This window comes from Zingiber officinale, chromosome 7B, assembly GCF_018446385.1.
Source record: "Zingiber officinale cultivar Zhangliang chromosome 7B, Zo_v1.1, whole genome shotgun sequence".
Lineage (NCBI taxonomy): Eukaryota > Viridiplantae > Streptophyta > Magnoliopsida > Zingiberales > Zingiberaceae > Zingiber > Zingiber officinale.
In genome coordinates, this window is record NC_055999.1 from 102,002,197 (window position 1) to 102,067,914 (window position 65,718).

Consider the following 65,718-nt stretch of genomic DNA (forward strand, 5'->3'; position numbering starts at 1 on the left):
AAAGGTGCCCAGGACGCCCAGAATGATTCCGGGCGCCCGGACCATTTAAGTCAACCTTGTTGACTTTTTGTGGTCCGGTTCCTCTGCTCCGGTTTAGCACGTCTCGGTCCGGGTCTTCAACTCGGCTCCTCTAGCTTGGGTGATCTCGGCCATCTGGAATAGAGCTCACCCGAACCCAAGTTCCGGCCTTCTCCTCGAGCAGCCTTCCTTCCCAATTTCTCGTCCCTCGAACATCGCGTATGTTCTTCTTGTCCGCCGGTGTACTCTTCCGCGGTCACCGCGTCCCTCGGACGCACCGAGCCCGTCGGCTCTCTCCCGTGCCGTCCTTCTCGTTAGCCGCGTCTTTCGCTCGACTTCTTGTGTTTCTAAGATCCTGTACACTTAGACACAAAGGTTAGACAAAACAGGACCTAACTTAACTTGTATGATCACATCAAAACACCTTGGGGTTCCAATAATCTCTCCCTTTTTGATGTAAACAACCCAAGTTAAGATAGGGTAAAACAAATGCAATAAAAATAATTAATATGCAAATAAGTCCAAGATTTGTCAATTTAACAATTATTATATACCTCCTCCTAGACTTAACATACTTCTCCCCCTTTGATCACATTAAAAAATTGGGGTTCCTACACAAGTCTAAGGTAAAAATCTAAAAAAAAAATGAAGTTAGTAAAAAAAATTTAAGTTTTGTAAAAATTCTAAGGAATCAAATTTTAAACACTTTCTTAACATTAATCGAAGTTTTCAAACAAAAATTTTAAGGAAAAAAATTCTAAGTAAGAAAATTTTGAACTTTAATTTTCTAAGTTAAAAATGTGCCACAGAATTAGCTTTCTAATAAAAATTGAAGTTTTATAAAAAAATTATGTTAGAGAAACTGTGATAATTTTTCAAGGATTTTAAGTGTTTGCAAACATTTCTAAGTAAAACAATAATTTTTCTACAAAATTTTGTGCAACAAAATCGATACCTTAAAAAAATCTTTAGGTTAAAAAAAATTACAACGTAAAAAAAATTTAAGTTTTTGAAAATATGAATATTTTTTAATATATTTTCTAAAACAAATTGAATAACTCTTTTAAGGTATTATTTGCAACAGAAAAATTTTCTAAGTTAAACAAAATTTTCAAAACAAATGTTTAAAAACTTTAAAGCATTATTTAACTCTAACTTTAATACTTTTTACAGAAAGTTAATTAAACATATGATTTCAGTATTTTGGCTTCTAGGTCGTGGCGAGGCACTAGACCTTCTTGGTTATTGGAGCAACAACCACTTCCTTAGACAAAGCCTCATAAAGAAACTATCTGTTTAACTTTCTCGCTGAAAATGCTAAGTTTAATTTTAAATTCAAGTTAAACATGTTTTCGAAACCCAATAAAGGTTCCTACCTACAGGATTAATTAAATATTTTCTAGGTATATAAGCTTTTGATATTTTTCTGATTTGACTTTGATGAAACCTATAGTACCAATTTAAACCTCTATAATTTCTAAAAGTAGGAATATTTGAGTAGGTGGAATTTTTTAATTTTTCTATTTCTTCTTTTAATTTATCATTTTCAAATTTTATTTTATCAAAGTCTTCTATTAGACAAGATTTTGCTAAAGTTCTTTTTATTTCTAAGTTTTCATTTTTTAATTTAGTATTTTTACTTTTTAACTTAAACATGAATTTTGTCATAGACTTAATTCCAAAGTAAAGTTGATCAGGGGGTAAAAGGCATACCTCACTTATCATATCAGACTTGAAGCCTGAATCTCCCTGTAACACCCCAAATTTCATGATTTAGAGTTCTAAAAGACCTTATTAAAATCTAGAAATGTTTTAGAAAAATTCTAGAGATTTTTAGGAATTTATAGAATATTTTTATGCAATTTTTGGAGTTCGTTTGGTATTTTTACCAAGAGGAAGAAGTTTAAAAAAAAAAAGAAGAAAGAAAAATGTTGAAGTTGGGTTTTGAACCCAAGACCTCGGGCTTGACCCAAGTCTTAACCGAAGTCAGCCAACCAACTGAGCTAAGCAAGTTTTGTTAAATATATGGAACAGATGGTATTTAAAGAATAGTTGGTAACAGAAAATAATTAATTAAAATGAAAAAGGGCGCTGCGGGGGAATCGAACCAGCGGCGGTTTGATTTAATCAAACGCTGCTGACCAGGTGATCCAACGGGAATTTCGTGATAAGAAGGAAGCGAAATATTCTTAAGCTGTAACAAAAGTACTAGGTTATAAAAGAGGTTAAGTTAAGAGAGGAAATTAATTCTCTCGATCCCTCTCCCCTTCTCTCGAGTTCGACGACGCGGCTCTTCTCGGCGAAGACGCGGCGAGAAGCCTAGCGTCTCCGGTGGTTGGTGAGGACCTTTCCCGTGAGATCTCCACGTTCTTAAGACCCCTTCAGCGAGAGGAAGGTGTAGACACAAGAGATCGCCGAGGAAGCAAGACCACCCGAAACCCTAGAGCAGTGGGAGCCTTCTTCTTCGGCTGTAAGTCCAAGAAACCCAAGGTAAGTCGCTTACTCACCTGCAGTAGGATAGCTCCGAGGTTTATTCCGTGTTCCTCTTCTTGTTTTCGAATTTAATTTGGTGTTTCCTCTATTTTTGGGTATGCTGTGAATTGAAGTTTCGGGCTTGGTTTTCCTTCTTTGCATGTATGTTGTAACATGTTGCTACCGTGAGATAAGGTTTCATATCTGGTTTTCTTCCTTATCTAGTATGCTGTGAAGTTGCTTGTGTTTTCTGCCGTGCCACAGTTCCAGGAGGAATTTCATACATGGCTTTTGGATTTTAGGTTGTAGAGAATCTTGGTTATTTATAAAAGTTTAAGATGTGAATTTGTGTTAATGGAATCTCTAGATTTCAGAATTTGATGTTAATAGCAAGCTTAAGAAAGATAGATTGCTCCTGTTGCTTTTGGGCAGTTCAGGTTTTGATGCAGAGTGGTTGAAATTGAATCCTATTTTGGGTTCTAGCACAGCTAAGTTTTTGTGAATTTTTGACCATGGGGTTCATTGAGTCTGCCGTGTTTTGGGTTTTGGCTTTTCTTGATTAGTAGTTCTGAAGTGGGATATTCTTTCAGTTGCGTGGAATCAGATTTGTTAGGTTCATACTAATTATTGTAGTTGCTGTAGTTCAAGTTTTCTATGCTAGTTCTAATACCTGTGAGCTATTCTCTAGTTTTACTATGCAAAAGATGAATTCTTCTTCAGTAGCTCATTGACTTTATGCATGAAAATTGGTTATAGGAAATGAATAAAATTCCTTTGCTATTTAGATTTAGTAAATAACATGAACATGTGCAGATTTAGATTTCTAGTTCCTTTGCTATTGGAATAACATGAGCAGATTTCTAGTTACTTATGTTGTTAGATGTGCATGAGTAGTCTTCCTTCTAAAACAATCAGTTTCTAGTTTCTTTAGAGCTTAATATGCAGAATTTTATTAACATAGTATGCAGATTTTGTTAAGCTAGTATGCAGAATTTGTTGAGTTAGTATGCAGATTTTGTTAAGCTTAGTATGCAAATTTTAGATAAGCTTAATATGCAGATTTTAGTTAAGCTTAATATGCAGATTTATGTTTAAACTTGTATGTAGATTTTGTTTAAGCATTTCAGTGTTAGAATTTGGTTAAACATTTCAGTTTTGTAAGAAGCATTCTTTTATAAGAAAAGTATAAGAAAGATAAAGAAAAGAAAGAAAAGGTCAAGGCCTTAAGAAGATCCCAAAGTCAAGACTTTAGGGATTTTGGCACACAAGGTGCTAAAGAAAATGCCGAGACATCATATAGAAGTATTAAAAGATAACAAGTATTTTACTTTTATCAGTGGCACTGTGTTGGACTCTCTGTCCTTGGGCTGGGCTCCTATAGTCGTCCCTAGGTTTAGATAACCTAGTAGTAACGGCTCGGCCGACGGTCGACGACCATAGGGTCGCCAAATGGGTCGTCGAATGGGTCGGGTCGTTACAAAAGTAAAAGCACAGTTGCCTGGCCCAAGAAGAAGTTGATTATTATTTTGAAGTATTATAAGTATAAGTTTTTGAACAAATAAAACGAGTTTTACATAAGTATAAAGTATTAAAGAATAAGTCTTTAAACAAGTGGAATAAGATTCAGAAGGTGTTTAGAATTCAGTAAGTTTAGTTCTTTATTCTACCATGTTTATCTAGTGGATGAGTAGTTTCATGTTTACCTATTAGATGAGTAGCATGATTAGCGAGTAGAATTACATGAGTAGATTTCTTAGCTTTTCTTTGCTATTAGTTTGACATGAGCAGTTATGTTTATGCTTTATTTCTTTTTAGAGAATATAGTTTTTAGTTCTTTTCGTATACATGCACATTCATGTTTTTGTGAGTTAGATAGCGCTTACTAAGCAAATTTTGCTTATAGACTACACTTCCTCTTACTGCAGATACAGGAAAGGAAAAGATATAGAAAGGAAGGCGACAAGGTGGTGCGGATGGTGTGTGATGCCAGGACTATGGAAGCCTTGGGACTTAGTTTAAGAATTTATTAAGATTGCCATTTATTAAGAATGTATTAGATGAGTCATTTAGTCTTCCGCTGTTAGTTAATTGTATGTTTATTTTGTTTCCGCTATTCATTACTTGCATGATTTGATTTCATTAAACTGCGTGGTGATGTTATTCCTTTTGTGTGTTTGATATGTGTTCCAGTCGCCTGTGGCTGTGTATATTATGTTATGTATGTCAGTTTAAGGTTACCGGTACAAGGGAGACTCTGCCGAAATTTTTCGGTAGGGTTTACATGTGATTTTTAATCATACCGGTTAAGTAGAGTTAGTAGTTAAGTAACGGTCATCCTTAGAGAGTAGTAGTAGTAAGAAGGGTGGTCGTTACACTCCCCCTGCTTCGCTGTTCTCATTTGAGGTCGCTCCCCCTGTTAGGACCTTCGGATAGCGGCTAGAGAGGGGGGGTGTGAATAGCCGACCCCAAATACACGTTTCTTCCTACAATTTGAGTTAGCGCAGCGGAAATAAAAGATAGAAACGAAACAGGAGAATATCAAACCTCAAACGCGACGATATAACGAAGTTCGGAGATGATACTCCTACTCCTCGGCGTGTCCGTAAGGTGGACGAATCCTATCAATCCGTCGGTGGATGAGACCCCAGAAAATCGGCTAATAAAAACTCTTTCTGGGTGGAGAAACCTCGCCACAATCTCTCTTGCAACAGCAAGATCAGCGTACAAGAAATACAGCAAGAAGTTAAGAACAATATGAATGTAAAACACTAGTTTGCTTGCCTTCTCGTCGACTGTTGATGAAGCAGCAACTTCACGGATGCCAACCACAACAGTAACTGTTCAGTTGGAAACCCAGCTGAGGGAAGCTCACACGAAGCTTCAGTGGTGGAGAGCTCAACAAAGCTCAGATCGCAAGTAGGAAGAAGAGTAGTGAGTTCGCAGCACTGTTGATGTAGAGGCCCTTTATATCCTGAACCTGCGAAGAAGATAAAGAAGAAGCAGAAATCTAGCCGTTGTGACTCAACGACTAGACCTGGACCGATCAGGCTCCACCCTGATCGGTCCAAGGCGGATCTGATAGGTCAGGGGACCGATCAGGCTGATCGGTCCCAGACCAATCCCAACTCTCACGAGAGTTGGTTACGATCCGATCGATCGTTGGACCGATCGAGCCATATGGATCGGTCCACGCACCGATCCTCCTAATTATTCTCTCAATCCCATCGCCTCGATCGATCTACCGACCGATCGAGATAACTTCTGAGCTCTGTTTGGTTCGATCGGTCACCGCACCGATCGAGATGACCTGATGAGAATCATATCACCGATCGATCGCCAGACCGATCCAGATACCCATAGTATCACTGGATCGGTCAGCAGACCGATCTAATTTCCCAGCCTTAAACCCTAAAGCCTTCCTGATCTAGAGAACGAGCTACCGAGCCCTCTCTGACCTAGTCCGGAGAACGAGCTACCGAGCCCTCTCCGACTTCGTCCGGTCCAGAGAACGAGCTACCGAGCCCTCTCTGACCTAGTCCGGAGAACGAGCTACCGAGCCCTCTCCGACTCTATCCAGTCCAGAGAACGAGCTACCGAGCCCTCTCTGACCTAGTCCGGAGAACGAGCTACCGAGCCCTCTCCGACTCCATCCAGTCCAGAGAACGAGCTACCGAGCCCTCTCTGACCTAGTCCGGAGAACGAGCTACCGAGCCCTCTCCGACCTCCCATGCCAAGCTTCCATACTTGGACTTTTCCCCGTGCCAAGCTCCCTGCTTGGACTTTTCCCGTGCCAAGCTCCCTGCTTGGACTTTTCCGTGCCAAGTCTCCATACTTGGACTTTTCCCGTGCCAAGCTCCCTGCTTGGACTTTTCCGTGTCAAGTCTCCATACTTGGACTTTTCCCGTGCCAAGCTCCCTGCTTGGACCTTTCCGTGCCAAGTCTCCATACTTGGACTTTTCCCGAATCAGGTCAACTCAAGTCGGGTCAACCAGGTCAACCTTGACCAAAGGTTGCACCCACAATCCCCCAAGTTACTATTCTTGTCAAACATCAAAATACAACTTCTCTATTCTTGTCAAACATCAAAATATACCTCGAGTCAGGTCAACTCGAGTCGGGTCACCCAGGTCAACCTTGACCTAAGGTTGCACCAACAATCTCCCCCTTTTTGATGTTTGACAAAAACCATAATCAAGTTAGGTTAACCCGATAACCTAACTCAGGTTTTCCAATAGTTCTTCAATGTTCTTCCTCGAACATTCTCTGAACATTCTCCCCAAACTCCAATGTTCTTCCTTGAACATTCTCTGGACATTCTCCCCCTTTTTGACACACATCAAAAAGAGTGAATCAAGGTCAAGAGTTTCTTCCTAATGAAAGTCCCATACCTTTCATTGAAACCCTTAATTTCCCCCTTGATACTAAAATCAACAATCAACTTAGTGATAATCCCATATCACTCATCCTCAGAAATCTTGACGAGTAAAAACTCCCCCTAAAGGTCAACTCCTCCTTGACCATTAGGTAAAACTCCCCCTAAAGGTCAACTCCTCCTTGACCATTGCACCAACAATGTCTTGGAGAGTTTCAACCCTTTAGAAATCTAAAGCACCAACTTCCATAGCTGAAATTTCAGACAACAGTCGAAAAATCAGCATTTTGGCACGCTCTGATCGGTCACCAGACCGATCAGGACTCCACTGGATCGGTCACCAGACCGATCCACACTTCCCTGGATCGGTCCAGTGACCGATCCAGACTTCCCTGGACCGATCAGGATCCCCTCTGATCGGTCCACAACTCTCTGATAAGGATTTCTGATTTTTCTCCCGAAATTCAGAAACCCCTAAAAAATCACAGAAAATTCCAAAAATTGTAAAATTTTGAGGATACATTCCTCATGACATATATTATCATGGAAAAATAGTTTTCTATGAAAATAACTTCCATTTTTAAATCTTGATACAAAGTTCGAAAGACTTTGAAATAGCTCAAGGTTAATCCATCTTTGTATCAACTTACTCAATGATGAATGCTATCACTAGAAAAGCTTCATCAAGGTTTTTCAAATCAATTTTGAAATGATTTTAAACCATTAAATTTAGGACCACAATCTTAGGACTAAATGTACATGACTTGTACACAAGTTTTCCCTATGATCCTCAATTTCGAATTAGGCTCATCTAGGTACAAGAACTATGCACATTGATCCTAACTCATCATCCTAATATCTCACACACATCTAAGGTGTATCAAACACATCCAAGTCAATTTTGATGTGAGATATGGGTTTAGGTCATCTTAAGCTAAGTTCTCATGCATTTTCTAAACAACAATTTGATCTCCATATCAAATTGTGTTTCTATCCTTAAATCAATTTAGTTGATCATGAATGCAAGAGATGATGACATGGCATAAAATAATATCATAAGTGGAAACATGTGCCAATGTCATGATGTCATGTCATCAAGTATGAAACTTAAATAAGGCATGACATATAACTAAACTAAGCATTATCATGACATTTCAAATGATAATAAAATAAATATGATGTCATGACATGGCATATGACAAACAATGTATGACAAATAACATATAAAGGTATAGAAAATACCTAATTCTAGCCTTAGTTGCCATTTTTGATAATTTTGATCATTTTGCCATAAATTCTATATTCCTAAGTGTAATAGACCTAGAGTCATATACTAAAGATTTTTAGATCACTATGTGCCAATTAGATTGACCCTAGAAAACTCCTCAAATGTGGTTGGCACATCCTAATCACCTTAGGAATAATTTTTAATTTCATTTTCAAGGCTTGATTACACCTTGAAAATTCCTAAAATGTCACCTTTTGCCATGAGTAGGTTAACTACCTATCTAATTAAGGTTGACACACCCTAAACCATCTAGTGTGAAGGAATCACCCTCCTAGGAACCCAATACCTATTTGAGCTCATTGGGTTCACTAAATATTCACTAGGGATGACTTCCCTAGCAACCCTTCTAATGACCCTCCTAGGCTTTAAAGCCTTGGTCATTTGGGACTCATCAAGATCAACTCTAGGGGTGACTCCCCTTGTGACCTTGGTGATAGTCTTCATAGCCCTAGGTCTTGTTCCATAATCGAATGGAACATTATGATAAGCGGGCTTGACCACTTGAGACTTAGGTTTGTGACCCAAACCTCTCATGTCCTTGGGCTTTGATTTTTGACCCTTAGACCCTAGAGTTGACTTCTCCAAATTCTTAAGAGCCTTTTCTAAGGTGTCAAGTCTTGACTTCAAGACTTGATTTTCCTTCTTTAATACCTCAAGCTTTAATTTTCCATTTTTCTTTGAGGTATTCCTAGGCATATGTCTAGTTGTTTTGGGATTCCTATCTAGGTTTTCCTTGACCTTAGATGAGTTAACTCTAGGGTTGACATTTCTAGCATTGTCCTTATCTAGGCTAACATGTTTGGCACCTAAGCACGTGTATCGGTTTCTATGGTTATCATGCTTATCATTATTGACAATTGCAATAAAACTACTAGCATGTGTCTTATTAGAATTGCAAGAATGTGTCTTAAGGGATACCTTAGGGTTTGCCTTAGCTCCCCCCATAAATGTGCTTGGTCTCTTTTCCTTGTGAGGTTACCTCCCCCTTGGACATTGACTCCTATAATGTCCCCTTTGCTTGCATTGGAAGCACACCACGTGCTCCTTGCCCTTGCGTATCGGGACTCCGGCTTCCTTGACTTTTGGTGCCGGTGGAGTCTTCCTAATCCTCTTTGGACATTTACTTTTGTAATGCCCATATTCCCTACACTCAAAGCACATTATATGTAATTTACTTGAAATTAAGTTGCTTGAGTTACCTAGGGTTGAGGATGGATATAAGCTCTCTCCTTCATCCCTTCCGGAGGTAGAGGCTTCTTCTTCTTGCTCCAGTCTTGAAGAAGAACTCTCCTCCTCTTATTCCTTAGATGTTGAGTAGCCCTCAACTTCTAATTCCATACCTCCATGATGTGAGCTACTTGGCTCACTTGACTCCTCTTCATGACTTGAATTGGAGCTCTCTTCATGGAACTTAGCCAAGTTGTTCCACAACTCCTTGGCATTGTTGTATCCACCTATCTTACACAAGATATCATTAGGTAATGAAAATTCAAAGATTTTCATTACCTCGTCGTTGATTATGGATTGGTGGATTTGTTCCTTCGTCCATTTCTTCTTCTCGAGAGGTTCTCCTTCTTTATCCACCGGAGTAATAAAACCTACTTGTACACAATTCCAATTTACTAGGTTAGTCATAAGAAAATACTTCATTCTTACCTTCCAATACGCGAAGTCGTCGCGATCGTAGAAGGGTGGAATCGTGATGTCTTCTCCAAGTTGATCCATTCTCTAGCTCGTGCTCCCCCGGGTGTTAATCCGACGAAGAGCGACCTCGCTCTGATACCACTTGTTAGGACCTTCGGATAGCGGCTAGAGAGGGGGGTGTGAATAGCCGACCCCAAATGCACGTTTCTTCCTACAATTTGAGTTAGCGCAGCGGAAATAAAAGATAGAAACGAAACAGGAGAATATCAAACCTCAAACGCGACGATATAACAAGGTTCGGAGATGATACTCCTACTCCTCGGCGTGTCCGTAAGGTGGATGAATCCTATCAATCCGTCGGTGGATGAGACCCCGGAAAATCGGCTAATAAAAACTCCTTCTGGGTGGAGAAATCTCGCCACAATCTCTCTTGCAACAGCAAGATCAGCGTACAAGAAATACAGCAAGAAGTCAAGAACAATATCAATGTAAAACACTAGTTTGCTTGCCTTCTCGTCGACTGTTGATGAAGCAGCAACTTCACGGATGCCAACCACAGCAGCAACTGTCCAACCGAGGGAAGCTCACACGAAGCTTGAGAGCTCAACAAAGCTCGGATCGCAAGTAGGAAGAAGAGTAGTGAGTTCGCAGCACTGTTGATGTAGAGGCCCTTATATCCCGAACTCCAAGAAGACAAAGAAGAAGAAATCTAGCTGCCAGACTCAACGACTAGACCGATCGAGCTCCACCGATCGGTCCAGATGATCTGATCGGTCGGGACCGATCAGTTCTACGCTGATCGGTCCTCAGACGATCCCAACTCTCACAGAGTTGGTTGCGATCCCTGATCGATCTGTGGGGTCCACAGACCGATCCTCCCTATTGTTCTCTGAATCCCACGCTCGATCGATCTACCGACCGATCGATAACTTACTGACTCGTTCGATCGGTCACCGACCGATCGATGACCCATGCTGAGAATCGATGTATCCTGGATCGGCCAGATGATCCAGATACCCATAGATCATTGGATCGGTCGTCAGACCGATCCAATTTCCCTAAACCTAAAGCCTTCATGATCTAGAGAACGAGCCACCGAGCCCTCTCGGACCTAGTCCGGAGAACGAGCCACCGAGCCCTCTCCGACTTCCACATCCGGTCCAGAACGAGCTACCGAGCCCTCTCGACCTAGTCCGAGAACGAGCTACCGAACCCTCTCGTCTCTATTCAGAGAACGAGCTACCGAGCCCTCTCGACCTAGTCGAGAACGAGCCACCGAGCCCTCCCGACCCATCCAAAGAACGAGCCACCGAGCCCTCTCCGACCTAGTCCGGAGAACGAGCTACGGAGCCCTCTCTGACCTTTGTCGTTACTCACTGGGACTTTCCACTCCCTTGCCTCCCCAGTTCGAACTCTAAACCTCCAGCTAGAGTTTAGATCTCGCAATGAGATCATCTCATTTGTTACCGTGATCATAAACCTAATACTTAAGCCCGGAGGTTTAGAGTTCGAACCTGGAGGGGAGGCAAACACTAGGTGGAAAGTCCTAGTGAGTAACCACATGTCGCGTCGACGACATTAGATGTCGCCAACGGCCGACGGCCACATGAGAGGTCGCCAAATGGACCGCCAAATGGGCCAAGAGGTCTGACCCTTTGGCCTCTTGGACTGCCCTTGTGGCGGCCCTTATGTCGTCGGTCCATTTGGCGACCTCTCATGTCGTCGTCGGTCCTTGTGAGTTACGCACAGACTAAGCTCTAGACCTCCCAGCTTAAGTACTAGAGTTTATGAATCCTGGCAACCAAGTGAGATCATCTCACTTGTATGATTCATAAACTCTAGTACTTAAGCCCGGAGGTCTAGAGTTCAATCCGGGAGGCAAACCAGGTGGAAAGTCCTAGTGAGTAACGACACGGCCAAAGGGTCGTCGGTCGACGACATGAGAGGTCGCCAAATGGACCGACGACATAAGGGCCGCCAGTTGGGCCGCCACAAGGGCTGCCCAAGAGGCCAAAGGGCCGGGTCATTACAGAGCTACCGAGCCCTCTCCGACCTCCCATGCCAAGCTTCCATACTTGGGTTTTTCCCCGTGCCAAGCTCCCTGCTTGGACTTTTCCCGTGCCAAGCTCCCTGCTTGGACTTTTCCGTGTCAAGTCTCCATACTTGGACTTTTCCCGTACCAAGCTCCCTGCTTGGACTTTTCCGTGTCAAGTCTCATTACTTGGACTTTTCCCGTGCCAAGCTCCCTGCTTGGACCTTTCCGTGCCAAGTCTCCATACTTGGACTTTTCCCGAATCAGGTCAACTCAAGTCGGGTCAACCAGGTCAACCTTGACCAAAGGTTGCACCCACAATCCCCCAAGTTCCTATTCTTGTCAAACATCAAAATACAACTTCTCTATTCTTGTCAAACATCAAAATATACCTCGAGTCAGGTCAACTCGAGTCGGGTCACCCAGGTCAACCTTGACCTAAGGTTGCACCAACAATCTCCCCCTTTTTGATGTTTGACAAAAATCATAATCAAGTTAGGTTAACCCGATAACCTAACTCAGGTTTTCCAATAGTTCTCCAATGTTCTTCCTCGAACATTCTCTGAACATTCTCCCCAAACTCCAATGTTCTTCCTTGAACATTCTCTGGACATTCTCCCCCTTTTTGACACACATCAAAAAGAGTGAATCAAGGTCAAGAGTTTCTTCCTAATGAAAGTCTCATACCTTTCATTGGACATTCTCTGGACCTATGTGCAGATATCAACGAGACTTGCCGGACGCTGAGGGCCTTCGGGATAAAGTTGAACCCGAGCAAGTGTCTATTCGGCACAAAGAGTGGTTGTTTCCTGGGGTACATCATCACCGAGCGGGACATTGAAGTCAATCCGAGTATGATTAAAGATTTGCAAGATATGTCGTCGCCTCGAAATTTGAAGGAAGCTCAACGGCCGACCGGTCGGATCATGGTGTTGTCCAGATTCATATCCAAGTCATCAAACCGAAGCCTGCCATTCTTCAAGGTGCTCCACCGAGCCACAAAATTCCAATGGGACGCCGAGTGCGATCGGGCATTGGAAGAGCTCAAGGAATATCTAAATTCCTTGCTTGTACTGGCCAAGCCAATTGTTGGTGAACTGCTCTGGATCTATTTATCATCCAATGAGCATGCGATCGAGTCAGCTCTAGTTAAGCAGAACAGCTAAGAGCAGCAACCTGTATATTTCCTGAGCCATATATTGAAGGATGTAGAGTCTCTCTACACTAATCTCGAAAAACTAGCGTATGCTTTGATTCTCGTTGCTCGGAGGCTTCGCCCGTATTTCCTAGCGCACACAATCATCATGCTAACTAACAACACCCTGGGGCAAGTCCTTCTAAACCCGAAAGTAACAGGAAGGCTAATCAAATGGACGACCGAGCTAAGCGAATTCGACATTTAATATCAACCTCGAGCGACAATCAAGGCTTAAGCCTTGGCGAATTTCATCATAGAAGTCTAGAGCGACGAGCTGGCGACAACATGGAAGATATATGTGGATGGTTCATCCACTCGGCAAGACAACGGAATCGGCATACTGCTTATCTCACCACGGGAAGACCGGATGCTGCTCTATGTTCGGCTGGACTACCGAGCCACTAATAATGAGGCAGAGTATGAGGCGCTGATAGTCGGCCTACAGGCAGCTCGGCTTGTTGGAGCAGTTAAAGTCCTTATCCACACGAACTCCCAGCTTGCCGCTCAGCAACTATCGAAAACATTTGAGATAAGCAATGCTCGACTCAGGCTCTATGCGGAGGCCTTCGAAAAGCTGAAGACCAACTTCCAGGAGGTCATTATACAGAAGATCCTCCGATCGAAGAACCGGACGGTGGATGAGTTGGCAAAGTTAGCAAGTTCGCTGTCCCCGATCGTAATAGGGCAACCAATCGAACAAGTCTCGTTCGTGGCGCACATCAATCGGATGGAAGGAACAACCTTCCCGAACGACTGGAGGACGGTCCTAAAAGAGTTTTTACGATCTAGAGTAATACCTGTCGATCCAGAAGAAGCCCGTTTGTTGAAGAAGAGGGTCAAACGGTTTACTTTAATCGGGGACCAGCTTTATAAGAAAGCCTTCTCCAAGCCCCTTCTCAAGTGCGTCGGATTGGAAGACGTCGAGTACATTCTACGAGAGGTGCACCAAGGCTCTTACGGAGGTCATCTGGGCCGCCATGCATTAGCCCAAAAGATATTCCTAGCCGAATATTTTTCGCCGACCCTCCAAGAGGATGCCGCTCGGACGGTAGTCACTTGCTTGTCCTGCCAAAAGTATCACAACATGCTGCACCGACCAATCGAAGAAATGAAAGCATTCACAGTATCTTGCCCTTTCGACCAATGTGTCATGAATATCGTTGGGTCATTCCCAATGGTGATCGGTCAGCGAAAGTTTTTGCTCATCGCAGTCGACTACTTCTCTAAGTGAGTGGAAGCTGAGCCGCTTGCAAAAAACACCGAGCAGATTGCCATCAAATTTGTTTGGCAGAACATCATTTGTCGGTTCGGCATCCCACGCCGACTCATATCTGACAATGGAAGGCAGTTCATTGGTCAGTGGCTCAGAGAGTGGTGCGAGAGCTATGACATCCAATCAGCCTTGACCTCTGTGGCCTACTCTCAGGGCAACGGGCAAGCCGAAGTTGCCAATCGAGAGATCCTCAGAGTTTTACGTGCTCGGCTCGACCACGTTGGAGGTAACTAGGTCGACGAACTCCCCAGTGTGTTATGGACCCTCCACAAGACCCTGAAGGAGGCGACCGGTATGACCCCCTTTCATTTGATATACGGCGGAGAGGCAGTCGTCCCTGTGGAGGTCGGAGTAGAATCCGATCGGGTGCAGCTCTATGACGAAGGAAACACCGAGCAGAGGCTTATGGAGCTCGACTTGGTGGATGAAACACGGGCAAAAGCTGGGGTTCGGATAACGGCATACCGACAACGGATGAAACATAACTACAACCGGAGAGTGATCCTGAGGTCCTTCCAGGTCAACGATCTTGTCTAGAAGAAAGTGAAGCCGGTCGGTGATGCTGCTAATCTTGAGGCCCCATGGGCAAGGCCTTTCAAGGTCGTGCAGAAGATCTGTTTGGGTGCTTACTATCTGGAGGATGAAAAGGGAAGGCAGCTCGAGAGGCCATGGAGCGCAAATCATCTTCAACCCTACAGGGCTGAATGAGAGGTGCACGAGTAGGGAAAATTTGAATAAAAAGCGAAGGCCTCTTGAAGTGCATCTCTCTCAATGGTCGAGCGACGCCCTTAAACCCGAGTGTATGTCAACGGTCGAGCGGCGACCTTAAACCTGAGTGTACATCAACGGTCGAGCGACGACCTTAAACCCGAGTGTACGTCAACGGTCGAGCGACGACCTTAAACGCGTGTCTCCACCAACGGTCGAGCGACGACCTTAAACTCGAGTGTACGTTAACGATCGAGTGACGACCTTAAACCCAAGTGTATGTCAATGGACGAACACCGACCTTAAACGTGTGTCTCCATCAACGGTCGAGCGGTGACCTTAAACCCGAATGTACGTCAACGGTCGAGCGACGACCTTAAACCCTTGTCTCCATCGATGGTCGAGTGACGACCTTAAATCCTTGTCTCCATCGGCAGTCGAGCGGCGACCTTAAATGCATGTCTCCATCAACGGTTGAGCAGCGACCTTAAACGCGTGTCTCCACCAAACGGTCGAGCGACGACCTTAAACTCGAGTCATCATCGACAGTCGAGCGACGACCTTAAACGTGTGTCTCCATCAATGGTCGAGCGGCGTCTCCACCAACGGTCGAGCAACAACCTTAAATCCTAGATCACAGCAATGGTCGAGCGGCGACCTTAAACCCTTGGCTCAGTAAGGAGACAAGCATCGACTACTCAAAAGCCTAAGTCTTCAAAATATAGTGATCGTTCAGCACTATTCTTCAAGACGTCCCCGGGACCAATCGGAAGTTCATAGAATCAGGATGTCACTAAGTTCAAAAGGGGGTGGTCGGTTGGATTGACTAATTATGGACGATTAGAATAACGAGGCCACGAGTTCGTGTAATACTCAAAGGGGAGTCGAAAAGACATGCAAGGAGATAAAACTTCGTCCGAACGAACGAGCATTCATTAAGACTTCAAAAATTTTATAGAAATTTTTACAAGGACTCTCAGCCTCACTCAAGATAGTCCAAGATGTCTTCAAGCAGCGCTGCAGTGAGTTTATCTTGGCTGATGATGCTGCTGGTTAGAGCTGCCGGCAGGTAGTCACCCTCTCGTAGCTGGTTGATTGTCCCATCGATGGCCAGATTGAAAAGGCGCATAGCCCGATCGACGACCTTCTCATTGAAAGCATCCGAGCGGAGGTAATTCTTCTTCATGGCCTCAAAGCGGCTCTGCTCGGCATCCTGGTAGGTCTTCAGGGCCGCTCGAGAAGCCTCCAGCTCATCCTTACGGTGGCCAACGTAGTGTCCTTGGATGCGAGTTGGCCGCCAAGGGCCATTTCTTCGACTGACCGGCTGTTCCACTCGGCGACCAGGAAGTCCTCAGCTTCCTTGAGTTTTTGGGTGAGGACCCGGGCCTCCTTATGTTGGGACCTTGACGCCCTCTATAGGGGGGTGAATAGCGTCTCACCCAAAACGTCACTTCCTACAATGGTTAGTGTGCACAATGGAAATACAAGACAAACACTAACAAAAGAAGGCAAACCTAACACGTTGTTTAACGTGGTTCGGAGATGAAACTTCTACTCCATGGTTGTCCATAAGGTGGATGATCCCGATCTGTCGATGGATGACTCCCCGGAAAACCTCTGGCTAGCTTGAGTAGCTCCTTATAGGTGGAGAAATCTCACCATAAACTCGCACAAGCTCTTGATCACTTAAGAAGATCTTGGAGACTCTAATAGGGGTTAACCACCTCTATTTTCGTCAACCTTGGCCAAACACCCCAAGCTCTATTAAATAGAGGTCGGGAGGAAACACCTAGCTGTATGTACCGCCACCAGTCGACTGGTCATAAGTGAAATTCGATCGTTACAAGCCAATGGTCGGCTACCAGTCGACTGATAAAAACACCAGTTGACTACTATAGCAATGCTACAATACTACTATAATAACGCTACAGTACACAATGAAATTTTACCCTGAGTACAATCTCTCATGCACTCATCCTTGCCCGAACAACCTATACCTTGCCTTCTAGCCTCCTCCATCAGTCTTGTGTCCCTTGGATATTTCCTCATCATTCACGTCTTGCCTTCTAGAGCTTCCATTAGCCTTGTCATCATTGTCGGGTCTTCACTGCCAGGAGTCACGCTCCGGGACTTCATCCTTTGTCAAGTCACACTTGGACTTACATTGCCAACTCTACATACTTTGACTTATACCGCCAAGACTCACCTTTGGACTTTCCTCTTTTGCCAAGATCAGCCATGGACTTTCCTTGTTATACCTGTTGTTGTTACCCCAAAGTTATTTTGATGTGATCAAATAAGTTAAGTTAGGTCTTGTTGTGTTTAACCCTGTGTCTAAGTGTACAGGAACTTAGGAGCACAGGAAGTCGAGCAAAAGATGCCTTCGAGTTGACTTGCACTTTCTTCTTCATTTTTGGATTCCACTTTTCTGGGTCAAGTGGAATTCCGGTTTTGTCGTTGATCGGGGCTGTATATCCTCTTCGGATGCTGAACCATTGGTCGATGTTGGTCTTTAGGTACATTTCCATCTACTTCTTCTAATACATGAAGTCATCCCCGTTGAAGAGCGGGGGGTGAGTGGTGTTGTATCTTTTGCTTTGGGCCATTAGAAAAAAAAGCCTTGCACATAAAAATAAACTAAGAAGGAAAGAGATCCCAAGACTAGGTCTTGGATTAGTAGTGTGAGAGATAATAGTAGAAAAAAAAAACTCGATTGGTGTTGTACAAATTTCGAGTATTTTGCAAAAGAAAATGAGAAAACTTGTTCAAAGAGGTGATTGCACTAATTTGAACTGGATCAAAAAGCTCAAAATCGAACGAGGCTAAAAAGAAATAGAATAAGAAAATTCTCTGCTTGATTGATGGTTGTACCAATTCAGAATGACCTTACTCCGATACCATTTGTAGAATCGGTGCACGTGAGAGGGTGGGTGAATTAGGTGTGTCAAAAATGAACCCGATCATACGACCCAACCTGAGTCGACCTAAAAAAATCATGTTCGAGTTGGGCATTTTTGAGTTCGGGTCCGGTTCAAGTTGGAGGGTTTACGGGATAAAAATTTTTGAGTTGGGTTAAGTTCGGGTTGACCCTGGTTGACCAAAATATAGGATTTAGTGGGGGTTTTTAGAGTTAAATCAAATTTTTTAAAAAAAATTAAGATATTTATATGTATATTTATATCAATATTAGTATGATAATATGGAGTATTGAGATAAAAGTGAAGAATTGTAGGAAAATAGCCAAAAAATACCATTTTAAATCAGGTCTTTGGGTTATCCAGGTTGGGTTCGGGTTGGTTGGGTTCGAGTTCGGGTTTAGGGGTTTCAGGTTGAATTTGGATTTGGGTCGAATTCGAGTTGAGTTAAAAAAAAAATTTAACCCAACCCAACCTGACTCGGCCCACTCGAATTGACACCCCTAGGGTGAATCACGTGTAGTTTAAAAAAAACTCTTTTTCAATTTTATAAAACAAGTGCATAGCGGAAAGAATAAAATAAGAACACGAGAAAAATAAAGATAAGTTTGATTACTTGGTTTAAAGCCTTTGACGACTCCTACTCTAAGACTCACGATCCCTCGGATCATATTGATGGAAAATCTATTGAAAGTCTTTTCCAGAACTGCCAGAAAAGGAAATCGAGTACAAGAACAAAGTAAAGGAAAGTGTAACAACCTACATTGCCCTAGTAACAAAATAAACAACTTAAACTAAATTATTACCAATACAATATTGTCGAAGTTGAGAGTTTTGGTGTTGGTGTCGGTCTGTTGGCAGCGGTCGAATGAAACATAATAGTAGCTTGGCAATAGCACAATAGATTTTGTGTATGCGGAGCAATAGAAGGATTGTTGAAGCTTGTATGTGAGTTATATTCTTTATGCTAGCCAAACAGGTCTTTTATTAAGTGTTAAGGGCACCTCCAACCGCATCCGAGGTGCCTCTAACCTCAAAACTGATCTCGTAAACTTCAGACTCGATCAACTCCGTAAGCTTCGATTTCTATTCACACAAGGGCTCCTCCAAGTACTCTAAGGCACCTTCAATGCGCCTTCGAGGTGCCTCCAACGCCTCTAGGGCGCCTCTGTGCCATGAAGTCTTATCCGTTAATTTTATCTCCTCGAGGTCGCCTTCGATGAGTCCAAGGCACCTCCAAGTGCTGATCCGAGGTGCCTCCGTGAACCTCTGAGGCGCCTCCGTGCACCTCTGAGGCGCCTCCGTGCACCTCTGAGGCGCGCCTCAAAACTATTCATCCGAGGCTGATTTTTTTTCCATTCAACCTTGTAAGTTCATGTTAGCCCAATAACAAAAAATAACTTATAAAATAGAGTTAATGTAATAATAAAATAACATTATTAATTATATTATGTCTTACTAAGACTAGGAACTAGCTATGGTCTCAGTTTAGGCTTTCAAATGGACTTAAACTGGACCAGCGCCTAAGACTCGCCCTCACTATATTACTCTCTTTCAGTGACTTACCTCATTTACCATTTACAATCACTTAACTTGCCTTTTAACCCACCAGGTCTTCTCGCCAGTTGTTAGGTCTGCAGACCCAACTGGACTTCGGCCAGCTGTCAAGTCCCACAGACCCAGTCGGACTTCCTACCAGATATCAGGTCACTCCTTGACTTATCTGGACTTCGTACCAGTTATCAAGTCCTTAGACCTAACTAGGCTTCAGCATGGTGTCAGGTGCTTTAGACCCGTCAATTCCTGCACACCCGGTAAAGAGGTTAGACAAATATAACACCAAACTTTAATTCATTGGTCATTTATCAAAACTTGATTTTGACCATTTGTGCTAACTACATTAACACAATACTCTCATGCCTCTCGACCGAGTTATAAGTGTGCATGGCTCAAACGCCCAACGACCATCTGGTTGTCATTTCAAGACCCTCACCACAGCTGCAGGGTATAATCGTGCATGACTCCCAACATCGCCTTACTTGGGCATGACTTCCAGCCGATCGACACTCATCATCAAATGTCGCTCGCTTGACATTCCTTATAAATTGCCGCTCGATATTCCTTACATATCACTGTCCGCTCAGCACTCGTATATCTCCCACCGATCGACACTCATCACATATCTCCGCTCGCTTGACATTCCTTACATATTGTCGCCCGCTTGGCACTGGCATATCTCCTACTGATCAACACTCCTCACAAATTGCCGCTCGCTCGACACACATAGATCGTCCTCGCTCAACATTCTCCATTTCTGTCACCCGCTAAGCATCATTTTTACTACCTGCTAGACACCATTACTATCGGTCACTCGGCACACATAGATCGCCTTCGCTTGGCATTCTTCATTTTTGTCGCCTACTCGGTATCATTTTCACTACTTGCTCGAGACTGTTGCTGTCGCTCACTCGGCACACATAGATCACCCTCGCTTAACATTCTCCATTTCCATTGTCCGCTTGACATCGTTTTCACTACCCACTAGACACCATTACTGTTGCTTGCTCAACACACATAGATCACCCTCGCTTAGCATTCTCCATCTTCGTTGCCCACTCGGTATCCTACTCACTCAACATCGTTACTGTCGATTTTTTGGCACACATAGATGGCCCTCGCTTGGCATTCTTCATTTTTGTCGCTCGCTGGACATTGTTTTGACTACTCGCTCAGTATCGTTGCTGTCGCTCGCTTGGTCTTATCACAACTACTTGCTCAATGTTATGTGACATGCCCAATGGTTTAACTTTGTGGTTGGGAGTGATTCAACCTTTTTGATAGGTTGTTTAGTGGTCGGACTTGCGCCTCCTTCAACTAAACTTGAAAGAGAGACTTGTGATACGGTGTGTTATGAATGTCCCCAAAGATAATGTGGGGTCGATAGTCAAGATGATGTGATGGTCAAAGTCAAGATGAGGTGGTAGTCTCATGGGTAAGACTCCTAGTATAAACCCGGACGGCTCTAGAGCCGGCCAGATCTACGGGGCTCAGCTCCCCACTTCTCGTGGGCAGGACTTCCAGCATAAATCTGGGCGGCCACATAGCCGTTCGGGCCTATAGGGCTTAGATCCCTACAAAGCATGCTAGACCTATGAGACTCAGTTCCTCACTTATGAACAGGGTTTCCAGCATAAACCCGGGTTGTTGGAACCCCAAGGTATTTTGGTGTGATCAAACAAGCTAAGTTAGGTCATGCGTTTGTTTAACCCTTGTGTCTAAGTGTGCAGGAGCTTAGGAACACAGGAAGTCGAGCGGAAGACGCGGCTAGCGAGAAGGACGGCACGGGAGAGAGCCGACAGGCTCGGTGCGTCTGAGGGACGAAGTGCCCGCGGAAGAGTACACCGGTGGACGAGAAGAGCGTGCGCGACGCTCGAGGGACGAGAAACCGGGAAGGAAGGCTGCTCGAGGAGAAGGCCGGAACATGGGTTCGGGTGAGCCCTATTCCGGAAGGTCGAGATCACCCAAGCTAGCGGAGCCGGAGCGAACAGACCCGGACCGAGACTGAGACTTGACGGAGAAGTGATCCCGGACAAAAAGTCAACCGCAGTTGGCTTTTTGCTCCGGGGCGCCCGGAACCATTCCGGGCGCCCGGAGCTGTCCGGGGCGCCCGGAATGCTTCCGGGCGCCCGGAGCATGATTATGACCAGGATCGCGATTTTCGCAATCTGACCGTTGGGGGATAAAGTTTATCCCCCCGGGGGCGCCCGGAACCCTTCCAGGCACCCGGACCAAGACTATAAATATAGCCTTGGTCCAGAAGTAATAATCAATCAAGAAAAACTACTTGTAATCCAGTGTTTTCATTTGTGTTATTTATTTCTGTGCTTTCAACGCTGTAAGAGGCTACTCCGCCCAGAGGAGAATCAATTAGTACGCCGTCTTTGCCTTGGATTAGCAATCCTCTGATTGCAAACCAAGTAATTCCTCTGTGTCTATTTTCTGTCTTAATTAGTCTCTGCCTTTTTAATTACAAGTTCTTTTAAGTTAGTTGAATATCCGAGAAGGGTTTTTGGTTTTATTTTGTAGGGAAATTCACCCCTCCCCTCTTGCCGGCCTCCAAAGGGACCTACAAGTGGTATCAGAGCGAGGGCGCTTCAGGAGGAATAACCACCGATCGAAGCAACAAGATGGCCGGACCAAGCATCGTCCCACCAAAATTCGAGGGGAACTTCGCAGACTGGAAGCGTCGTATGGAGGTATTCCTAAAAATAGATTTTGAAATTCGATTTATTATGAAATATGGTTTTGTAGCTCCAATAGATAAAGATGGAAAAGAAAAAGAAGAGAGCGATTGGACAAAGAAGGAGCAGAATGAGTCGGTAGCAAACAGCCGTGCGGAACATCACCTGCTGAGCGTGTTACCGCCTCGGAAACTATTTATCTGCTAAAGAACTTTGGGAGAAGTTCTTGGAACTCCACAAAGGCACGTCCGAAGCAAAGCTCGCTAGAAGGGACATCCTCCGCAACAAACTGATGAACATCCGTCTGGAGAAAGGTGAGAAAGTAGCTGGTTTACACGCAAAGGTAAAAGAACTAGTTACTGGTCTCGAGAACCTCGGTGAAACGATAACAAACCGGGACACTATACGCTACGCGCTCAACGCGTTTCCAAGAACTCCGGAATGGACATCAATCGTCGACGCCTACTACATCTCAAAAGACCTGGAGGTAAGCACTTTAGAAGAGTTGTTTTCTACTCTTGAATTGCATGAAACCAGGTATGCAGGAACGACAAAGGATACAACCCAGACTATGGCGCTGAACGTAACCCAGAAGGATGAACTCGAGTCAGACTCCGAAGACAATCAAGAAGCATGCATGGTAAGAAATTTTAAAAAGTTTTTTAGATCTAATAAATTTAAAATGCAGAATAAAAGGAATCAAAAAGGTGGAAGAAAGGTGCGGTGCTACCAGTGTCAGAAGGAGGGACATCTAAGAGAAGACTGCCCAGAACTCAAAAAGGCCAAAAGGAAGTCTCCCAAGAAACACAACCTAAAAACAACTTGGGACGACACTTCTTCATCCGAATCAGAAGCTCAAGAATATGCCAGAATAGCACTAATGGCAAGCTACGATAGACAAAGTATATCATAACCTAGCATCGATGAAGGGGGAGCGACCTCGGATGAAAGCAGTGAAGCAGGGGGAGATTCAGGCTTCAAATCCGACATGGTAAGTGAGGTATGCCTCTTATCCCCTGATCAGCTTTACTCTGGTATCAAAGCTATGACTAAATCCATGTATAAATTAGAAAATAAAAATGTCAAATTAGAAAATGAAATTTTAGAAACAAAGAGAATTTTGACAAAATCATGTCTTATAGAGGATTTTGAAAAATTGAAAATTGAAAATGAAAAACTAAAAGAAGAAATAGAAAGATTGAAAAAATCTAATAGTTCAAATATTCCTACTTTCAGAAATTTAAATTGGTATTATAGATTTCATCAAAGTCAAATTAGAAATATATCAAAAATCTATGTACCTAGGAAATACTTGGTTAACCCTGTAAGTAGGAATCTCTACTGGATTCCAAAAACTTGTTTAATCTAAAATTAGACTTAGCATTTTCAGCAAGGAAATTAAACGACTAATTTCATTATGAGGCTTTGTCTAAGGAAGTGGTTGTTGCTCCAATAACCAAGAAGGCCTAGTGCCTCGCCACGACCTGGAAGCCAAGTATCGAAATGAAAAGTTTAATTGACTAACTGAAAAAACATTAATTTAATTTACCTAATACTTTAAAAGAGTTATTCAATTTGTGTTAGAAAATATTTAAAATTAATTTATAAATAAAAAAAAAATTGGAAAATAATTTTTTTTCTTAGAAAATTTCTGAAAATTATTGACTTAGATATTTTTTAAACTTAGGAATTTTTCTATGAATATTGTTTTAGACATTTTTCTTTGAAAATTGCCTTAGAAATCTTTTATGAAAAATAACTTAAAAATTTTTCTGTATATTGACTTAGAATTTTTGTTAAACTAGATATTCTCTTTTGAAACATTGCCTTAGAAATTAATATTAATTATCTTAGAAATTTTTATGAAAATTGACTTAGAAATTTTTTAAGTTATCTTAGAATTTTTTTATATTGCCTTATAATTTTTCTTAGAATTAACTTAGAATTTTTTTTATGATAATTTTGCCTTATCATTTTTTCTTAAAATTGACTTAAATTGTTTAATTAGAAATTTTTTTTTTGAGAATGTTGAGATAAGTTTCAAACTTAAAATTTTTTTTTATAAACACTTGTGACTGTTTTTATCTGAAAAATATTTTTTTTTTAACGAAAAATTCTGAAAAGTGTTTGAATTTACCTTAGACTTGTTTATCACCCCAATTTTTATGTGATCAAAGGGGGAGAAGTATGTTAAGTCTAGGGGGAGATACTATAATTTTTCAATTGAAAAATATTTGGACTTATTGGAAAATAAATCATTTTTATTGCATATGGTTACCCTAACTTAACTTGGGTTGCTCACATCAAAAAGGGGGAGATTGTTGGAACCCCAAGGTGTTTTGATGTGATCAAACAAGCTAAGTTAGGTCCTGCGTTTGTTTAACCCTTGTGTCTAAGTGTGCAGGAGCTTAGGAACACAGGAAGTCGAGCGGAAGACGCGGCTCGCGAGAAGGACGGCACGGGAGAGAGCCGACGGGCTCGGTGAGTCTGAGGGACGAGGTGTCCGCGGAAGAGTACACCGGTGGACGAGAAGAGCGTGCGCGGCGCTCGAGGGACGAGAAACCGGGAAGGAAGGCTGCTCGAGGAGAAGGCCGGAACATGGGTTCGGGTGAGCCCTATTCCGGAAGGCCGAGATCACCCAAGCTAGCGGAGCCGGAGCGAACAGACCCGGACCGAGACTGGGACTTGACGGAGAAGTGATCCCGGACAAAAAGTCAACCGCAGTTGACTTTTTGCTCCGGGGCGCCCGGAACCATTCCGGGCGCCCGGAATGCTTCCGTGCACCCGGAGCATGATTTTGACCAGGATCGCGATTTTCGCAATCTGACCGTTGGGGGATAAAGTTTATCCCACCGGGGGCGCCCGGAACCCTTCCAGGCGCCCGGACCAAGACTATAAATATAGCCTTGGTCCAGAAGCAATAATCAATCAAGAAAAACTACTTGTAATCCAGTGCTTTCATTTGTGTTATTTATTTCTGTGCTTTCAACGCTGTAAGATGCTACTCCGCCCAGAGGAGAATCAATTAGTGCGCCGTCTTTGCCTTGGATTAGCAATCCTCTGATTGCAAACCAAGTAATTCCTCTGTGTCTATTTTCTGTCTTAATTAGTCTCTGCCTTTTTAATTACAAGTTCTTTTAAGTTAGTTGAATATCCGAGAAGGGTTTTTGGTTTTATTTTGTAGGGCAATTCACCCCTCCCCTCTTGTCGGCCTCCAAAGGGACCTACACCACAGAGCCGATCGGACCTACGCCATCTCCTCACTCTTCATGAAAAGGGATTCCCGTATAAACTCGGGTGGCCACAGAGCTGGTCAGGCCTACGGGACTTAACTCCTCACTCCTTATGAATAGGGTTTCCAACATAAACCTGGACAACCACAGAGCCGATCGGACTTACAAGACTCAGCTCCCCACTTCTCATGAACAAAATGTCCTGCATAAACTGAGGCGACCATAGAGTAGGTCGCACCTACGAGACCTAGCTCCTCACTCCTCATGAATAGGGCTTTCCGCATAAACCTAGGTGACCACATAGTCGGTCAGACTTACGGGGCTCAGCTCCCCACTCTTCACATGGGCATGGTTCTCAACTTAAATTTAGTCAAATCTAGGTCGATCAAAGTCCCTCTAGGAGACAACATTGTAAGAGAATCGTAACAACTTATAAGAGAATAACAGCTACTTACCTGAGAATATTCTATTACTGGCATATACACACAATGGAACCTTCCTCTGCCTAGAGGAAGACTGTCGTACATTCTCCACTACCCAACATATTTTGACACCTGACATTCTCTAACACCCCATTATTTCAGAGGTTATGAGAGATCGTATAAAAAATGGTCCTCTCCATTAGTCAGGTATGTGTACGCACACCCACATATTCACATTTACTGTTCATCTTCTTCTTCATGTTCGCTATGCTACTATTCTGACTTGATCGTCGGAGTGCCTGTGTTAGGGACCCCTCCTTGGTTCTTGCTATGATATTCCTATTGGCTCTGTCTGTGGTGTGCGTAGGCCCGTAGCTTCTAACTCAGGGTCTATAGCTGCTAGCTTGAAGTCTTTCCTCCATCAATATTCTTGTCACCTTATCAGCCACTCATCTACTTAACTTCTAGACGGGATCAACTGAAAATGAAGATGATGAGCTCACTACAAAGCCAAGGACTACCAGTGACCCATCCAACTCAGAAAATCCCTTGCCGCAATCCTGAGTCGAAGGGTTCACGGTTCAGCGGCCTCAGTACCTGTAGCTAAGAAAGGCACTAATGAGGTTGAGAAAGTTGGTTCCTTGGATGATTTGAAAGTTGGTACTACGAAGGAACTTGATGTTCTATGAGAGAATGGTGATTTCGTACTCCCACTCTCCCTTTCTCTCTCATCCCACCTACCTCATATGTAGACGATCCCTCTATCTTCTCCTTTTTCCCTCCCCTCCCCTTCCCTTCCCTTCCCATAGGAATATTTTTCCTTGAATATTTTCCTTTCTCTATTTTCACCTCAGAGTAAACATAGAATTCAAGTCCATAGCTATTCGAGTCCATAACTACTCTTGAAATAGACCATATATATATCGGGAATAGATCCTCTGATCCATAAAAAATAGACCAGGAGATGGATCATTCATAATTATAGTCAGATCGTAGTTATGATCCAGCCACAATTAATTACAATCCCTCCTTGGATTCACCGTCCTCCCAGGTTAAGTTTGGGTCGGGGCGGGAGGTCGGAAGCCGCCCCCCTGACCACTTGCCCACCTCTAGCGGCTTCTGGACGACCTCGAGTTATCTGTTCCGACCTAAATTATAATCTAGAAGACGATGAACCTAGGAAAAGATCATAATTAATTATGATCAGATCGATCCATCTCTTAATTTACGGTTTTTTATGGACTAAACATCTGGTCTCATATATATCCGGGGTGGCGTTCAACAGCTGCGGTAAACCTTCGCCCAATGATTCATTAAATGTGGAGCGCATGAGGTATTGTCATCATAAGGTCTGGGGTTTAAATCTCAATAAAGCTGAGATAAATATCTCCCTTATGTACTAGTCGTTATTCCAAAAAATAATAATCATTCATGATTTACTTCCTCCATATTAACCCTAAAATAAATTAATAAAATACTAAATATAAATATATTCATCTTTTATCATCATCAAGCACAAGTTTTGCTAATTTTTAAATATGGATTTCTACATAAACTATACCTCGAATAAAGCACGTGTGGTATATCGCTTGCCTGGCTGCCTCCCTGTTCTGCATTCCTCATTGCAATACAATTTTGATAAGACCAAAGACTAATGGACTAAGAAGTACAATTAATAATGCAGTTTAGACATTTTTATTTGTTGTCCGGAAATACCTCCCGAAGTGCGATTACAGAAGAACAGATTTATTATAACTAGACAGGAATAATTTCTGACAGATATATATATTTGAAAAAATATTACTCCCACCTTCTAATTATTTATCAATGAATTATAGATTAACCCCATAATTTATATCCCTTTACCGAACTTAAAAACGGATCAAGGTGAGCAAAATCATCCTTTATTACAACTGAAATATTAGCTATTACTCCATGATCCATGCCGCCAAAACAATGCACATTCTGAAGTACTAATAGAAAAATAATAATAAAAGTTAAGATTAGTGATCTCAAAACATATTTTAGACTTCCTATTGTACAAGAGTTTTGCAGGAATAACAGCAATTATGCTTCAGATTATTGGCTAGAAACAAACAAATAGCAGTTTTGCCGCGGCAGGACATGCTACAATCTCGACCTACATTATTCTTCAGCTCGAGAAAGCTTTGGAACACTTCTACTCTTCCCTTGGAACATTGAATAAGATTATTGCTCATCACAAAACAATGATAACACATCAAATACAAGAACCACGAGACCTAAGTTCCCTGGCGATCCGAATTCCAAATTGAGCATGATCATCTCTGTGCAGGCTCCAGAGTTCGGGCATTTGCACCGGCTATCCCTTCAAGTCTGTCCTTTGTTATCTCGACAAAATGGCCAACCATTTCGTGGAACTGCTTCAGACCAGACAGAGGGAGGATGATGGATGAGCGATCAGCCCCAGTAACCTGCAATGAGGAAGAAGTTAGGTTTCTGTATGTGGAGGAAAATTGAACTTGTATCAGTTTGTTCTCCACATACCTCAGATATCCTCAAGAAATGACCTCTAATGTTGTTGCCCAAATCAAAGAAGAACCTCTTCTGATCGACCCTAATTACTTTCGACATTCCCATACCTCCGATATCATCATGTGCATGCATATCTACCAGACGTTCAACGTTTAATTCAGAACCAGATACCGAGTGAGCACTGTGACCTGATATAAATCCAGCACCGACATCATCTGAAAGACCTGAGAGTCGCTCAAGAGGTTCCATATGTTGCTGCTGTCGTGTTGCGAGGCAAATTGCTCAAGGATATTATGGCCAAAGCTAGGAATAGAAGTAGATCAAACTTTTACCTGGTTTGCTACCATGAAAAGTCGCGAGACCTCTTCATGTATCTCTTGTAACACATTCCTAAATGCGGCCCATCCTTCTTCTGAACTTCCAGCTGGAACAATGATTGTACTCCGGTTCCTATTGACAGATGACTCGGATATCTACATAGAAAATGATTCCGTCGTTTAAATCGAACATTGAAAATATAAAGTTACAGTAAAATTGCAGACTATAATTGAGGTTTGTGATGTTTCCTAGTTAACCATGAGTAATACATGTGTTTATTTCCTAAAAGTAAAAGGGCTAGTAAGAGCTACTTATGACATAACTAGAAATGATATTGAGGATGAGTGTTATCACTTAGGCATAACAAACAGATGTAATTTCAATGAAATGCTACTGTACTTTAAACCTTTCTAGGACAACATTTTAGCATTTAATACTTCAGATATCAATATCGTTATAGGAAAATAGTCTTTCATACTAGTAAGCTTATAAGGAAGTTTAAAACCAAAGATTCAATAATGTGTATGTACCAGTCTTCACTAAATTATACTACACAAAAACACCCAAATGCCAGAATTAACTTCATGGAGAAAGTAAATAGCATGTAAAATCCTTGTTCAAACACAGATTTTTTTCTTTCTCTTTTACTATACAAGTGATAACATTTTGACAAGAAACATTGATGTTCAACTATTGAAGGAACTCTGTTAGATATTTCTCTGGATTATAATCACAAACGAAACACAGTGTTAGTTATCTTTCTTAGAAAATATAATCACATTGATTCTACAAACTGTTGTCATGTCCAGTCCTGCTAATTAAGGTACAACTGAACACTGTTGAGTAGTCACAAGTTAATTAAGAGTTATTACCATAATTATCCATAAACAAGTAATTGTTTTGTCATGCAGGCATCATCTAAATCTAATTAACAAAATCTAATCTCACAAGTAAAATCTTCAATGACTCCTTATAAAAACCATTCAACATAAAACTACAGCCCCCCAATACTTATGTTTCTCAGATTTGTTTAAATTGCTTCTCCATATCATCTATTAGAATAATCTCAACAACATAATTGACATAATTTTAAAGGGAAAAAACTTTGGTCATTATCTTGCAAAGTCTAAGAATGTCGATAACCACACAATAGATTTTCATCCAGAGGTCATTTGTATGGATCATAATAACAATGTTCAATCATTTACATCTATGACCGCACAAATATAGCTATAAAGATTTTCTTAGTTTTTCACGGTTCACCACATTGTTCTGACAAGAAAATCAGTTGGAAACTTTTAATGTGCAAATTGTTAATTTCTCACTGATTTGCCATTGAACAAGTAGTATTTGCCAAAATCAATATAAGAAAATTTACTATTTGCTACCATCCGTCTTAATTTTATAATCAATTTCATAGCAACAAAATATCTCCCAGCCATATCTTCTTCTTTCAAAGAATTGATTATTATTAATTTTTTACTATCTAATTCCTGATTAAAAAAAATCCCAACCCAACTCTCCATTCAAATTGTTCCAAAGTGTTTACTTGAATGACTATTCTATCGGACCTAATACTCGGCCATCTATTGGCTTAAACTTGTCACTTATGAAAATCTCTAACCAAATTTAGAGTAAACAAAGCTTAATTACTCATCGCTGATCATCCAACAAAAAAAAAAGGTCAACGAAGGTAATCAAATTACTCACTCGGTCTTCTTTAATAAACTTGATAGATATATGTTGAAATGAAATCAGAAATTTCGTGGCCAAAAACGTACCTTCAAAAAGCGGCCTCTTTTATTTTCGCCAATGTCGAAAAAAAACGCCTTTCCCAGGAAGAACAAGGAGATAGCCATCAGTTAAAGGATCCAAAAATCCTACTTTGAAAACCAACATTAAAGGGAAAGACAACCTTGGAATCGAGCTTGAGCTCCTTGCTGAAGGCGTCCTGCTCGTCAGTGCCGATGTAGTATCCAAATAACTCGACGAACCAAGCGACGCCGTCGACGGGGACGATGATGGTCGACCTCGTGGCCGATGTCTTCTCGGAAATCTTCAGGTACCTTCCCCTCGGGTTCTCCTTCAAATCGAAGTAAAAGAGCTTGTGTTCGAACTGCAGCGTCTTGGAGACCAACTCCACGTCGACCCCGCCGCCAGCTCCGCCCTCCATCGCTTGGCCGCCTCCCGATGCCACACCCAATTCCAGTCCCTCTCAGACTCGATCAAATTAACACCATTACACGAGGCGTTGACATCTTGAATGGAGTAAAAAAAAACCAAAATTTGGAAGGAATTGATGAAGAAAAAAAAGGAAAGAGAGAGAGGGATTAATCGGAGATCAGATGACAGGCTCGGAATTCGGAGCGAGGAGGTTTTGACCTAATCGTATTCCAAAACACACCTGCTTGTGTGTTTGGATCAAGCAGAAAATATAATATTTTATTTTTAAAAAGATGGAGAGAAAATCTCCTTTTTTATTATTAAAAAAACATATTCCTTTGTTTGAAATATTGAAATAAGCTATAACGAACGTATTCTATTTCTTTGTTTGATTATAATAATTTAATCATGATAATCTAATGGCATAACTAGTGAAATATTTTACTTTGTATATATTAATTTATTTTATATGTCCTCTTAGTTCGATTTACAAGAGTTAATATCTTTCATGCATTTGATTAATCCACAAAATATTTTGAATATGATTGATTCAATCTTCAATATCTATTTAGCATTTTAGCTTATCTATACTTTTGGCCTAAAAAACTTAGAATGAGTGATCCAATTCAAACTTTTATTATTTGATTCGTCTGATTGACTCAACTTATCTACAACATCGAGCATAATTTGTTTGTTTGATCTAATCGGTTGACCGGTGAGGTCTTGTTCACTCATTTTATTTACAAAAAATATATATATAGCTTTGAAATGAAGAACTTAAATAATTTTACTTAGGTTATCAAAACAACAATACTGCAACATCAACACTTAAAAGAACTACATACCTAAATTATCATATAATAATAATAATAATGCAACATCAACATAATAATTTATTTATCTATATCTGATTAATCAGGCAGCCGACACAATGCTCCAATAAGTAACTTAATTTTTGGTTCTATTAAATTTAATGACCACTGACAAGTTGGAAGCTCCTTACACCTGCATAACCCATCAAATTAATCGTCCAAGCTTGATTACTATAATTTTTAATTTCATAATAATTAAAAGAAAAAAAAATTAATGTCTTGATAAATTTATTAATAAATACAGTGGTGGAATAAAATTTGTCCCCTTTTAAAGTTAAAATTTACGAAGTGAAATAAGATTGTGAGATATATTGTTCTATCTCAAATTATTCATTTAAACATTGAAAAAGAATCATAATATATTCCATCCCATTCATGTGTATGGAGTGCAATCTTAATTCCAGGCTACTTGAATGGAATATAACATGAATAAAAATGAAATAGAATGGAATGATCGTGCACGCTTGGAGTGCCGTATGTTCCTGGTTTATGTTCATGAAAGGATACCTCACGCGGTACAGAATCAGATTCAGGGGGCCAAGCTGCATGCTATTTTAAAAGAACAGTTTGTGTTCTAAGCATCTGTCAAATCGTGTTCAAGGACATGGCAAGTACCTCAAGAGGCAGCACACTAGATAAGTAAAATAACAAATACAATAATATGAGGGAAAAATATGCAGAGAAACAAAGCTGTTTGCTGCGTCCATCGATGAAACATTGAAAAAGGTAACAACCAAGCACATATTTGTTTTACAGACAAGGTTTTTGAATGCAGAAGGGGAACAAAATGTTCCAAGTCGAACAATAAATAGTCTTCTTGCTTCTGCTGGCACAAAAGCATCAAAGTAGAGCATCGCTGATGTTAGCCAATAACCTTCGAAATAGGCTTTGATTACTGTAAGCAAACACTTTCTCGTAAGCACACATTAAAAGATTACAGTTGCCCTTTTAGTTGTGAAATAAACACAGTATGATTTTGTATTATGAGGGTTATACAAAAGAAGAAGAAAAAGATAAAGAAACCACAATATTGATACCTTGCTAGCAATGTTGCTGGAGAGCCAATCAAGCCCTTCATACAGCCCCTCACCGGATGTAGCACAAGTGCTTTGTATATACCTGGGGAAAAGTGCACAAAACCAGTCATTAGAATTAGCGGCCTCATCTTCAATCAATCTTCTGTGAAGTAACTAGCACAGCCTTTTTTCCAGAAACCGAAGTGTTTGACACATTTCTAATTTTTGTTACACATAACCGTATAGAGATATTGGATGTCCACGGGAAGTGTCATGTCCAGTGTTGATATCCAATACAGCTATAGAGGAGGAGGTAGATGAAGAGTACAAATACAGAAGCATTTAAGAATATTTGGCTAATTATATCAGAAATTACTATATGAATGCAATGCTATAAAACAGAATAAAAGTGCCAGGAAGGCATTTATAGTCTTTCCAGTTCAACAATCATAAGACAAGAAACTTGAAGAAGCTTTGCTAAAAAAAAAAAAGTTGATGCTCAAGGTTGTATAATTTCATCTCATAAAATCAGCTAAAGTTACCATGATTTCTCCTAAATAGCATGTCTGAAAATAATAAGTGACATATCATTCCACAAATATAGCAAAAGATTGAATGATCCACGCATGGATTCAAGAGTGGATAAAGATTGCTCCTCACGGGGATGTCTAATTGGTTAGAGGGTGACAACTTTGCTATAATGGGGCAAGGGGCTAATTCCTAGTGGCACATGCTCTCGGGAAAAAAATTCCTCCTACCCTCTAGTTACTTGACGGTCGGCTATAAGTTGACCCCGTGATTACCTCCCTTCACACAACTTGGAGATGGGCTACAAGAGGCGCCTAGGGTAAGCGTAATCACCTTTTGCTACAAAAAGAGTAGATAAACACGGGATATATGCCTAAGATACTATGGAGTCAAATGGATCTTATGGATTAACCAAAATTGTGAGCTATGACCGATACAGGAAAAGGATCGAAAAAGGATAGGAGAACCAATAAATCAACTCATCTGCAAAGATCAACGTCATAGGTTTCTGAAGAATATCAAACCAAATCTAATCAAATTAATTTCACAAGTTACACAATGTAGGCTGGGCTGTTGCCTCCAATCCACAAGAAAGGCATTGATACAAATAACAAGGAGGGAAGCAAAGTCTGTGCATTCAGACTAGCCGTACCCAGCCTGGTCAACTAATTTGGTTGATCTTTATGGGGCAAAATGCAAAGGAATCAAAGCTGGGAAATTGGCTTACCTGTTCCGGCAAGGTCTGTAGACGAGAATAAGCAACAGGCCACTTGGAGATTATTTGATTTCAGAGAGGCCATCAATGATCAATCTATGCTAATCTAGGTCACATCAGACTGTCCTAATAATTCAGATTGATTTTCCCTCTGAATTTGCTTCGATCTTATGCAATGGCATAGCAAGGACTCCACATTGATTAACAAACTACCAACAGATGGACCCCCATTCCAGATATCTAACATTATCCAGCAGATTTCAGTCAGTCATATGAATCAAACACACGATACAAGATGTGCTTCCTCTTTGTTTCTTTTCTATCCATGACATGGATCAATATCTATTCAAGAGAAGATATACCAATTGTAACCTATAATGCTCTAAGAAATTACCAGTTTAGGTTTTCAGGAAAGTGAATTCCAATCTTCTTAATATTGAACAAACAATAATCCAACATGCTTTAACCTTAAACAGGGAATTGATGCAAGTGGTACACCAACAAGAGAGAACACAAAAGTACAATCTAAGACATATGCAACGTGACCATCTAATTAAGATTGCCAACAAAAGCAATGAACCTAGACGATTCAATAACTCAACACATCAACAATTCAGCACAAAAGCAATGAACCTAGATGATTCAATAACTCAACACTTCAACAATTAAGCACACAACCTAGGTTACTTGGACTTGATTACAAGTACCAACATACATTGGGCCTAGGTGTTTGGAACCAGATTATCTAAAAATTTATACACATGTGGATATCAGTGTTCGATTTGAAGTGTCAACTGCCAGTGTTAATAATGGGAAAGGGAAAATGATGAGTCCCAAGTCACATGGCTACAAAGTAATTCGTATTTGGGAAAATGAAGAGTTGTTGTAGCAGATAACTATTTATAAAAAAATAGCTCCACAAGAACATTTTACCAATGTCGCTGACGGAGAGAATGAAGGCCAAGCTTATCAGTGATTTCGGCAGCATTCATTGCATTTGGAAGGTCTTGTTTGTTTGCAAACACGAGCAAGACAGCATCCCTTAGTTCATCCTATCAGTACAGAATCACAAACAAATCAGATAAAATAGTTCATATAAAAGAGACTTTGCAGGTTTGATTAGCAATGAAGACGACTAAGGAGTTTTCCTCTTTAAACAAACTATTCAAATGAGCATTTAAGTCAAGAAAACTCACTGCATTTTAACTATAATAAGGTTTCTCCATGTTATTATTAGAAAAAACTGGCAGATCCATACAAGTGAAGAAAAGTGCTAAGCGATTGATCTCATGGGTATAAAGACAGATGCATGAAGAAATATACTTTTTCAAAATATATTATGCAGACATAATTAATATTGTAAACCACGAGAATGGATAGTTACTACAAGATCTACCTCATTAAGCATCCTGTGTAGTTCATCTCTTGCCTCAACAACACGATCCCGGTCATTGCTATCAACCACAAAAATAAGTCCTTGTGTGTTCTGGAAATAGTGCCTCCACAGAGGTCTAATCTGTTGATGATCACAATATAAGTATCTAGGAAGAGGGAAACAAGTAACCATTAACAGACTACTCGTAGTCAAAAAATCTGGCAATCTACCTATGCATGCACACCACCTTAGAAATTGAATACCCAAATTTTGTTTGATTATTTTAGTTGACATAATAAAGCTTTCATAAAACAGTTGTCACCAAAAGATAACTCATCAAAAGTGAAGCAGTCATTTTGATATGAAATTCTCTAGCACATATGGGGCAGTACCTTGTCCTGACCACCAACATCCCATACAGTGAAACTGATGTTCTTGTATTCGACAGTCTCCACATTGAATCCTGGATTGATCAATTTAAGAAAACCCTTTAGATAATTTAAACTAAGCCGTACATAGAAATAATTATGTTGAGATGACAACACTTAATTGCACATGTATTCATTGACTATCAAAACATCCTGTTTAGTTGAACTCAATTAACATCAGAATCAATTATCAAGAAGTTAACAAAAAAGAAGGCAAGTGCGAGCGAAGAGGAATAATGCTCACCGATTGTTGGAATGGTGGTTACAATCTCTCCAAGCTTGAGCTTGTACAGGATGGTCGTCTTACCAGCAGCATCAAGCCCGACCATCAGGATTCTCATCTCCTTCTTCGCAAACAGACGACTAAACAGCTTGGCGAAAGTGAGCCCCATTGCTTCTCACCTATCACACGCGAACCATAAAATAATAAATAAATCATAAAATGAAACCACAACACGCCGATCGAAGATCCAACAACCGAAGCTACAGATCTGAAGCAGAATCAGACATGGCGTCGAACTCAAATACAAAACGAATAAAAAAAATTCAAGATCAGGGCGAGGAAAGGCTTCGACAACACAACTACAAGACCTGAACGGATACGATTCCGATTAAAAGAGTCTTTGCAGGAAAAGATAGATCAATCTAATTATGAAGACGGAAGAAGCAGATCGAGCACGTCGCAATCTATAACCACGGAAATCAAGAAGGAAAGGAGAGACCAAGATCACCTGGGAATGCGGGTACGTAGCCCCGAGGAAAAGGGCAGATTGGAGGAGATGAGGACGAGAGTGGCCTTCGATTTCTCTGCTACGCGTGGAGAAAGGAGGAGATGAATCCAATAAATACTAAATAGCGAGGGGGGCTTGCAACCTGCGCACCACTGTCGGGGGCCGGGTACGGGTTCGGATCGATTCGGATTTTTTTAAATAAAACGATCCGATCCATCGTAAGGGGCTTTTCTTGTGGTTGTAGAGAGCAGCCATAGGTTCGATTTGAGTTGGCTTCCGCGTGCGAGGGAAACTTAGTGGGAAGAACTCCGATCTGTACTCTCAGAGCTTGTCGCCGTCTCCATCGGCACTGCATGCATTGGGAGCTCTTCTTCGGACCATGTGCTATGGAAGAAGACAGCGAGTAGATCATATCTTTGAGTTTTCCAGCTCGTTTCTGAAAGACTCTGGGCATTTAGAAAAAGGTACAGAAATTGGGGAGCGTTTTCAGAATAGCCATCGAGGATATGCAATGCAGTAATATTTGCGAGGTCAATCAAATCTCTGATCTACGAAGTAGCTATAAAGGAAATGTTAGAATTTACACAATAGCTAATTTACAACCCTAAATTACTTTCTTACAGAAACCAACATCAGGGGGTGTAGCTCATGCATAAACGAAATGCTAGAATTTACGTAATAGAAGATTTACAACTCTAAGAAACTTTCTCAGAGTAAACTAACACCTGGGGGTGTAGCTCATATGGTAGAGCGCTCGCTTTGCATGCGAGAGGCACGGGGTTCGATTCCCGCACCTCCATTTATTTTAAGCGTTTTTTAGTAAAACTACTTCCATACAGACTTTACTGAAATAAAACTCTTCTTACAGTAATTAACATCAGGGGGTGTAGCTCATATGGTAGAGCGCTCCTTTGCATGCGAGAGGCACGGGGTTCGATTCCCCGCACCTCCATTTATTTTCATTGTTTTTTAGTAAAACTACTTCCATACAGACTTTACTGAAATAACACTCTTCTTACAGTAATCAACATCAGGGGGTGTAGCTCATATGGTAGAGCGCTCGCTTTGCATGCGAGAGGCACTGGGTTCGATTCCCCGCACCTCCATTTTTTCTTCGTTTTTAGTAAAACTACTTCCATATAGAATTCGATGAAATAATCTTATTCTTAAATACTCAACATCAGGGGGTGTAGCTCATATGGTAGAGCGCTCGCTTCGCATGCGAGAGGCACGGGGTTCGATTCCCCGCACCTCCAATTTTTCATCGTTTTTAGCATATATAATTTGCTGAAATAATCTTATTCTTAAATAACCAACATCTGGGGGTGTAGCTCATATGGTAGAGCGCTCGCTTCGCATGCGAGAGGCACGGGGTTCAATTCCCCGCACCTCCAATTTTTTCATTATTCTACTATATAGAATTTGCTGAAATAGTCTTATTCTTAAACAACCAACATTGGGGGTGTAGCTCATATGGTAGAGCGCTCGCTTCGCATGCGAGAGGCACGGGGTTCGATTCCCCGCACCTCCAATTTTTTCATCGTTTTTTAGTATATAGAATTTGCTGAAATAGTCTTATTCTTAAATCACTAACATCAGGGGGTGTAGCTCATATGGTAGAGCGCTCGCTTCGCATGCGAGAGGCACGGGGTTCGATTCCCCGCACCTCCATCACTTTTTATCCTTTTTTAGGAAAACTACTTCCATCCGGTATTTAGTGAAATAATTTCCTTCTTACCGCAGCCAACGTCCGAGGGTGTAGCTCATAAGGTAGATTGCTCGCTCCCCATGCAAGAGAAATGGGGTTCAATTCCCCGCACTCCAATATTTTTTAGCGTTTTTTAGGAAAACTACTTCCATACAGCGTTTGCTGAAATCATCTTCTTCTTGTTTTTTGTTGCTCTTTTAAACTGATTGATCGCATCGCATCGCGCATCAATTAGGACTTCTTCAATATCGTTATAACTTGTGTTACTTTTTCCTGGCCCAATGAAGAAGCATAACAATCTCTAAGGATTAGTATAATCTCACTGGATTAGTTTGGCAAAAAGATAGCTTCATCAAATGGTCCTCTAGAACTCAAGGAAAGTGCCATGACTTTTACTTCCTCGTCAAAAAGCCTTTTTAGCTGCAAACATTTTTGGCCTCATCTCTGAAAGCAACATTAGGCTCAATTGATTGATTAAAAAGATAGTGAGCAAGATTAATGCATTGCGTTCTGGTGTTGGCGACCTGTTGGTTGGTTGGAATTAAGTATAGAAGATTCACTATCATAGTAATAGAAGTTGTATGGCGAAGTTAAACAACAAACTCTGAGTCATGATCAACACAATGGCAACCAAATTATTCACCCTTTTCTCTTCTTTAAAAGTAAAGAAAAAGGAACAAGTACAATACACAGTGGTTGCTTGATTGAACCTACTTTATCTAAATCCAAAAGTATTATGTACAGATGAATCTTTTGCCATGGTGTGCCTTCAGCTTCATTTCGAAGTGGTATTGTGGTCAAGAGATGATGAGTTGAGAAGAGTGGAGTAGCTCTTAATTAGAGTTATGTGTGAAGTTTGTGAGTATTCACAGCCTCAACCTTCAACAAGGGTTGATTTAGACTGATTGAAACACTTGATTAGTTAGACATGGCATGAGGCCTAACATTCTCCTCGAACTTATTGAGGTTGAACAAGAAGCTTCTCTTTTCATCACTTTAACTTGCTTCTATAGTTCTTTTTTATTGTGCAGATATGAACTACAGATTCATATAATCATTCTAAAAGTCTGTGATTCTGACTCCTCTTTTATATTGTTCATCTTCTTAATATATATACACGTATCACTCATCCAGTGGCTTTCAAAATTAGTGGCTAAATTTACACGCACATAGTGGATATAGCAAAGAATAAAGCACTGTAACAGATTGTAATATTGTGCGGAGGAAGATAATGGAAAGTTTTTAAGACTTTCCTCAATGTTTTAGGTGACTTCAAGATCATGAGATCACTGGAAAAGAGAAGCTGTGATAGATACTGTTATGCTTGTATTGGAATTATGGATATTCTTTCTCTTCTTTGTTGAAATCATATGCATGAGCAAAGCAAGGACCCATTGCTTTTCTTGACTGTAATTCCACAATGAATGTTATAAATAATCTGCACAAACATCTAAAGAACTGGAAACAATGTCTGATTGGGAATTTGTGATGCAAGTCCTTTTCAGGATTTTATGTATCTCCTCTATACAACAAAATAGCTCACAGAAAATACTAGTGATGCATAATTCACCCACCATTCTTTTTATTTTCTATTGCTTAATCTTTAGCGAATGCTGCAAGAATGACTCATCTTACTGCAAACCCAAAAGAATGCTTCCTCTTGTGCTTGAAACAACATTCTGATGCATGCTCTCGCTACAGTTCAAGCTCTGTGAGACTGTGACCCAATTGAGAACATCAATGCCTAGCAACTCCATCAAGATATCTGTGTCGGATCCTCGCATCATCTAAGAACAAACACTAGTTGCTGCAACGCCTCATTGCATGGGTGGATCTCCCATCTTGCACCAATCATTTACTGAGCAAGTGCATCACTGACACAGCTCCCAAATTCCCGTCGCCATCAACTCTCGTTCACCATCAATATATAGATACAACAATAATCAAGCTCCATCATCCCTGGTTTCCGGAATGAAGAGTAGCCAAGGAAGATGGAGCAAGTGCTTTGCGGTCTGCAAGCCTTACCTTCAGATGATCTCGCTCCAATTTGGCTACGCAGGCATGAACATCCTCACCAAGTTCTCCCTCAACCACGGCATGAGCCACTACGTCTTGGTGGTGTATCGCCATGCCTTCGCCACGCTCTCCGTCGCCCCTTTCGCGCTCTTTCTCGAGAGGTAGATATCGATAGAGCATGCCTCTCTTTTGTTCTTCGGCTCAAATTCTCGACACTCGTGAACAGGAACTCACGTCCGAGGATCACATGGACAATCTTCGTGCAAATGTTTGTGCTAGGACTGCTTGGGTTAGTACTTGCACCAACATAATATCGATCAGCCTCGATCAAAGAGTAGTTAGTACTTCATAATCGTTTTCTTGTGTAAATTTTATAGGCCGGTCGTCGATCAAAACTTCTACTACGCTGGCCTCAAGCTCACCTCGCCAACCTTCTCTTGCGCCATAAGCAACATGTTGCCTGCCATGACCTTTGTGTTGGCCATTTTATTCAGGTAATCAAGTAGAGCATTGAGAGCTTCTTGTAAAGATTTCTTCAGCAAATTTTAAAGAAGAATTAATCTAAGAAAATTTAATTGATAGGATGGAGAAACTGGAGCTGAAGCAAGTGCGATGCCAAGCCAAGTTGATTGGAACGTTGGTGACGGTAGTTGGGGCCATGCTGATGACACTCTACAAAGGTCCTGTAATGGAGATTTTCTGGACCAAGTACATGCATGCTCGTCCCCTTGAATCTGACTCGGCGGCGGATGGCTCCTCCAAATGGCTCGTGGGCTGCATCTTCGTCATCGTCGCAACTCTCGCATGGGCTTCTGTCTTCGTCCTTCAGGTAATTAATCTGTGCGTAACATTAATTCTATATGCTAAATTGTACACTTGCTCTGCTTCAACAGACTGCAACATTAAAGAGCTACGACGCTCCCTACTCCCTCACCACATTGATGTGCTTCATGGGCACTCTGCAAGCCATTGTTGTCACCTTTGTGATGGAGCGCAAGCTTTCTGTGTGGAGCATCGGCTGGGACATGAACCTCCTTGCTGCTGCCTATGCTGTTAGTCCTTCTTCTTCTTTCTTTATGGAACTTTGTGCATGATCAAGAGGAGAACTTTTGGTGTTCAGGGGATAGTGACATCCAGTATGGCCTATTATGTGCAAGCTTTGGTGATAAAGGAGAAAGGGCCAGTGTTTGCATCTGCCTTCAGCCCTTTGATGATGATTATAGTGGCCATTATGGGCTCTTTCATTCTTGCAGAGAAGATATATTTGGGAGGGTGAGATCTCCATACAATATACTTGATGATCGACCAGATTCTCACTGTTTTCTCTTGCAGTCTGATTGGCGCAGTGCTTATTGTTGTGGGACTCTACTCTGTTCTCTGGGGAAAGTACAAGGAGGACAAGGAGAAGAAGAAGAAGATGGAAGCCATGGAAATCCCAGTGGCCATCAAGGCAGCTCAAGGAGTCATGGAACCGGATGCTGTAGTGGAGAAGGCCAAAGCACAAGAACAACATGACAACTGCTGCTGAATGAGGTTGTCGTAAAAGGTGAGAAGGAGATTTCGAGTATCTCAGTGTCTAATTTATCATCTAAGTGGTAGAGAGGTAGAATGATCTTTCTCCTCTTTCTAGCTTTAGCTAGTTCTTGTTTTCAGCTCTTCAAGTAACAGCAAGTTTCAGAAATGCCATTGAAGACTTTTATTTTACTGTCAACAGCCTTGAATTTTCAGTTTCTTCCAAGAACGGGAAGATCATGAAACACTTGTAAATCTAAACGACATTTTAATTTCATACATTATGAAATATATAAATATAAGAAAACAATACATTTATATTGACATTGCCAAGGAATCCTGCGCTTTAACTGAACATGAAAGTTTAATATAGCAGGAGAAGCCACCACAATATATTTATATTCACAAGTGAATTTTTAGCTTTCGATAAACCAAAACCAATCAAAGAATCATCTCAACGATGTATATAATGATGATTTTTTTCTCCTTTTTTCGGTCATTACCTTCGATTTCGATGGAAATGGTGGATTCTTAGTCTCGCCACTCGGGGCATTGGTCGAGGGGGCGCATCCTCTGCGAGCCGGCCTTGAGCGGGCATGGCGTGTCGAAGGGTGGCACCATGCAGTTGTACTGCAGGCAGAGCGATGCGCCGGCGGGGAGGGCGACGGCTGCCGGACCAATCTCGATCCCTGTCAAGAAGTTGTGCTGCAGGTAGAGCAACTGCATGCCGTTGCTGAGCCCCTGCACCAAGCGGCTCGGGACTTCGCCGGTGAACCGGTTGTTGTTGAGGTAGAGGCGGCCCACCGCGGCCAGCTGCGGCGGGACGGCCCCCCACAGCCGGTTGTAGCTCAGGTCCACCACAGGGATGACCACGTCGTCTTGCGGCGGCGTCACCGGTCCGGAGAAGGCGTTGCGCTGCAGTTGGAGAGCGGCGAGTTGGAGCGTGAACACGGCTCCGGGGATTGGGCCCTCGAGCAAATTCGAGCTGAGGTCGAGGAAATTGAGCTGGGCGAGGGAAGGGAGAACTGAGTCCACGCGGCCGGTGAGCGAGTTAGAACCGAGGGCGAGGTACTGTAGCCGGGGCGGCAGCGGCGGAAGGGGACCGGAGAGCTGGTTGTGCTTGAGGTCGAGGCGAAGGAGCGAGGAAGAGGCCGGGAAGGGCGGGAGGGAGCCGGAGAGCTGGTTGTGGCAGAGGATGAGGTTGGACAGCGCCGGCGCGGAGGCGAGGGACGCCGGGACGGAACTGGAAAGCAAGTTATAGCTGAGATCGAGTGTGCGGAGGCGGGGGAGGCCTCCGAGGCCGGGTGGGACGGCGCCGGAGAACAAATTCTTACTCAGAGCAACAAAGCGGAGGTCAGAGCAATCGGACAGAGCATCAGGAATGGGACCAGAGACGCGGCCTGGAACGAGGGAGAGCTCGGCGAGGGCATCAAGGCGACCGAGCGCGGGGTCGAGTCGTCCCACTAGCCCCGGCGCCCCCGCGCGTGGATCGCCAAGGGCGAGCGTCACCACGCGCTCCCCGGCGCAGAACACTCCGGTGAAGGCGCAGGGGTCATCGGTGAAGTCCCAGGACGAGAAGAAATCGGATCCAGGCATGTCCTCCAGCCCCTTTCGAACAGCCTGCAAGGCTAAGAAGTCCACCGGGTCCAGAATCGCCGTCGCAGCCCTCAAGCACACCACCATCACCGCCGCAGTCATAAAGCGCCGCCACCCCATCGGCCTCACGGGCTGAGCTAGTTTCTACGGTTGCTCTGCCTTCTTTGAGGCAGGAATCGGGTAATAAAGAAGGCGACGGAAGTGTCGATGTACGTGAAAGTTGCTGGTAGAGAAGACAGCCTTGCTCGGCCGCTTTCTCGTGGGGAAGGGCGTGAGCGCTTTAATGGCGGAACTGTAAAGAGAGAGAGAATGAGAACAGAGAAGAGGAAGAAGACGTAGGGAAGAAGCTTAACTCATGGCTTCCTTTTCATCTTCTCCTTGTGATAATGGCGGAAATCGACGTCGGCCTCAATGATCCGCTGCTCTCTTCTCCGTTGTTGTTTACCAATTCTTTTTTTTTTCATGCCAATTATACGAGGGGCTTTTGCTTCGGACTAACAAACGGCAGTCCGAGGCAGGTGGCTCCGCGGTAAGGCGGCCGGCTACGCCACGTCGTCCGCCACCAAACCGCCACGTCGTATCTGTTCATGGGCCCCACAAAACGCATCTAAAAAGGAAGGTATAACCATGGGTAGCAAAAAAAACAGGGTTTTGTGTGGCGACGAAAGAGAAGTCGCATAATCAATTATACGGAAGCCGGGGAGGCAACGGTCAACTTTTACACGCAACCTGCGGCCTGTAAACTGTTCCTGTAGCATACTTTCTGCCTCCTCTCACGTGATGTCCACGTGAAAGTGAGTGGATTAGAGAACCATGTAATAAGTACGAGTGCCATTTTAATTTTTGTTTAATTGCGTGCATAATTATGGTACATGATGGTACATGATGAGATTAACGAGCTTCCACTAGTCTTGTTGGTGGAGGAAATGAAAGCTTATAACAGTTTTTGTTTTTATGATAAATGTTCAGTTTTTACTATCCACATCCGACCGATAAAAATTTTCTATCAGTTTTCAAAGGTAAATCCACCAACCCCTAATTTCCGCTCTCTACTGCCCGATCCAAGTTTTCCATTAAATTTAAAGCCACGTATGTCCCAACAAATGATCAAACCATAGCATTCCAAGGGGATGTTTGATTGATGAATTTAAGAATGAGATAATGGAATAATAGTAAAAAATAATATTTGAATTGTGAATTTGAGAATTTGGGAATCAGATTTTAGGAATAATTACCAGATTTATAAAAATCAACCAAATTCATATAACTTAATGGGTTTCATTTCCATTCTTATTCTCATTCTACCCTACTATCAAATACATATCCATAGTCATTCTCATCATTTAACTACACACCCCCTAAGAATTCCGATTACAGCTTAACCGCTGCATCTTACCCGTGGGGACCAATTACAGTTTGTTTTCTCTTTCAATAATTAGGAAATGTGAGATGAGTATCTTCTACTTCATCTAATTAGTTCTTCTATCAAGAAAACTATCAAAAGAGACGAATGCAATTGGTCGACAAATCTAAATGTTTAAATCTTATGGTTGCCGGGAATACTACACAACAAGGTTAAACACAACTAGGAATTGCACTAATCTGTAGAGTTAGTCAAATCAAAGGTTAGGTGAAAAATCAGGCGAAACTAATAAATAGGTTTCAATTTCATCCAAAGTTGAGAAAAAACTGAGGAATTAAAAAAAAAAAAAAAAGGTTTCTTGCTGAAAACCATACATAACAAGGATTTTCCGAGTAATCCGAGGAATTAAATCAAACTAGTCACTGTCCTCATCATCAACATCCTTATTTTCGTGATCAGCTACAACCTTCTCGATAAACCTCTTCTGGACTCCTTTTAAGATCCCCTGCCTTGATGGACCGTCGCCGCTATGTCCATCATTTAAGACTGGTCCGGACTGGCAAAGGGTCAAGGCTATAGCTGAACAAAAAAAGATAGCAGATATTAGTAAACAAGGGTAATCAAATTGGTTTTATTTTTTTAACAGGGAAGAACAAAAAGGTTCTTCATTTTTCAAGGAGTTGATGGGAAAAGCCAATGAAGCAGATTTAAGGAGAACTGTGCATTCCTAGAAGGAACCATATGAAAAGAATAGGATGGAAGTAGGCAACATTATTTTTTTTTTTCTTTTTCCTTTTTTCTATTGATTTGAACTACTAAAGTCCCTTCTTTTTTCCTCCCTTCACATAAACAACATAAGAGTTGTCCCATGAATGCAAATTTTTGCGCCCTTAATTAATCATATAGTTATTTTGAAGTTTGATGGTTTCCATCTCATGCCACTTGAATAGCATTCAAAATCAAGACAAACAAATTAGGGTCAAATGATACTTGGTGACAATTTTACTAAGTGCTTCAGCAGGTTTGTTTTTTTTTTTTCTTTAATCTTGAAGACAGTGTTTCAGAACAAAATATATTCTTGGAGGAATTCTCCCACTTTATATGTTTGGCATTCAAATTCTTCAAGACTGGATGAAACTTAGATCATCAATGTCAAAGCGAAAGAGAAACTCATTTGCATCAAGTAATAATGCCTATGCCTCTTTAATAAAGATGTATACCCATTGAATTTGTAACTGGTGCAATAAGTTTCCCCTATCAAAAGCAATCTCAAAAGTAGAAAGATCTATATCCTTAATGATAAACTTTAATTGGAATCATGGTGGAAAACTTTAGTCACATGGAACTCTACTTTCTTGAGATAGTTGTAATTGGAGTTATTGTGGTAATACACCAGTAAAATTAGTTAGGACATGGAACTTCTTACTCCAACAATAGAACTTCATCCAACTTCATCATCATCATGTATTTCTTTCTGTTCATGTGGTCATGGGTCAATAGAAGAGCAACCCTAGAATACTAAGCCTTTTTCAACTAGCTAAAATTTTCAAAATAAGATATGCTGCTCAAACTGGATACCTGTCTCCAATTTATCTGACTATTAGTACCTATTTCTGATTTTAAGAATGCATAGTCTTGAACATTTTAAAAAATGTATGCATGTTGTATACAGTCAATACATTACATAATGCATTTGTGACATGAAAACATAATTGTGGTCCATATTTATGGAAATGTAAAAGTGTTTTTTTAAAATGATAGCTAAGAGAGCCCTCAAGCACTCCACTCGGATGAAGGTGACTTTCAAGCCCAAGCCCTTGGCAACAACTCCCAAGGGCCTTACCAACTGAGCTAGTTGGTATCCTCAGAAGATACCATAGTGATATTAAATTAAATCTACTAAAGTGATTACATGTATCACGTAACAATCAAATTAATCTACCAAAGTAATCTATAGTTCCATGTAAAATATTTTGCATGACAATAAATATAACACAAAAGACACAATATATAACAATGAATGTAAACCAGCTGAGGCAATTCATGTAAATGTTAAGCTAAGCAATACATAGAATGTGCTTTTTATTTGTCTATCTAAACATTGTCTATCTAATAAAACTAATTTAATCAAATGAACATGAACTTGGACGTGATTTAGACTACCAAGCCAGGGATATATTCAGCTGGCATAATTCTTATGCAGATGTAAGATGATGGAATGCAGTCTTTCAGTGCATAAGCCTGAGCAGCTCCATAGACAACTTATGTGGACACGTTAACCAAAGATTCTAACCTTACTTTCTGCTATTTCTGTTACTAAAGTCGTACAAATCCTTAATCTTAGATTGATGATGCAAAATAATTAACTTCCATTTTTAATAGATTAACTCTCAGTTTACATAAAAATAACAAATTTGATATTAAATCTTCACTTTAAAGAAAATCTTTAAATTCGCACATCTCTATCTATATTGATCAATCAATCATAAAACTTCCTTTGATTCTCGTTATCTTGTACAGCCACAATTTATCGCTCACCTGAAAATTGAAATGTAGATAATTTCATAGTATTCATAATATTTTTCCACTAATTCTAGCATATAAGTATATAGATCTCCTTAACTTTAGAACCTGTCATAATAATCCCCAGGCTGTATATCTGTGGTGAACTTTAGCCTACCTTGAAAGCCTTTGTACATTGATATTTGATTACATCTTTTGACTTCATAAGCACACTATGGTAAGATTGGGTTGTAAGTAGGAGCATGAGGTGCATGAAACTTCAAGCCTTAGTTGGGCAACAAGTAGAAGAAGCAAATAATAATAGCTTCAGGTTAATTTTATAAAAACATGTATAATAAAGATGAACCATAATACCTTCAGATGTACATCTCCGAGATCCAAAGTGATGTAACCCTACATAAGTTCCTTTGACTGCACCATTGTTATACACCAAAATGGTAGGAAGGTTCCTATCTGGATAATTTGGAATGCAGTCAGTTGAGATTATCTTGACAAATTTGGTAGCTGGGTACTTGGTAGCAAGCTCTTCCAGGCACTGTAAGAGTAGAGCACAGTCTTGTATGCTGTCACGAACAACCCAATAAACAGTGAAAAGTGAGATTTTGGAATAGTCATAAACAATGACCGACCTAATGAGCTCGCGACCATGTACTATTTAAGTGTAGGATATGAACACTCCCGACAAGCTGCTCTCGTACAACAATGTTACTTGCATCAGCAGTATGCGACGAATAACGGTGGCTAGCTTTAGTTGTTTATAGACGAACAATAACTAATATGTTCAGATAGGAGATGGATTACCAATAAAACTATGAACTAAAATAAAGGGAGTCAAGAATGCAACACATATGTAGAACTTTCGATCATTATAGGCTAACAAACTTTGTTATTGACGAAGGGCAGGACGATACCCCACGCAATTGCATCTACGCAAGATATCCTTGTGGTCTGGAAAGAACGCAAACTACACAAGTAATCAAGAACAAAATGCCGCAGTGTCATAAAAAAACAAATTTTAGAACAAGGGCCATACCCTTCCTTGAAGAGTAACACAACGACCCAGACATCTTCCGGCGCTTGCGACACCTCCCGGACAAAGTCCGATCCAGAGATCTGCGTCACCGATCCAAATCGGGCAACCTTTGCAGCCTCCCGCATCTCCTCCAGCCTCCGTTTTCTAGGTTTCCGCAGGAAGGATACCCGAATCAATCATCATGTACAAATACACAGAATAGAGATAAAGCGAGAACCTGCAGGCGAGAGCGCCCTAACCTGTACTCCTCGAGGAAGCGGTCATCGTCCAGGTCGTGGTCATCCTCGAGGTCTTCGAGCTCGGCCGGCGTGCGGTCGTCAAGCCAGGCCTTCGATTTGGGGGCGAGATCAGGATCGTCGGCAGGGACGAAAGGCGACGGCTTGAAGGGCTCGGGCTTCGGAGGGAGGTTGCCGAGACGCCGCTGGATGTCGTCCCACTGCGTGCTCGCTCCCTCCACGTCCTTGTACACGAAGTGGTAATCAGCCATCTCTCTCTCTCTCTCTCTCTCTCTCTCCAGAAGCGAAATAGGGATCAGTAGAAATGTCTTATTTATATGAAGATAAAATGACGATCAAATAAATTTATTGCTGAAAATGTCTGGTTTGTGCATTTTATATTTTTATTGTTTGAAAATATGTATTTTTGAAAAATAGTGTTTAATTTATATTTTTTTATGTCAGTTTAAAAAAAAATAGATAATACTTTTAGAAAAATAAAAAATGTCCTATTTTTTTAGAAAACCTATATTTTTCAGAAAATAAAAATAAAAAACACGTAAACCAAATATTTTTTAAACAGTAAGAAAAAGTTTAGTGTTCTTCATTATTTTATTATATTTTAAATAGTAAGAAATTGAAAAATATATAATTTAGAGCTCTTTATTAAAAGAGATAGTTTATTTTTTTCAATAAATTTATTTAATTTGATTAAAAAATATTCAGAAAAATAATTTTAGATCATGACGCTCATTCACCGCTCTCATAGTCTGTCTCAAAGTTACTAAAGAATAAATTTAAAAAAATAGTCTGCTAACTACAATATTAGTTTGTGTAAACTAAATATCCAGTGCTAGCTTAAAAATAATAATGATTGATCCACCGGGAGCAGTTAAGATCAGCTGAAGCAAAACTGGACTTGGTAGAAATGCATCCCTCCATCAATCTCATAAAAGAAAAAAAGGTAAGACAAACGCCATTAATCACACAGGAAGCTGATTAATAATATGTTTATGTGCAGAAAAGGAGAATCCATCTCCAGAAAAGGAAAATCCTTCTCCAGGAAAAGAAGCAAGATCTCCAACTTCGTGAAACAAAACTCCAAAGATACAGATTGTAGAGAGTTTTTTTTTTTTTTTTTTTTGTAATAAAGGAACAAACAAATGTAGATCGGAAGTGTAACTTGGGTACTCAATTGTTGGCCTTTCTTTGATGTTTCCTTTCGTCGTATATACTGCAGTTCAAATAGATGGTCAAAATCTCACAAGTACATTTTGCTGATTCAAGTTTGTAATTCGGAAGTAGAACTGGATAAAGAAAAAGGAAATTACTAACCGAATCGCACGTCAAACTGCCAATTTCTACAGCGACTCACCGCTCTGTATGAGTGCATCAATCTGGTTCACAAAATGTTTGAGATGAATTAGTACTACCTACTAATAAGTTTTTGATAGGGAGAACATTGAGGCAATAAAAGAAGAGAATTTTATTAGAAACTCAACTTCCATCACATAAAATTTTTAAAATTTTGACATTGTTAAAGTCCCAAGCCAATATTTGAACTTGTGTTAAAGTTACAAATCTAAGAAAAATCACTCTCAAATATTAGCTGCATGCTAATTTGCAAAGCAACTTGTAGCCAAGCTTTGAGAGATGGCGAATTTTTCTTAAACTTCTGGCTTCAACAAATCGTGACATAGATTTGTGACTACAAAAAGTTTAAAAAATTTTAAATTTATAGAGAGCAAGCTGATCAATACCTTGCCTTCTACGACTTGGCACTAGCCCCAAGCTAATTTACAAATCAGCTTGCAATTTAAACATTTTCTAGATTCCTGATTTTAATACAAGTCATAAGCTGAGAATGGGATATTTCTCTAGTAGATCAAAACTATAAGGGAAAACGACGATTCATACCTTCACTGAAGAACATGCCTCCCATCATGTCATCATTATCCATATCTTCCTCAGTGTCTTCGCTTTCACTTTCGTAGTGGCTGTTTTTGCTGTTTGCATCTGTAACAGCTTCAGTTGGCATACTGCAGTCATCCAGCTTGGATACTTGACAATAACCCTTGTTGAGATATTGGGGAAAAGGTACCGAATCATGTGAGTTGCGTAGTTTATCTTGTTCCCATCCAATGTCAGTACGGCATGTCTTCGGATCCTTAATACTCTCACTGAAGGTAGATGTACAATCATCTACAAGTCCACTATTTCGTGGCAAGTTACTTGTCTTTTGTAATGCACCATTAGTAAGAGAGTCATCCATGACAGGGAGACTACCAAGGTGTCCTGAATGAAGTCCTGACACTGAAAATGGAACATCAGCAGATTCATTAAGATTTGACTTCACTGCGTACAATCCTACAGGTTGATGAGGCAGTGCTTCATGAAGATCAGATAACATTTGTGCAGTTCTTGACCCTGGATAGACAGAGACCATCGAAGTTTTTACTACAAAATCTAATATTATAGACATTTCACTATACTGTTTTTTTTCATCATCAAATAAGGATCATAACAACAAGATGAGGGGTTAAAATTACCTTTGATTGTATTATAATTGAGTTCATTGTTAGCTTGAAAAGTTCCTGACGATGAAGTCTTATAGATATCTCCATCCCTGTAATAATGTAAATGTAACATGAATTGTGTATAGGTGCTAGTGTTCATTATTTATCCTCGTCTTGCCTACATTTATTTCATTTTAGCTTACTGCAAATATCACAAAGGGATAATTTTAGTGTAGGACTAAGATCAACCTAAAAATTTATGATACTACCAACAAAAACTTGGTTGAATCATATACTTTTGTAGCAAAAGGTGATTACGCTCATCTCAGGCGCCCCTCACAGTCCGTCCCCAGGTTATGTGAATGGAGGTAAATCACAGGGTCAATCGACCATCAAGTGGCCAAATCATGTACTTGAATTTAAAACAGTTTCCTTTGTGAAACATTACCTAACATTCCTGTGTGATTGAGAATGATCAAGAACTGGAAGCAAGTCCTTTTGCCTTATTTTGACCTCATCAAAGGCTAATTTTTCAATTTCAATCTCTCCACCAGTTATATCTCTAGCAAGATCTTTATGAATCCTTGATGGACTCACTGCACAGAAAGAAATCTAACAAAAAAATAGAATATAGAAGTTAAGCAGAAAATTGAAGAATCGATCATTCTTCAAAATTTATCAGAAATACGCAACATGGATACCGTTGATGTCTGCCATTTAGGAATCTTCCCTGTTGTAGTCTGTACTTCCGCATTTGAAATGTATTGTCGAGCACTTCTGCTTCTCTCCAACTCTGTTCCAGATGCAGTATTGGTCCTTGGCATAGAATATGTTCCATTATCTTCAGAAGAATCCATGAAATTCTCACTATTTGGAAGATTATTAAAGATGACTCTAGAAATATCTTCCTCTTTTTCAGTCCAATTTTGTCTCCTGCATACGTCCCACCACAGGACCGACTCAGCATTTATGCATAACTCTTCATCTTGCATTTGGAGTAAAGAAGCAGGTGCAGCTTTCAAGCTGCCATCACATTTCTTGAAAAGTGATGATGGAAGTAGTTCATGTTGTATCACAAAACCAGAAGGAGAGTATATAAGAAGGTTTTCCAATGAGTCTTCTTTAGAAGGCACCTTTAGGGTTTCACAGCATTGTGAGTTATGGAACACAGCAGCAATAGCACCAGATGATGGAGGTACCTTTCCAGCTGCAGATGTAGCAACATTGTCAACAATGCTTAGCCAACTTGAATTTCCTTTTTTTATCCTACCAACTACTGAACATGTAATTGGAGGTGGTGGTGCTATTGACTGGTGATGTAATAGACAACATGAAGGCGTCCACCATGGTAACGTGAGACTAGGAACAGCAATGGGTCCTTCACCAGGAGTTTCTTGTGCTCGGAGAGTAACATCACCACCAAACGGTGATAACAAATATATGTGACAAGTGTTCCTTGATGACACGACTGATATCCACTGACTAAAATGACTAAAGGATATATCCTGTATGACCTGGTTTCAAAAGAAAGATCAAACATGTTTAAAAGGTAATGCAACTCTGGTTAAAAAATTATGGTGATGAGAATCCATACAGCTGCTGTTAGTCCACGAGATAGCTTGTAAAGATGACAATGTGATGATGTCCAATCATAACTTCCTAGGTTAGAATCATTTTTTGCACGGGTGGGCATAATCCTAAAAATGTTTAAATTGTGCCCATGTATTGAAGCTGTAACCAGAAGGGTACCACTAGGGTCAAAACATAGGACAGATATCGGACTGGTATGAGCTCTAAATTGTGAGATGGCCTCCTTTGATACAAGATCTTTAATAACAACCTACAGAACAAAATTAAAGACATCACTCTACCTAGAAAAGAAACCTAGGAGTTCAAATATGAAAACCTTGAATAATATTATTTGTTAAAGTGGGAATAAGTTCTTGCATACCATCTCTAAGAGTGACTTTCCAATATTTATAGCATACATACCATTCCTGCAAAATCAGGTTGACCGGAATGTGTTGGCAATGGAGAACTAGAACCATCAGGAAGTAGCTCTTGATAATATCTTGATAGAGTTTTGCAACCCTTGTCTCCAAGATTGAGGATTCCAGCAGCCAATGTTTTGCCAGATTCCATTGTGTAGCGAGCAACTAAATTTCCTCTGCATGGGGAGAATGATGGGCTTACACCTGGAGAAGGAGTATGACTTTGTGGGCTAAGACGATTGGTAACTGGTACAAGAGGGTTATTGCAAGCATAAGCTAACCACCTAGGACCAACAGCCATTGGACCGCAGCCAATACCAATACCAGCTGCTACGGCTTGTGATGGATATGTCAGAACACTGAACTTGTTCTCTAGAGTAACAGCATCAAAGCAGAATATCTGCAAAGACAAATGTGTAAAACACAATAGAAAAAAATAATTGCATAAATTTTTAACTTCAAATCCACATGACAAAGATATCCTGCTCACTTGTGCTGCCAGTGCCACAGCAACTATTCGAGAGCTGCATCGAACAAGATAAACAGCTGAACGAAATCTCAGAACATGGACATAACTGTGAGACTTTAGTGAATAAAATCGAACAACTGTAGAAGTGGAGGCACAACTTCCTGATTGATGGTTATCACTGTTCTCTCTGATCAATGTACTCAGACGGCCACCTTGTACCACACCGGAGCCATTAGTTTCATCACCAGCAACAACCAACAACAACGGATGTAATGCTCTGAATCCTTCAATGGTTCCAGACTTAACAGGCAAGGGCTGCATCTGTAAAAATGTGACAGGGCCGCCATCACGCTTGGAAACCAGCTCAGAGACATGAGAGGCATCTTCAACATTAAGAACTTGAAATCCATTTGAATAACCTAGTAAGAGAACATGCTTGAAGGAAGAAGACCCGGTTTCTAGCTTATCAAATCCAGCCCATAGAACCTGTTAGAGGCAATAAATTTATAAGCAAAACTTGCATACGGATAGTTAACCATTGAAATCTAACTAACTCACTTATCAATATTTAAGTAACAAAACAACTAAAAATCAAGGATTAAATTATGAACATGCTTAAGACAAATGTGGCTTTTATCTAACAAAATAAATCATGTTTTCCATCCACCTCATGGGAACTCCATTACTCCAAAATCACTGAACAAGTGAGGGTAATGACAGGATTTAGGCAGACACTTCATTGTTATATTCCACAATGGCAAAATGCCCAAACAGGAGTAAACAAACAGCAAGAATTCGTAGTATAACTCATTTATACTCAATAATTTAAGAATGCCCAAACGGAGTTGATGCCTTTCTGATCCTATTATTTAACTCCGCAAGTATTATCTACTAATACTCGTTTGTTCAATTAATAACTAGGTTTCTGCATTATATTACTCAATCTCAGTTATTGACTATTTCAATGAAAGCTTAGAAGAATTAGATAGCTACAGGCAGAATGGCAGAGCCTCACTCAAATGTAATCAGCCCTTAAATCTCCTCAGTGTTCCTTTGTTTTGGTTACTTGAGGCACTAGTCTGATCCCAATCGATATCGAAGGCATAAACATACACAGCAAAGATTCATTCTTTCACACTAGGAAACAGAATACTAATTAGCATCAGCAGACAATTACGAGGATGAACCAAACCCCCTTTTCTGAAAAATGTCATGAGATTTCTTAATGATCAATTGCCCTCAGAATTCCTACATCAAAATCACGCGGCAAGAATCGAAGCTCTGCAAAAAGAAGCCAATGGAAATAATCCCTCCTTATCGAAACCCTTGAGCATCGGAGTCATTCTCGTCAACAGAAAAGCCAACCCCATGACCGGTAGCCAAGGCACCGACTTTGGCTAAAAGGAAGTAAGTTACCTGCTCCTTCTCATCGCCGGACGGCGCGGAGGCCATCGACGCGGCCATCGACGCCGTGGCGGAGCAGACGCTGCTCGCGACGGCCCCGGCGTTGGATGACACGTTCTTGAGGCACGAAGATATGATCCGAAGGGACCTCGGAAGCAATCCATTCCTACCTTTTCCCCTCCTCATCATCAACTTCGCCTATCGCCGCCGCCTCCTTCACTGACCGCCGGCGATATCATGCGACTCCCGATCGCAGCTAAACTTCATGGCTTCCCTGCCGCCAGCACTGGAGACAATCACCCCAAACTAATGAAAACTAAATCACTCTCAAAATCTTATCCATGTTGAGACAAAGTAATTATTTGATACTTATCACACATCCACTTTTTACCCGCTTAACTCTCCAAATTTATTTTTATTATCCAATGATAATCAGTAAGTAAATCATCAAAAAAAAATATTTGAAAAACTCTCCTAATTTGTTTTATTATTATCCAATCATCATCGATAAGCAAATTTCAAAACAGTTTGTTTTTAATTATTTTTAGTTTGAAAAGATATAAGTAGAGGTAAGGAAAACTAGAAAGGGTAAGGTTAAATCCAATTTACCGATCAGATCGGAGTTAAATGTTCGGTTCAGTTAATTTAAAATTTATTTTTTTAAATATCAATTTATTTATTTAAAAAAATAAATATTAATTTATTTTTTTATTAAAAATTCGATCTTAATTTTTATGCTCCTATCAGAATTAAGAATTTAAAATCTTTAATTTAATAATCGTGACTCTCGAGTCTCTATTTAATTAAAATTTTAATTATTTTAATTTTTAATTGATTTAATTAATATTTAGATGATAAACCCAGAAATAATTAATAAGATTAATTGAAATTATTATTTTTTTTTATTATATAACTATTATAACATAGAAGAGATATTATAACGTGGCTTATTTAATTTTTTTTTAATTTATCTCTCTATAAATACTTATGATGTCCCCAAATGCCCATAAAATTTTAGAATTCTTAAAAGGCATACAAATGTGTCATTATTTCCAAAAGTACACTAAATTATAATTTTACTTCCTCGTATACATGGAACCTTTGTTTTTCCTTTTTTTTTTCTCTCTCTTTTATATGCATGTAACTTCTCTTTCATCTTTTCTCTTCCTCCTAAATTAAATTAATTTAATTTAAACATCATTTATATTTTAATAAATAATCATCTAAATTTATTTATTTATTTATTTTTATTTCTAAAACTAATAAAAAAATTTAAAAATATATAAAAAGAAGGTTACTAAAACTTTAAAAATATTTTTTTAATATTTCCAATTTTTAATATATAATTATAAAAGAGTAAAAAATAAAAATAAAATTAATATCCATAGTTGATTTTATTAATAAAAATAATAAAAAAATAAAAAATCTCTTTGGTACTAGTTTGACCAGCACCACATTGGCACTAGTTTTTGAATGGTATTGGTCTTCAGAAATCAGTATCACAATATTCTAAAAGTTTCAAAAGTGTTGGGAGGACTTTAAAACAGTAAAAGAGAACTTATTTGGACTCATGTTCACCTAATAAATCCATTGAAATTGGAATGAGCCTGATCAGAGCTCTCTAAGTCTATCAATAGATATCGATCGAAACTCATTAATGGATCTAGATGACTTGAATTTCTAAAATTTTACAATAAGATAGAAGTGTACCATGTGTAGAAGGTAGATATAATGAGGAATCTTGATCCTGAGTCTCCTATACAAAGTTATAGACTTGCGCCAATTTGCACAAAGTTGGAAACTTTCTAAGCCTTTTGAACAATGCTGGAAATCCTTTACGATAACAACGGAGGACGCATTTGAAATCATGGGCACTACAGAACCTACATGAATTAGAATGTGCCCGATCAGAGCTCTCTAAGTTCATCAATGATTTTGACCAAAATTCATTGATGGACATAAAGACTTGGATTTCTAAAATTTTATAATATATGAAAGTGTGGAGTATGTAAAAGGTAAATATGGTAAGAAATCTTGATCCCGAGTCTTCTACACGAAGTTATAAGCCCATGCCAATTTACTCAAAGTCTTAAATTTTTTAAACTTTTTGAGCAATGCTAGAAATCCTTTACGATGATAACGGAGGCAGGGCCGGCTCAAGGCATAGGCCATTAAGGCCTATGCCTAGGGTCATTATTATATTGGGCCCCATAAATTTTACATATATATACCTATATAAATTAAATATGAATATTAATTTAAAAACATATGAGTTTAGATATTAAATATTTAAAACTATGGCTAAAATAAATTTTAGTCGAGATTTATTTTCATCGATAATTTTAATTTTTTACAAGTTAAACTATATTTGATGAAAAGTTTTAAATTTTTTATAGATTAAATCTAGATTTTTTATTTTTTTACTCGTGTTAGATTTAATTGATAATTTTAATTTTTTACTATTAAAATTAGATTTGTTTGATAATTTATTTTTATTTTTTAATTAAAATTTAATTAGTAATTTTAAATATTTGACTGATAAATCTTTAATTTATTAATCAAAATTAAATTTTATTAATAAATTAAAATTATTTATTGATTATACTTAATTAATATATTTTTACTTTTTAAAGTCAAAAGCACATTTAATATTGTATATTATTTCTTTCTTAAATTTTCTAATTAAATATTTTTGATTAAATAAAGTTTATTAATAATTTATTAAAGTTAAAATAGATAAAAAAGACAGTTTAGTTCTCTCGTCAATTTAGGATTATGAGGAAGCAGAGTTTATTATACGTAATGACTATATCTAATACTCGAACATATTTTCTCTAGGTCACACAATAATTTTACCGCTGTGTCGAGACTTTCTTTTCTCAAAATTAAAAATGATTGATATTTTTTAAAAAAATTATAATTAAAATGTATATTAATAGTATTACAATAATTTATTACTTGTTTCTAAATTAGTTAATATAAATTATTTTTTATTTTTTAAATTTTACTAATAATAAAAAAGTGAGGTTTGACATAAAATAAAGTTATTATTACGTGACTTAATTGGTCACTGCTTCCAATTGTATAAATAATCATTAGCAATATATTAAACTACCTTTTTAAATTTTACTAATAAAATTAAATGTCACCCTTAGGACATGGCTGAGTTGGCTAATATAGGGTAAATATTATTACAATGGGCAAGGTGTCGAATCTCGGCAAAGCCAAGAAAAATGCTCTTCCTGTAGTGGCCAACTGCAGCTTAGCCCTAGGGTCAATCATGTTGGGTTGCTAGGGTGGCAAATTCCACCTTTTACTATAACTAATAAAATTAAATATTTCTAATAATATTTATTTAAAAATATTATTTTTTTCGCCTAGGGCCTCAAGAATGATTGAGACGGCCTTGAACGGAGGGCACATTTGGACTCCTGGATACTGTAAAAATCTACATTAGTTGGAATAAGCCCAATCAGAGCTCTTTAAGTCCATCAATGGATTTTGACCGAAACTCATTAATCGATCAAGAGTATTTGAATTGTTAAAATTTTACCATGAGATCGGAGAGGTTAGTGTGTAGAAGGTATATATGTCGTCTAATCTTGGTCCTAATACACGTAAGCGAAGTTATGGTTGTATTCCAACTAGCACAAACTGTGGTGCTTGTTTTTTAAGACTGGCACCATAGTGTTGGTTCTGATCATACACTGCAGTATGTGCTAGTTGGCACGCGATCATAACTTCGTCTACATGTATTTCTGATCATACATTGTAGTATGTGTTAGTTGGCACGTGATCATAACTTCGTCTACATGTATTAGGACTAGGATTGGACATTATATATATCTTCTACACACTCCACACTTCTCATTATAAAATTTCATAAATACAAGTTGTCAAAGTCCATTAATAGGTTTTGGTCAAAACTTAATAATGGACTCAAAGAGCTATGATCGTACTCATTCCAACTACTTCAAATTTCTACAATTCCTTGGAGGTCAAGCGTGCCCTCCGTTATCATTGTAAAAGATTCTCAGCATTATTCAGAAGGTTTAAAAAGTTTCAGATTTTGTGTCAATTGACACAAGCTTATAACTTCAAGTAGAAGACTCATAATCAAGATTTCTCACCGTATCTACCTTTTACACACTCCACACTTTCATCTCATTATAAAAATTTAGAAATATAAGTCATCTAGGTTTATAAATAGGTTTTTGATCAAAATCTATTAATGGACATAAAGAGCTCTAATCGGACTCATTCCAACTCCTATTGGTTTTTACACTGCCCTATAGTCTAAGGGTGCCCTCTATTTGTTGGGACACTACAGGAGCCAGAGGGGCGAGGGGGTGCTTAGTTTCATTCACTTCATCGATAATGATTTGCAGTGGAAAACTTGAAGCAAATGCTAACGTTTTGATTTACTTGGTATCTACCTCAACGAGATGACTAATCTAAGAATCCGATCCTCTCTCATACATCTACTATAAAATAACTCCTTAGAAATACTCCGGATGTGGAGAAATCTTGTACAAGCTCTAAGCAAGAATTCAATACAAACAAGGAGTAAATACAAGAATATAAATGGGAAACCTCTTCTTGCTTAATCTCTTATAGCTTGTAAACACCTCTTAAACCTTAGAAGTCCAGCAACACTTGTCTCCAAGAAGTTTAAAGAATTGACGGAAAGAGTTGGAGAAGAAGGGATCTGATTTGAACTCGATGAAACCTTTTATGTCTCGCGATCTAGGGTTTTCAATCAATTAGTCTTACCTCCAATCAATTGTCATGTTAGATCAGATTAAATTTAGCCGCTTTCTTCTTCTCTCAATCAATTACATGGCTTCAATCGATCACATGATCGATTAAAAAGTCCACTATTTGTCATAAGTTTCTCCTCCCAATCGATTGGGAAACTCAATGTTCATCAGGAAGAAATGCTCTCAATCGATCACCTGATCGATTAGAAGCTTCAATTGATCACCTAATTAATTCAAAAGCTCATTGTTCGCTCACAAACTCTCCCAATTGATTACCCAGTCGATTGGGGAAGATCTTGATAAATTACCCAATCGATCAAAACACTTTCTGCACTATTCTTCGTCAACTAATTGATTATCTGATCGATTGTGCCCCCAATTAATTAGCTAATTTATTGGTAAATAGTAAAATGTGTAGATCTCTAAATGAGCTTCGTTTCACATATGAGATCACCTTATTCTGATATCTGAGTCAAAAGTTATAACCTTCGAAAGTTTGTTACGTCGGAACTTCCTCGTTTCATGACAACTCCCTGTTGGACTTACTACTGCCAAGTGTCCAGTCAACTTTTGACCCACTTGGATTTTCTCTTTGCAAATTTTCTATTGGACTTTCAATCACCAAGTGCAATTCTCCTTGACCCACTTGAATATTTCTCTTGCCTAACTACAGTCAGGACTTTACCTTGCCAACGTACAATCCTCCATGACCTACTTGGATTTCCAAACATCGGGTGTCTAGTCAACCTTTGACCCCACTTAGATTTTCCAATGTCTAGCTTCACTCACCGGGACTTCTCTCCACCCAACTTCACTCATTAGGATTTTTCCATCTGACTTCACTCACCAGGGTTTTACTGCCTAGCTTTATTCACTAGGATTTCCTCACTCTCTAATTTCACTCACTAGGGCTTCCCAATTGCGTGGCTTTACTCACTTGGACTTTTCATCTGTTTAACTTCACTCACCAAGACTTTTTAACTATCTGACTTTACTCACCAAGACTTTTTAACTATCTGACTTTACTCACCAAGACTTTCTATCTATCTGGCTTCACTCAATAGGATTTTTCCCATCTACTTAGTATGACTCACTAGGGTTTTTCACCTGACTTCAATTACTGGGACTTTTTCACACCAAGTGTCCAGTCAACATTGACCCACTTAAATTCTCCTTCTTCTGCCAACCTTTCTGTTGATTTTACCCTTACCTAATCTTCAGTTAGGACTTTCCCAGTCAAGTATCTAGTCAACCTTGACTTACTTAACTTATGATCAACCTTTGACCGTCAATCTCCAGATAAACAATTGCACCAGCAATTTTCATATATTGTCAAACGTAAAAACTCAAATATCAAACCTCAAACTTGAGCCAACACAATCTTAGTCAACATGGTCAACTTTAACTCAGGGTAAATTGTACCAACAATCTCCTCCTTTTTGATATTTGGCAATACATTTAAGTTAGACTCATCCACTAGTCTCAACTTTTGGTTATACCAAAGCATGAATGAGGGTGTCCTTTATTTTTCCCCTTAACAAGAGGGTAATCTCCCCCTTTAGGTAAGTGAAGGTTTCCTAACTTAAATCTTATATTCTCCCCTTTTAGCACACATTAAAAACTCTCCCCCTGAGGAGTTTTCCTCATGTTATTCACAATCTTACTTGTTGTTCACAACATCACAATGAAAGTCCCATACCCTTCATTATATTATCTCCAAATACTCATCCTTGAGCATACACCCATCATCCAATGATCATCCTAGAGCATTCACGTCAATGAAGGTTTACAACCTTCCATTGCTTCCTTGTTAAAAAATATTAAATCATGTCTTTAAGAAGTATCTCCCCTTGAAACATGCTCTAATTTTCTATCATTGTACCAACAATAACTTGAAATTTCTAAACCTTTAGAAAACCCCAAATTTGAAGTTATGAGGTTAAAATCAACATTGAAGTCAAACCTTCTCCTAAACTTCAAATTAGTTTTCTTTAACCAGTCCTGTAACGCCCGGAAATTCTCAAAATTATTTTAGAAATATTTTATGATTTTTCTGGAATTTTAGAATATTTTTATGGAATTTTTAGAGTAGCAGAAGTAGCAAAAATAAAAAGAATCGTAAAATAGCCTACGCGGGAATTGAACCCGGGACTATTGGGTCCTACGACTTATAGTGGACTCTAGTAACCAAGTGAACCTAGCAGGGCCGTGCTGAAAGGAAAGGGAAACAATTTTATTTAAGTTAGAGTTGGGTGAATTAATTCCTTAATATAAATAGGGAATTAAGTGAGGAGTTTTAATTTTACCGTGACTTACCTCTTCTCCTCACCCTTACACGCCATCCCCTTCTCCTCTTCTTTCTCTCGGCGCACCAAGCCCCAAGGGCTAGGGTTCCGTCCCAAGGGTTTCAAGAGCACCTTCCGGCGACGACTCCGGCACGAGGACGTTTCTCTCCGCAAGAAGAACGCGTGGACGCAAGAGAATCGTCGAAAAGATCGTCTCCACCGGAAAACTAGCGACTAGATTCGTAAGAAAACTAGCGCAAGAGCTAAGAAACCCCTCACCTGCAGTATAAGTAGCTTCCGTATGAATTTTATGCTTCAGTTTAGTAGTATGTAGATTTTCGGCACAAAGGATGCAATTTAGCACATACCAAGTGTTCGATTAAATTATTAGCACGGTTAAAAGGCAACTTAAGCATTTTACTAGCTTAGCTAAATGCAATAGAAGCATTCCTTCAGTATGTTTAGCTTTAGTACAGCTTATATGGGATTACGGTCCAATGGGTGGGATCCCATAGTCGCCTCTAGGTTCAGACAACCTAGCTCTAGGTTCAGATAACCTAGAAATAGCAAGATAAGAGAATTTAGCTATAACCAGTATTTTATTTTAGCAGTGGCACTGTACTGGATTAGATATCCATTGGGTTGGGCTCCCTCAGTCGTCCCTAGGTTCAGATAACCTAGTAACCCTACTAAATTCGGGACTTGCAAACCCGGGTCTAGTTAGGGATGCGCGCATAGCACGTACAGATGTCGGGCCCATCAGCAGCATGATTAGTATTTTTATCTATTATATATATATGGTTTTCGAACTCTCACAAATAGTTATGTGAATTCAGTATAGTTTTAGCATTTGTTTAGAATTAGCTCAGCTCAGTTTTCTATCAGTTTAGTTTTCTATTGATACAACATGATAGCTCTTGTTAGTACTTGTTGCCATGATTAGTTTGTTTGCATGTCATGCTATGCTTCTACATGTTCGGTATTTCATATGTTTCAAATAGCATGTTTTAAAAACATAAATTGCATCGTATGCATGTTTTAGTGAGGTAGATAGTTTCTTACTAAGCTCTCAAGCTTACAGATACTCTTTTCCTTATACTGCAGATAAAGGTAAAGGAAAGATGGATTAGCGGAGGCTGGAGGTCGATGCAAGGAAGATGTGTGTGGATGGAACCTGGAATAAAGACCTTGGAAGAACTAGAATATTTAAGAACTTAGTGCTTCTTATTATGTTACTCTTTGCCTATTTAGTTATCTAAATGCATGGAATTATAGAAAATCTGTTTAGCTTGTTAGTAACCATGTTTAGAATGCTAGTCGTTTGATATTAGAATGTTCTCCAGTTATTTTAGAACTTGTGTAGGTGAGTTTGGCATGAAAATGCGAATCGAGCCTCACATGAATCGAAACCCAATCGATCGGCGGATCGATTGAGCCCTCAATCGATCGGATCGATTGGGAGCTGCTGTATGAGCTAGATCGATCAGCCCAATCGATCCAACAATCGATTCAGAAGCGCGACCAGAAGCTCGCGGATCGATCACCGATCGATCCAAGCAACCAATCGATCAGTGGTTCGGTCGATCGATCGAAACGCGCTCCCGCGAACAGAGAGCTCTGGAATCGATTGTTGGATCGATTGGCCAGTCTGGATCAATCAGCCGATCGATCCAGAATATTATCCGAGCACAGTAGCAATCTGGATCGATCCAACAACTTGCAATCGATTGAGTTTAATCTGGATCGATTGGGAAGCTGGGTTTCAACCAAGAGACCTTGTATTTCAGCTCCTTAACCATAGGGGATGTAGGATATGCCATGTATACATTAGATTGCATCCCTTAGCACATGTAGGTCCAAAAACTTGTATTAGCTCAGCAAAGTTTCAATTGGTACAGTTTTCCACACCTAGACTTAGTGAGGGTCATGGATATAGCTTAGCACAGCATATTGTGACGGTCCGGCCTTACAGCCTAGCTAGCAGAAGGCGGGTCGTTACAGAGTGGTATCAGAGCAGAAAGTTCCATACTTTCTATACACACATCAGCATTGAACCTGCAGCTTCCAAGTAAGAATACCTCTCACTTCGTTATGCTTATTACTTTCATGTTTGTAGATAACTAAAGTATGCTTATCTGTGATAGTAACTAACATGATAGTATTAGCTATGTAAACATGATACTTTAGTTATGTATGTCCTTTGTTCCTTTAGAGATGGCACGAGGACGCACTAGAAGGGCCCCAACTACTAAGCCCCAGATGAGGCGTAGTTCTGCCTCCCCGACCTTACAAGATAGTGGCTCTCATACATGTGCGCATTGAGCGTAGCAACAGAGAGATAGCCACCTTAAAGGCTAATCAAGAATACTCCCACACAACACCTAAGCAAACGAGCAACCCCAAGAGTTATAGAGGTTCCCCCCAGTACACACAAGCAGTAACAAAGCAGAGGCAAAGAGAGAAGTCTATCCGATCCAGTGAGAGTCAAGCCCGAGAACTTCTCAGGCACCAAGGAACCATGGGATGCTCAAGCTCGGTTCAAGACACTGGAGAGTATCGAGGAGCTTCCAGGCAATAGGAGAAGGTGAAATTGCCTTGTCAGCCTAAGGATGACGATGTGGTAGTGAGGAGAGCCTCCAGGAACCAGATGACATGGGCTGACTTGAGAAAGAATTCTTCGAGGAGTTCTTTCACGGGTCACAAACCGCCACTATGACGAGTTCACTAAGTTTCGTCAAGCCTATCAGCTGAGGAAGCCGTGAAGAAATTCAATGCTCATATCCCTAAGTCAAGACACAGTAAAAGAAAGAGTCCTTGCTCAAGATGCTCAATGAATAGTCAGAGCGCTCAATGGAACGTACCACCGAATCGAACGACTCCACAATATCAACAAAAGAGAAGCAAGTCCTCCTCGAGTCCAAAGGGCAAGGAGGTTCAAACAACACCTACAATGAAAACTCCAAGAACAAGCGAAACGAACCGTGGAGTTACCCAAAGGAGGACCATGCCTAGTTATCCCAAATGTGCTACTTGGGAAATTTCACCGAGTTTGTCGAAAGGCACCCGAGGATGCTTTGAGTGTGGGTGAAAGGCATATGGCCAGTGCCCAAACAAGACCAGCCTTCCCAACCACAATTCAAGATGAGGCCACCAATAAACATCGAGCTATTTTAGATGGTCCACATCACGCCATGCCATAGAAGCCAACTACTACCATGCGAGGATCTACTCACTCACCGTAGAGGACGAATAATGCCCTCGACTTGTTACAGTCATATCAAGATTTTACAAGTACAGCAACTTTGTTCGACATCGGGCAACCCATTCTTATATATCCGTGGATGTTTTCCAAAGCTAGCGATACCGTGAGGTACTCAAGGAGCCGCTTTAATTCACCAAGAAATTATGACATCCACGACTCGGCTCAGAGCTGCCATATTATAGCAGAGAACTCTTTATGATCCGATAGTGCAGGATCACGACTGTATGTCTTGGTATGGACTTCCGATCCGATCGGTGCCTCTATAGAGTGTCGAGATGAAGTCATATTCCAACCTGAAGTGTATACGCTTGAGTACATCGGAGAACCAAAGAGAAAAGTCGTTTCTCTCAGCTATGAAAGTACATTAATGGATTCAAGATGTACGGATTCCTAGCACATGTAGTCAAGACCAGTCAAGGACCAACAGCTAGAAGAGGTCCGAGTTGTATGTGACTACCCTGCAGTCTTCCCTGAGAGTTACGTGTAGCACCTGTGAGATTGAATTTGAGATAGAACTCAGTACAAATCCTATCTCCAAAGCACCTTACCGCATGGCCCCAGCAGAATCGAAGAGCTTCATGAGCAACCA

The 65,718-nt window shown here is 40.2% G+C and overlaps 6 protein-coding genes and 5 non-coding genes across 13 annotated transcripts; 6 read left to right on the forward strand and 5 right to left on the reverse strand.

Moving 5' to 3' along the window:
- Positions 1-27,790: 27,790 nt before the first annotated feature.
- On the reverse strand, positions 27,791-31,069 carry LOC122006576 (transcription factor Pur-alpha 1-like). Of its 2 annotated transcripts, none has more exons than XM_042562130.1 (5): positions 30,564-31,069; positions 30,430-30,477; positions 28,663-28,803; positions 28,343-28,585; positions 27,791-28,269 (listed from the first exon to the last, which is right to left on the reverse strand). In XM_042562130.1, the coding sequence occupies exons 1-5, from the start codon at positions 30,819-30,821 to the stop codon at positions 28,117-28,119; spliced, it is 843 nt and encodes a 280-aa protein (XP_042418064.1). In that variant the 5' UTR covers positions 30,822-31,069; the 3' UTR covers positions 27,791-28,116. The 2 variants fall into 2 exon arrangements, with proteins under 2 accessions (XP_042418064.1, XP_042418063.1); XM_042562129.1 differs by having other exon boundaries at positions 28,343-28,588.
- Positions 31,070-32,318: 1,249 nt separating this feature from the next.
- On the reverse strand, positions 32,319-36,585 carry LOC122006577 (ADP-ribosylation factor 1-like). The gene is made up of 7 exons (XM_042562131.1): positions 36,477-36,585; positions 35,990-36,147; positions 35,710-35,780; positions 35,339-35,458; positions 34,876-34,994; positions 32,721-32,802; positions 32,319-32,578 (listed from the first exon to the last, which is right to left on the reverse strand). Exons 2-7 carry the CDS (start codon positions 36,135-36,137, stop codon positions 32,576-32,578), a joined length of 543 nt encoding a protein of 180 aa, XP_042418065.1. The 5' UTR covers positions 36,138-36,147; positions 36,477-36,585; the 3' UTR covers positions 32,319-32,575.
- A 924-nt stretch (positions 36,586-37,509) lies between these two features.
- TRNAA-UGC lies at positions 37,510-37,582 on the forward strand. Its single transcript has one exon. It is a non-coding gene; the product is annotated as a tRNA-Ala (tRNA).
- A 77-nt stretch (positions 37,583-37,659) lies between these two features.
- TRNAA-CGC lies at positions 37,660-37,732 on the forward strand. Its single transcript has one exon. It is a non-coding gene; the product is annotated as a tRNA-Ala (tRNA).
- A 65-nt stretch (positions 37,733-37,797) lies between these two features.
- TRNAA-CGC lies at positions 37,798-37,870 on the forward strand. The gene has a single exon. It is a non-coding gene; the product is annotated as a tRNA-Ala (tRNA).
- Positions 37,871-37,934: 64 nt separating this feature from the next.
- TRNAA-CGC lies at positions 37,935-38,007 on the forward strand. The gene has a single exon. It is a non-coding gene; the product is annotated as a tRNA-Ala (tRNA).
- Positions 38,008-38,074: 67 nt separating this feature from the next.
- On the forward strand, positions 38,075-38,147 carry TRNAA-CGC. Its single transcript has one exon. It is a non-coding gene; the product is annotated as a tRNA-Ala (tRNA).
- A 2,008-nt stretch (positions 38,148-40,155) lies between these two features.
- LOC122006579 (WAT1-related protein At5g07050-like) lies at positions 40,156-41,941 on the forward strand. Its single transcript, XM_042562132.1, has 7 exons — positions 40,156-40,361; positions 40,427-40,489; positions 40,578-40,694; positions 40,783-41,029; positions 41,094-41,252; positions 41,321-41,472; positions 41,533-41,941. The coding sequence occupies exons 1-7, from the start codon at positions 40,156-40,158 to the stop codon at positions 41,726-41,728; spliced, it is 1,140 nt and encodes a 379-aa protein (XP_042418066.1). The 3' UTR covers positions 41,729-41,941.
- Positions 41,942-41,978: 37 nt separating this feature from the next.
- Positions 41,979-43,754, reverse strand: LOC122006575 (LRR receptor-like serine/threonine-protein kinase SIK1). The gene is made up of 2 exons (XM_042562128.1): positions 43,662-43,754; positions 41,979-43,600 (listed from the first exon to the last, which is right to left on the reverse strand). The coding sequence occupies exon 2, from the start codon at positions 43,426-43,428 to the stop codon at positions 42,244-42,246; it is 1,185 nt and encodes a 394-aa protein (XP_042418062.1). The 5' UTR covers positions 43,429-43,600; positions 43,662-43,754; the 3' UTR covers positions 41,979-42,243.
- A 1,197-nt stretch (positions 43,755-44,951) lies between these two features.
- On the reverse strand, positions 44,952-48,771 carry LOC122006580 (phosducin-like protein 3). Its single transcript, XM_042562133.1, has 4 exons — positions 48,467-48,771; positions 48,228-48,371; positions 47,549-47,757; positions 44,952-45,250 (listed from the first exon to the last, which is right to left on the reverse strand). Exons 1-4 carry the CDS (start codon positions 48,712-48,714, stop codon positions 45,087-45,089), a joined length of 765 nt encoding a protein of 254 aa, XP_042418067.1. The 5' UTR covers positions 48,715-48,771; the 3' UTR covers positions 44,952-45,086.
- A 650-nt stretch (positions 48,772-49,421) lies between these two features.
- LOC122006581 (autophagy-related protein 18g-like) lies at positions 49,422-55,149 on the reverse strand. 2 transcript variants are annotated; one of them, XM_042562134.1, is made up of 11 exons: positions 54,835-55,149; positions 53,440-53,904; positions 52,951-53,349; positions 52,553-52,798; positions 51,660-52,472; positions 51,407-51,570; positions 50,992-51,068; positions 50,360-50,869; positions 50,203-50,277; positions 49,778-49,839; positions 49,422-49,676 (listed from the first exon to the last, which is right to left on the reverse strand). In XM_042562134.1, the coding sequence occupies exons 1-9, from the start codon at positions 55,009-55,011 to the stop codon at positions 50,270-50,272; spliced, it is 2,859 nt and encodes a 952-aa protein (XP_042418068.1). In that variant the 5' UTR covers positions 55,012-55,149; the 3' UTR covers positions 49,422-49,676; positions 49,778-49,839; positions 50,203-50,269. The 2 variants fall into 2 exon arrangements, with proteins under 2 accessions (XP_042418068.1, XP_042418069.1); XM_042562135.1 differs by lacking the exon at positions 50,203-50,277.
- Between the last annotated feature and the right edge of the window lie 10,569 nt (positions 55,150-65,718).

Excerpts from the sequence above, each read along its gene's own strand:
- LOC122006575 (XM_042562128.1), bottom strand. The coding sequence starts at position 43,428 with ATGGGGTGGCGGCGCTTTATGACTGCGGCGGTGATGGTGGTGTGCTTG.
- LOC122006579 (XM_042562132.1), top strand. The coding sequence starts at position 40,156 with ATGAAGAGTAGCCAAGGAAGATGGAGCAAGTGCTTTGCGGTCTGCAAG. Across the intron at positions 40,490-40,577 it reads TTTGTGCTAGGACTGCTTGG|GCCGGTCGTCGATCAAAACT; the intron begins GTTAGTACTTGC and ends TAAATTTTATAG. Across the intron at positions 40,695-40,782 it reads GTGTTGGCCATTTTATTCAG|GATGGAGAAACTGGAGCTGA; the intron begins GTAATCAAGTAG and ends TTTAATTGATAG.
- LOC122006581 (XM_042562134.1), bottom strand. The coding sequence starts at position 55,011 with ATGATGAGGAGGGGAAAAGGTAGGAATGGATTGCTTCCGAGGTCCCTT. Across the intron at positions 52,799-52,950 it reads AACCTGATTTTGCAGGAATG|GTTGTTATTAAAGATCTTGT; the intron begins GTATGTATGCTA and ends TTTGTTCTGTAG. Across the intron at positions 50,870-50,991 it reads CAATTATAATACAATCAAAG|GGTCAAGAACTGCACAAATG; the intron begins GTAATTTTAACC and ends CTGTCTATCCAG.
- LOC122006577 (XM_042562131.1), bottom strand. The coding sequence starts at position 36,137 with ATGGGGCTCACTTTCGCCAAGCTGTTTAGTCGTCTGTTTGCGAAGAAG. Across the intron at positions 35,781-35,989 it reads AACCACCATTCCAACAATCG|GATTCAATGTGGAGACTGTC; the intron begins GTGAGCATTATT and ends TGATCAATCCAG. Across the intron at positions 35,459-35,709 it reads ATGTTGGTGGTCAGGACAAG|ATTAGACCTCTGTGGAGGCA; the intron begins GTACTGCCCCAT and ends GATCATCAACAG.
- LOC122006580 (XM_042562133.1), bottom strand. The coding sequence starts at position 48,714 with ATGGCTGATTACCACTTCGTGTACAAGGACGTGGAGGGAGCGAGCACG. Across the intron at positions 48,372-48,466 it reads CGCTTCCTCGAGGAGTACAG|AAAACGGAGGCTGGAGGAGA; the intron begins GTTAGGGCGCTC and ends GCGGAAACCTAG. Across the intron at positions 45,251-47,548 it reads TCGGAGATGTACATCTGAAG|CTATAGCCTTGACCCTTTGC; the intron begins GTATTATGGTTC and ends TTTTTTGTTCAG.
- LOC122006576 (XM_042562129.1), bottom strand. The coding sequence starts at position 30,821 with ATGGAGGGCGGAGCTGGCGGCGGGGTCGACGTGGAGTTGGTCTCCAAG. Across the intron at positions 28,589-28,662 it reads TTTTCATGGTAGCAAACCAG|CAGCAACATATGGAACCTCT; the intron begins GTAAAAGTTTGA and ends GCAACACGACAG. Across the intron at positions 28,270-28,342 it reads ATTTCTTGAGGATATCTGAG|GTTACTGGGGCTGATCGCTC; the intron begins GTATGTGGAGAA and ends TCCTCATTGCAG.